The 67,315-nt window shown below is 36.6% G+C and overlaps 5 protein-coding genes and 1 long non-coding RNA gene across 6 annotated transcripts; 2 read left to right on the top strand and 4 right to left on the bottom strand.

The window, feature by feature from the left end:
- The first annotated feature begins 6,636 nt into the window (after positions 1 to 6,636).
- On the top strand, positions 6,637 to 9,238 carry LOC112056632 (uncharacterized). Its single transcript, XM_024097084.2, has 3 exons — positions 6,637 to 6,832; positions 7,541 to 7,604; positions 8,446 to 9,238. Exons 1-3 carry the CDS (start codon positions 6,771 to 6,773, stop codon positions 8,680 to 8,682), a joined length of 363 nt encoding a protein of 120 aa, XP_023952852.2. The 5' UTR covers positions 6,637 to 6,770; the 3' UTR covers positions 8,683 to 9,238.
- Positions 9,239 to 18,010: 8,772 nt separating this feature from the next.
- LOC128198174 (uncharacterized) lies at positions 18,011 to 27,621 on the bottom strand. The gene is made up of 2 exons (XR_008250911.1): positions 27,386 to 27,621; positions 18,011 to 18,269 (listed from the first exon to the last, which is right to left on the bottom strand). It is a non-coding gene; the product is annotated as an uncharacterized LOC128198174 (long non-coding RNA).
- Positions 27,622 to 32,814: 5,193 nt separating this feature from the next.
- On the top strand, positions 32,815 to 35,921 carry LOC112056630 (ribose-5-phosphate isomerase). Its single transcript, XM_024097082.2, has one exon. It carries the CDS (start codon positions 33,059 to 33,061, stop codon positions 33,863 to 33,865), a length of 807 nt encoding a protein of 268 aa, XP_023952850.1. The 5' UTR covers positions 32,815 to 33,058; the 3' UTR covers positions 33,866 to 35,921.
- LOC112056631 (uncharacterized) lies at positions 35,678 to 37,508 on the bottom strand. Its single transcript, XM_024097083.2, has 3 exons — positions 37,311 to 37,508; positions 36,842 to 37,214; positions 35,678 to 36,760 (listed from the first exon to the last, which is right to left on the bottom strand). The coding sequence occupies exons 1-3, from the start codon at positions 37,311 to 37,313 to the stop codon at positions 36,597 to 36,599; spliced, it is 540 nt and encodes a 179-aa protein (XP_023952851.1). The 5' UTR covers positions 37,314 to 37,508; the 3' UTR covers positions 35,678 to 36,596.
- A 787-nt stretch (positions 37,509 to 38,295) lies between these two features.
- LOC112056120 (sterol regulatory element-binding protein 1) lies at positions 38,296 to 55,332 on the bottom strand. The gene is made up of 16 exons (XM_052882000.1): positions 55,126 to 55,332; positions 54,428 to 55,045; positions 53,691 to 53,950; positions 52,966 to 53,199; positions 51,873 to 52,065; positions 51,427 to 51,614; positions 50,728 to 50,915; positions 49,915 to 50,151; positions 48,560 to 49,172; positions 47,806 to 47,941; positions 46,578 to 46,728; positions 45,404 to 45,503; positions 44,709 to 44,786; positions 43,233 to 43,415; positions 42,416 to 42,551; positions 38,296 to 41,432 (listed from the first exon to the last, which is right to left on the bottom strand). The coding sequence occupies exons 1-16, from the start codon at positions 55,190 to 55,192 to the stop codon at positions 41,215 to 41,217; spliced, it is 3,600 nt and encodes a 1,199-aa protein (XP_052737960.1). The 5' UTR covers positions 55,193 to 55,332; the 3' UTR covers positions 38,296 to 41,214.
- Positions 55,333 to 56,694: 1,362 nt separating this feature from the next.
- LOC112056119 (uncharacterized) lies at positions 56,695 to 61,467 on the bottom strand. Its single transcript, XM_052881977.1, has 2 exons — positions 61,156 to 61,467; positions 56,695 to 60,185 (listed from the first exon to the last, which is right to left on the bottom strand). Exon 2 carries the CDS (start codon positions 60,166 to 60,168, stop codon positions 58,681 to 58,683), a length of 1,488 nt encoding a protein of 495 aa, XP_052737937.1. The 5' UTR covers positions 60,169 to 60,185; positions 61,156 to 61,467; the 3' UTR covers positions 56,695 to 58,680.
- Positions 61,468 to 67,315: the final 5,848 nt, after the last annotated feature.

Raw genomic sequence — 67,315 nt, 5'->3', positions numbered from 1 at the left:
AAGGTTAGCGGTCAGTATCGTACAGACTTCCGTATCTTTTACGATCCCAATAGTTATGGGGATTTCGCGATACCAGGCACTATCGGATAATTTGACGCCAAGTTTTTTTACGGTGACAAACACTTCTTTTAACAGCAAATTTTCCCATTAAGATAGGCTGTATGAGCTCATATATCTCATCTTGTTAATTTTACACGCTTTATATTAGCTTCACTTGTAACTATGTATGTAAAAAAATCTTGGAATCTTAATTTGACCCACTTCTCGGTTTTCGATTAGGATGAAATTTTGCACACGCTCTGAGTTCTGATGATAATACATGACTAGCTAAGAAACGTCATTACAAATCCAATATGGCGGCCTCCCCAATCATTCTAACTATGTAGGGAAGACAAATCTTGGAATCTCAATTTGACCCACTTCCCGGTTTTCGTATAAGATGAAATTTTGCACACGCTCTGAGTTCTGATGATAATACATGACTAGCTAAGAAACGTCATTACAGATCCAATATGGCGACCTTCCCAAGTTGGCGTACTTGTTTGAAATCCACCCCCATGATATGGATATCAAATGAAAGGGTCTGCAGTCAAAAATACGAAAAAAATAGTCACGGGACTTAAATCCAATATTTGTAATTTTTAGTGCGTGCTAAAAGCGTGTTTTTAGTTTTATAAATTATTAAATTATTATAATCTCACCTGTTGATAAGTGATGATGCAATTTAAGATAGAAGCGGGGTAACTTGTTAGAAGGAGAATGAAAATCCACACCCCTTTCGGTTTCTACACGACATCAAGTCTATAGTATATCTATATAGTATTTCCTATGTCTAAGTAAAATTTGCAAATCTACCTCAAACTTGGAAAATCATAATTTTGCGATATTGACATATTTTATATATAAATAAAATTATTCTAAAAAATATTCTAGTTGAACTACACCGCCACATGGCCAACCCGCAGTCGGATAGTCGTAAGCGAGGTGATACGTATTGTTTACGTGTCTGACACATAGAAATGAGTTTTGAGCTTTGTACAACAAAAACAAGCAACTTGTTAGATATTAGATCTTACCTTATTGCTGCCCCTTGAACAAAAGCTGCTGTTGCAAGGACAGCTATAATTAATACAAAACTCCGCATTTATATATATATTTTATTAATGCAATATAATTGTTATTTATCCCACTCGTCGATTGACGTTTGAATATATAAACTATGTTTAAAGCACTGATAAGCTTCTCTGTTTCGATCGTTTTATATATTATTCTTAGTTTCATAACACAAACACGACGTAAAGGTACGTACTCACTAGCGAGTTGTCATTGTAACCATTATTACATTTTACTGTTAACAAAACCATAATGAATACGTGACTAAAATAGAGCGAGAGCATGGAATGGTCAGACGTTCGACATTTTATAAAAGCTGAAAGTTACACAGCTCATGTTTTTTAAAATTTTAAAAAAATAATTATCCACGCCCGTGGCTTGAGCATATAACATATTTTAAAACTTTGTAACCCTCCCATTTCCATGAGTTATATCACAGAAAACATATGTACAAGTAGTTACGCTCATTGTTTTTGTCAGATTTTCGAAATGCATTGTTTTAATTATTAACTAACCCACCTCACTAATCTGACGTGCTGATTAAGAATTTCTGAGGTTACATTTTTTTTTTGATGCCCTATTGAGTACCTCAACTAAGCTCATATTTGGTGGAACTACTCAACAGTATGAAGCTCCCTTATACTCCCTTATACTGATATCGACATCTTCCACAATTCCTTCTATGTCTTTAAAAACAAGTTGCATTACCATTTTAAACTCCATAATAATTAAATTGTCTCTATTATTAGTAAGATTTAGTTTAATGTTAATGTTTTTTCTTAATATTTTTTCTTTTTGTTTTGTATTATCTACCTACCTAGTAAATTAATTTAAATATTGTATTTAATTAAGTTAAGTTTTCTTCTTTAAGCTATTGTTTTAAAATTGTATACTATTTTATTATTTTTAAATTAGGTAATAATTAATTTTGACATTTAATACTTTGACATATTATAATTAGTTAAGTGTTGACATATAATTTGACATATTATAATTAGTTAAGTGTTGACATATAATTATATAAATGTTATGTGCGCCTATTGTTTATATGCATATCAGAATTCTTTAATATGTGTTATTTTATGTTTTAACGTTTATTATGTGTATTGTTGGTGTGTTATATAATTAAATAAATAAACTGATCTGACACGCTTGAGTGAATCCCAAAATCTTTTCATTTTTACGGACTCTCAGACTTACGAAAATGAATAACTATAAAATGGTTCTTAAACGATCATACCTATACAGTTACTGACTGATTAAAAATTTCACAAAAACCAATCCAAAGGTTATCGATTTTCGATTTGACGCGTAAATTCTGTTTTTATGTTTGAACAAGGATAACTCTGGTCCGATTTCGATAATTTTTTTTCTATTTTAAGTGTAGGAAAATGTTAGAGTGAATTTCATATGAATAAAATTTTTTCTTACTGTGTGTATTTAAAATTTTCTTTTTTTTCTAAGAAAATACAACTGATTTAAAAAACATAAACGGTACCGTCATCAAAGTGATCAGTCCGTAGAAAATATTAAAATGTTATTTTTCGCTTTTTAGTTTCCTAGATACATAATTAAAAAAAAAAATTAAAAAATTTTGTAAAATTTTGTTATTTTGTTTTTGGTGTAATAAAGTGTTTTATTATTATTATTATTATGTTTTTAAAGTCGGTTTTATTTATAAAAAAAAATTTAGTTAGCACACAAAGGATAAAAAAAAATTACAAATGCAAAGCAAGTATTAAAAGTGCTGTATACTAAGTATTACGAACTAGTAGTACCTACGTTTGGATTGATCGTAATAAAGTTTGAAGCGGTTTAAATTCGCTTACATAAAGTTTGAGATTGACTTTAACAAGCTCCTGGTAGAGTTGCAAAGCGTTGGTGACATTTTATTAAAAAATCCAATTTAATCCATTTATAAGGTTTTATATATTTTTTTTATTCAATGACAAGTTAGCGCTTGACTGCAATCTCACCCGTTTTCAATCAATCAATCATATTAGCCGATAGACGTTAATTGCAGGACATAGGCCTTTTGTAGCCAAACATCACGATTTCTGAGCCGCCTGCATTCAGCGAATCCCTGCGACTCGCGTGATGTCATCAGTCCACCTGGTGGGAGTCGACCAACATTACGTTTTCTACAGGGTCGCCATTCCAGCACCTTGGGACTCAAACGAACGTCGGCTCTTCAATTATTTCCCCGCCCATTGAAATTCCAGCTTCGCGGCTCGTTGAGCTATATCCGTGACTTTGGTTCTTCTGCGGATCTCCTCATTTCGAATCGATCACGTAGAGATACTCCGAGCATAGCTCTTTCCATCACCCGCTGTATGACTCTGAGCCTTCATATGAGGCCCATAGTGATTGACCAAGTCTCGGAACCTAAAACTCAAAATACGTTAAGCAAGTTATTGTTATAGTACGAGTACATACATTTTCTTGCAATGCCGCAAAAATATGCACCTACCTAAAAATTTGTATGAAACCTTGGGCAAGTCTCATAGTGTTTTTTAATAATTTAAAAGTAATTAGGGATCTTTTCTCAGACAACTTCTAAATAAATACTCTAAAAGTTCGTGATCAGAGTTTGTCATTTGTACAAGTGGAGATTGAACCTCGGAATTTTCAGATATAATTTCAAAAAGTTTAACTATCGAAAATTAATGAAAGAAGAGTAATAAAATGTTTCAAAAAAAGATGATTAAGTTAATTGCCTCTGGAGCGTATTGGCGGGGCCTATAGCGGCACAGGGGAATGCATTTAAATTGGATTTTAAAAACAGAAATCACCGACTCTATCCAATTACTTCTCTCAATCTTGTTACAGAATCTTTCAGCTTACGTTTGTCGAGATTTTTTCTACATTTATTACTTAAGTACTATTAAACTTTAATGAAACTAAAGGCGGAATTACATTTGTCTGACGAGTCGTGTCGTGACGCATCAGAACAGAATCGATATCATACATTTTGTATGCTACACATCAGAAGCCATCACGACATGTCACAACACAAGTGTAGACGTTTGCCATACAAAATGTACGATACTGTTCTACTGTTCTGTTCTGATGAGTCACGACACGACACGTCAGACAAATATATAAGTAAAGGCGGAATTATATTTGTCTGGCGTGTCGTCATCAGAACAGAATCGCTATCATACATTTGTATGCACATCAGAACATCACACAGCCATCACAACACATAAGTGTAAACGTCGCCATACAAAATGTATGAGACCGAAATCTGATGCGACACGACACGACACGTCAGACAAATATAATTCCGCCTTAAGTCTGTATTGAGCATTTCTTTCTTCTAAGATATTTTTTTAAGTACAGTAGCTTGGATGTATTAGAAAGTTCCCGTTGTAAAGTTTTGCTCAACAAATCATGTATTTAATTTATAAGGAAAAATTATTTTAACAGACAACCCAAATACCTATAGCTTTTAATATGTTTCCTTATTATTTTGCGTAGGTAGACTGATATGTGTAAAAACCAATGTGGTGCAACTTTATTGTTGTAATTATAAATTAAATATCTTACAACAACAAAGTAATAATAACCAGTGCACAGTAAAATCAACTGTGATTTGTGTTGCACTTTATTAGGCTTAATTGAAATATGTTTTTTGTAGAATAATAAATGAAATAAATAAACAAAGTTGGACCATTTACATGTAGAAACATATACGAGTATAGACAGTGGATGTTTCTTTCAGGAAATTATTTAAAATGGTTTTATTCTATAACTATAATCGATTATAAACCTTGTTCAAGAATTACATAACAAAATTGAATAGTAATTAAAAAAGGATTTGAATAAGTACATTTCATAATAAAAACCAGCGAACGCGCGCGACTTCGTCCGCGTGAATTTTAGTTTTTCACAAATCCATCAGGAACCATGGATTTTTCCGGCCTGAAAAGTAGCCTAGGTGTTAATACAGAGTAAAATCTATTTCTTATCCAAATTTCAACCAAATCGGTTAATAGTGTAGTTGCGGCATTAAAGAGTAACAAACATCCAATTAAACATCCAAACAAACTTTCGCGTTTATAATATTAAAGTAGGATTATAACTTATAACCTCGTAATTTAGTCGAATACAGTTGCTCAATAATACGACGCAGAGTATTAGCTTAGTATTTCCTTGAATACTCTTTTTTTGCATTAGAAATTAGAAATCTGTTATTCATTAGTGCTATGAAATAAATGATAGATAATGAATATTCGTTGAATGAAGATACAAATTGTTCACTGTGACACATTGCAAATAGGTTGCCTAGTTAAATTGCGGGCAAACACATTTTTCATACAAAATCTAGGAAAGCATGAACTAGATCAAAGGCAACTTGATGGCCTCCGTGGCGCAGTGGTATGCGCGGTGGATTTAGAAATCGGAGGTCTTGGGTTCGATCCCCGGCTGGGCAGATGGCGATTTTCCTGAAAGGTCCAGATCTGGCTGGTGGAAGACTTCGGCCGTGGCTCGTTACCACCCTACCGGCAAAGACGTACCGCCAAGCGATTTAGCGTTCCGGTACGATGCCGTGTAGAAACCGAAAGGGGTGTGGACTTTCATCCTCCTCTTAACAAGTTAAACTACCAATAACACCGCCTTCAGACTAATCAGAAGCTAGCACATAGGTAAGGTGTTATTTTTTGCTTTTTAGTTTAGGTTAATTTTTGAGTTGGAAGTCGGTTGAATTTTTTTTATTAAAATTTTTATTTGGGTATATTCTCTTAATTGGTGTACGATTTTTTTATATTATCCAATACGGCCTTCCCTTATTGGATCGGAGTTTAAATAAATTAAAAAAAAATTTAATACTATCCGGCCGCAATAACTAGGCACTCATGTGGAATGTGTGTGTGTGTAGAATGTATGTGTGTGGAAAGTGTGTGATTATTTTCTCATTTATTTTTTATCCCAATTACGAGTAACGGTAGGTATATATTTGTTATGCCGGATCTCGTGCTATATATTATATGTCTGATGAGCAACGAACGATGACGAGGAACAATACTGCCGGTTTCTGAAACTATATGTTAGCGAATAAATTGATCATTAGCTTTTTTAACCGACTGTCAAAAAGGATATCTAGTTAGTTTGATTGTCAACATTATTTTTTTTTGTCTGAATGGGTTGGGTACATAAACGGTCAACCCAAGGTCCTATGCAAGGTTAGTAATGATAACTAACTTAAAATCAACGCTAAGTAAAAAATAATCCGTATTAGTTTATAACAAACAAAAACTCATTTCTTTTTTGTTTCAGACAGTTCTTTTGAACATATAGAACAATATTAACTATATATTATTTATGAACATACAGAAGAATATTGATACTGATACGGCTTATTTGGCTTGGCGCCTTCTTAGATATCAACGTTTTAGCTACTTCGTGTGTGCCCGATTCAAGTTCGTAACTAACTGTCTTGCTGATCATTCTTTCATAAACTTGGAATCGTTATCACTGACCTCATGGGTTCATTGTGGTATGTCATACATATGAAAACAACAATTATACTAAAATCTTACAGAAGTAACTACTGTCATTCGGCCACAGTATAAATTAACAAAAACAATACTTATTTGTATAACAATACTTATTTGTATTTGCAGTTAGGTATTTTAAAACAACTGGAAATTAAAATGAAAGAGTTAATAATCATTGCCTTCTTGACTTTAATAGTATTAAGTGAGGCGAGACCAAGGTAATATTTTGAATTAATAAAATACCTAAAAGTTTAATGTGCATAATGCACGTGCAAATTATTTTTTTATCTATATTAATAATCATCATAATTATTATCAGCCGATGGAAGTCCAATGCTGGACTTAGGCCTTTTGTAGGGTCTTTCAAACACCATATTTTAGAGTCGCATGAATTCAGCGGCTTTGTTATCCACTTGATGTCTTCGGGCCGTCCAGTGAGAGGTCAACCAACTTTTGATTTACTTATATCTTCTTTTGATATTAACGATTTTTTCACAGATTCAAGGAACCACAGACCCGAGTTTCGTTATAATTTAAAGTCGATACATGAGAGCCGTGATAGCCGATTCCGGAGGATGTGGATTCGAATCCGGTCCGGGTCATACACCTCCAACTTTTCAGTTGTGTGGATTTTAAGAAATTAAATATCACGTGGATGGTGAAGGAAAAACATCGTGAGGAAACCTGCATACCGTAGAATTTTCTCAATTCTCTGCGTGTGTGTAGTCTGCCAATCCGCATTGGGCCAGCGTGGTGCACTACTGGCCTAATGCCTCTCATTCTGAGAGGAGACTTGAGCTCAGCAGTGAGCCGATTATGGGTTTATAATGATGATGATGATAACCTCCACGTGTTCCCAAAATAAAGAATAATATTAATTTACGAGTTATTAAAATTTACAGTTTGCAATAACATTCTTGTTTCAGTGACAACCTCGTTGATACAAAAGCTTCTCTCAAGACTGGAGGTCATGCACGAGTACGCCGACGGGTATGTTTTTTAATCATAATTATAAAGGCGAGAGTTTTTGTGTGTGTGTGTGTGTGTGTGTGTGTGTGTGTGTATGTTTGTTATTCCTTCACGCCGTTCCTACTGAACCGATTTTATGGAACTACGGAGATTGGAACGTGATGGCTTCTGGAGGTTTTAAGGCCCAATTTTCCATGTTTCAAACAATTTTGTTTAACCCTGTATTTAGTGGTCTTCGCTAGAGACCCTAAATACGATCTATTAATGATCTTTTTCGAACGGATGTCACGACGGGTTGTTGTTTGGGTCACTGTAGACATGATTTTCATATTAGGCTGAGGAAAATATAAAAAATGGCGCTTTATAAACCCGCTACCTCCCTAAGCCACCACTATGGTAGGAGCATCTTCATCAATTATCAACCCATATTCGAGTCATTGCTGAGCACGAGTCTCTCTCAGAATAAGAGGGGACTGCGGATTAGCAGAGTTCACACACTTAGAGAATTAAGAAAATTCTCAGGTATGCAGGTTTTCCCACGATGTTTTTCCTTCACTGTTTGAGACACGTGATATTTAATTTCTTAACATGCACACAACTGAAAAGTTGGAGGTGCATGCCCCGGACCGGATTCGAATCCACAACCTCTGGAATCGGAAGCAGAGGTCATATCAACTTTACTATCACGGCTCTTGACAGATCACTATGGCGTGTATGTTTAATAGAACCAGATCTTCTAGATAGTCTTTTGATCTTTAAGCCTATAATTTAAATGTATAGGGTCCAGTAAGTTCTCCCTCCAATTCAATAGAAATCTAATCCCCTTAACCACATAACTACCGGTTGTTTAAATTATTTACAGTTCAATTACGACGACTACATGGACAAATTTTGGGATGAATTGGATAAGAATGAGAACAGCAACATGTTGAATATAGGCAATGGATACAAGAACAAGAACACGGTGCACATTAGCGGGAAAAGACACGGTTACGGTATGGTCAATATTGGCAATGGATCTAAGAACACTAACACTGTATACTATGGTGTGAAACCAATCAATGGAGACCCGTTCGATGACCCTTTTTTCAAACATTAACAAGTGATTTTCATGTCATTTGATACAAGTATAAAATAAACATTAGTTCAAACTTATAAAGTTTTAAAATAAAATGTTTCGAATTTGTGACTTCATCGACTGCCATTATTATTATTATAGGACTAAAAAGTGAATACAAATATAAGAAAACTAATTTCGAACAAAGGTTATGATTCACAACACTTGTCAGGACAACTTAATTAACAAATCAAACTGTAATCAAAATAAGACCCTAGAATGGCAGAGAATGACCTTGAGTAAAGTCACGTACTTATGAATGACGTGTGTAGGGTTAAAGGATCCTTTGACTGATATCAAACACTCCCCTTTTCCACTCAAGTCACTCTCCCCGCCTATCCCAAGCAACCCATAAAGAATTACACAACAAGAGATGTGGACGGCTTGAACGCCACGAGCACACTGAAGCCAACACGAGATCGAGCGACGTCATATCCGTCACAGACTACTATTTCCAACACTAAACGTCGATAACATTATGTATTAAACCTTTGAGAGATCTATCAAATGATAAGTATAATATACTGATGAGTAACCATTTCCTGTTTTTTTTGACTCAAACAAAGAAACAAATTCTTTGTTTGAGTCATCCTTTTTCGTAGAAAACATTAAAAGCTATATTATATCTAAGAAAACATTATTAGTTTAAAGTCTATCTATCGCGTTTAAACTAACTGATGCAGTGGAGACATGTTGATTCATAATAGTATGAAGTTATATTACTAATTGTATTAAAGTATTATCCAAATCTCTGCATGGTCGAATCAGAAATGAGGAGATCCGCAAAAGAACCAAAGTCATCAGTAACTAGCAGCTCAACGAGTTGCGAAGCTAAAGTGGCAATGGGCAATTCACATACGAGCAGTTCGAAAAGCCGATGGACGTTGAGGTCCCAAGGTGCTGGAATGGCGACCCCGCACTAGAAAGCGCAGTGTTGGTCAACCCCCAACCAGGTGGACTGACGACATCAAGCGAGAGACGACGGCTCAGGATCGTGATGTTTATAAGTCCCTACAAAAGGCCTGGACGTCAATCGGCTGATTTGATGATGATGATGATCAAAATCCGTGAAGGATTCTTTTAGTATAAGAGTAACAAATCTCAATCCATGACATTCATATTTATAGGATAAATAAACCAATAGAAGGAAATCTTGGTTACACATTCACTAACCTTACGAAAACTGTCCACTTAACTTGAATAATGATGTACGAGCGAAAGGGATCGGGGAAGTGAACCGGAAAAATGTCGGCACGCCTCTATCAACGTATCCTGGTAAATATACTACAACTAGCGAACCTACCTTTGTACAGTGGTTAGAACGTGTGCCTGATCGTAAGGTCCCGGGTTCAAATCCTAGATTGGGCTGAAAAATATTTATTTAAGTTGGTTACAAAGAGCTTGTTAAAACCACTTGTAAAATCACCTCGGAGTTTTTTTTCAGGTGATTTTATAAATAGTAAGATTCTACAATTGTAAGGTACAATGAAATTTTGACGGTGGAGTGGCGCAGTGGGCAGTGACCCCGCCTTCAACATCCAATGCCGTGGGTTCAGTTCCCGCAACTGGAAAATTTTTGTCATGAGAATGGGTGTTATTCAATGTTTGGTCTGGGCGGTTTATATAAATACTATATCTAAATTTTTATGTAAATTATTTAATAGGAATTTTCATCTGCACTAATATTATAAAATGGTAAAGTTTATTTGTTTGTGAGGTTGTAGGAGGTAGGTAATCTCTGGATCTACTAAACCGATTCTGAAAATTCTTTTACCAGCAGAAAGCCACATTTTTTTTTTATTCTTTACAAGTTAGCCCTTGACTACAATCTCACCTGATGGTAAGTGATGATGTAATTTAAGATGGAAGCGGGCTTGTTAGGAGGAGGATGAAAATCCACACCCCTTTTCAGTTTCTACACGGCATCGTACCTGAACGCTAAATCGCTTGGCGGTACGTCTTTGCCGGTAGGGTGGTAACTAGCCACGTCGGAAGCCTCCCACCAGCCAAAGCCATTGTTTGTAAGTGGCTATATTTTATCTCCGTATAAAGATAATCCGTATTAATAATATATCTCCCACGAGAACGGAAACTATACGCGTGTGAAACCGCATGGCATCCGTTAGTACATCAATAAAAAGAAACACACACAGTTTCTATTATTAATCACCTGTGGAAGCGTATTGTCCGTAGCGATACTCATAAAATCTCGCCTCTTATGATTTTCATGGCGGCTGAAGGCATTACGTTGGAATTTTTCGTTTTATTTTATGGCGGCGCGTACTGTCGCGAAGAAATATTGGCTCGACGGAATAGCTCGTAAAGAAAACTGTTTCCTCTCCACCGCTACACACCGCTGTGGGCCGCCATACTTACATTTATTATTATTAGCTACGGTTTGTTTTAATTTTTTTGTAAGCTGGATGTAAGTTATGGAACATTTTTGCAATTATCTCATTATGTGCTCTCTCATCTCTCATAGTGCTTGTAGAATAATTACATTAGTTTTAAAGAAAATCACTTAAAATCAAGTATGTTTTTTTTTTAATGTTTACCTCAAAACTTCGTAATTTATTAACCAATGAAAGAGTATACTTCCAGATTGGTCTCATTTAATTATCATGAAAATCTGCTCAGTAATTTTGTGTAAAAATGAAAATAACTGAATAAATAAACGAATTGCCCTTACTGTGGCGCACACAACTTCGTCGTTTATGAAACGATTCTAATGATTTTTTTTTTGTTGGAAAGGAGATGTTCCGAGGATGTTACCATGACGAGGAAACCAGGATCTGATATTGGAATTCTGGAGAAATCGATCGAACGAAGGGAATTTAGAAAATTGGAGGGGCGGCCAGTGCGTTTCTTAATTTTTTAAACACTTAATTCTAAACACCGATCTTTCATTAGGGAGTAAAATTTTGTTATTGAAATGTATGATTTTGTCAAATCTAAAGCTAGTTTAGGTTAGAACATAACATGGTGTCCTGCGGCCGATCACTTCGATGATCGATTTTTTTATAAAAAAAAAATACAACTGACTTCAAAATCAGAAAAATAAACTAAAAAGCCGAAAAATAACATCGTATATGCTATCTTCTCATCACTTTGAAGGCGGTGTCAAGCCAGTGATGTATTAATTAAAGCCGTTTCTTAAAGATACCACGGGAAAGAACTGTCTGAAAATCCTCCAACTATGATTTAAACGGCTTGAGTTAATTAATGCATCACTGTGTTACGCACATACGATGTTATTTTTCGCTTTTTAGTTTATTTTGAAGTCGGTTGTATTTTTTTTTTATATATATTTTTTAAGCATATGCATATGCTGCCAGTGTTCTTGCCACCATTCCAAGTGTGAATGATTTCTAAACAGATAATCACAATAATATTATAAAGGCGAAAGTTTGTGTGTGTGTTACCTAAGTATGTTTGTTCCTTCTTTACTCTGCGGCTACTGAAGCGATTTGGCTGAAATTTGGAATGGAAATAGATTTTACTCTGGATTAACACATAGGCTTTTCATCCCGGAAAAAACCATGGTTCCCGCGGGATTTGTGAAAAACTGAGTTCCACGCGGACGAAGTCGCGGGCGTCCGCTAGTAGGATAATAATATAAACTTAAGTGTCCTATACTTTCTCAATAAAAAAAATGTCAAGTAGGCTTGCTTTTCAATTTCTTTACGAAATTCTAAAGAAACAAAAGCAGAGACCAATGTCATAAAAAACGTTGTATTATTGCATTTTGGATTCGTTTTATTTATACCGATCTAAGATGCAATACGGTAAAGTGCATCTATTAACTTTAATACACAGCTTTACCTGAAAATGTCAACTTTTCTGAAGCTACAATAATTATGTGCCTTGGATGTATGAAGTGCACTCATTACATACGTAGTATGTATACTAGACTACAAGCCCTTGAACAAAAATTACCTGTGAAATAAACCAACGTGAATAACGCTTAGAAGGCTGTTACTATATCAGAAAATAACTCTGAACACTATTCCGTAATTTCTGAGCGGTACAGTGGTGAGTACGCGAGTGAATGCAATTTCTCAGGTACAAATGATGAATTACGACTAATTATAATTGTACGTCTTTGTTATAGTGTTAAAGATGTTTAAAAACAAATGTCGAAAATCCTAGTGCCGTACTAAAATGGTGGTGCCGGACGTCAGAACAAACTTTTGATTGTTGACAATTGCAGAAGCAAAATACGTCATCTATTACTATTTGTGCAATTCGTTTTGTACACAGAAATGACGACATAGTGCTCAGAGTTAATCAAATCAATCAAAAATCATTTATTTCAAGTAGGCTCAGTTTAAAAGCACTTTTGACACGTCAGTTGACTATTTGTAAAGATTCTACCACCGGTTCGGAAGGCAGGTTCTGCTAAGAAGATACCGGCAAGAAACTCAACAGTTGCTCTTTTGAAAAACTCATACAGTATTATAATTTACAATTGATAACAATTACAATTTCTTATAGTTTTATTTACTGTGTGAAGGCTGATCCAATGGCCTCCAAGCGCTTTTATCTTTAAGGAACTCATCAATGTTGTAGTAACCTTGACTAAGTAAATGTTTTTTAACACATTGCTTAAAGCTATGCATTGGCAGGTCCGTCACAGTCTTGGGGATCTTGTTATAGAAGAGTACACCCAAACCTACAAAAGATTTTTTTACTCTTTGGAGACGATATGCAGAAATAACTAACTTATGCCCATGTCTAGTAAGACGTGGGTTTAAATCTCGTTTTCGTTTGTACAAATTAATATTTTGTCTTACATAGACTATACTGTTATATATATATTGACAGGCAACTGTTAGTATACCTATTTCTATTATTTTCTGATTTAGCGTACTAGCCTTCTAAGCGTTATTCATATTGGTTCATTTCACATGTAATTTTTGTTCAAGGGCTTGTAGTCTATGCGCGAGTACGACAAATGCTTGACAAAATACTCTGCCAATTGTGCCGGAGTACCGCCCTCAATTGTTCGAGATGAAAAATGGCCCATTCGGATTGTTCGCGAACAAATGCGTGCCGTGCGGGTCATTACGCTTTGTTTTAGAAGTAAGTACGACAAAAAAATTCATAGGGAAAAGCCGGAATCCTCGCTTCCGCTCTCTTGGGCCACGAGGCCCTGGTATTTAAAGTACGGCCAATTGTTTCGCTTGACAAATCTATTTTTGTTATTTACCATAAAAGAAAACCGTCCCCCGAAGAACAATTTTTTACATGGGACAAAGAGTCGCTGTTTACAAGTTTTGCGGAAGACTAATAAATATTTTATTTTTAAGTTTATTTGTAAGAGAATATCAGTTTTTAGTTTTACTTGATTAAAACGTTTACAGTGAAGTCCAACAAATACAAAATGTGTTGTAAAAATGTATTTGTTTTTACTAAATGTTGATTCCTGTCAAATTTGCGCAAACCTGAGAGTTGTTTGTTTGTTTATTAAAACAACTATTTTTGTTTTAATAAACATACAAAATAACATGAAATGTTTGATTATTTAAAAAAAATACTTATTTCTTTTTACCGCATATAAGAGTATTTTGAAGAGTTGATTGAACTCCATAATCCTGTGTCTTCTTTTACATTCAGCCACAATACAATGAGAAGCTGAAAACTAATAGTTGACTTATAGTTCATATTATATCCACACAGCCATGAGTTTCTTTGTTTGTTTGTTACGCTTTTAAGTCTATACCACTTAGCCGACTTTAAAAAATATTTCAGCAGTGGAAAGCTACTATCATATATATATATATATATATCACTATTATCATATCATCATCGTAACATTAACAATAATAAGCTGTATTTTATCCCTGTATAACACGGGAAGAATTGCCGGGGTTCCGATATTCTAGTATAAAAAAATATTTCCCCGAATAAAACCATTAGGTATCATCATCATCATTTCAACCCATATTCGGCTCACTGCTGAGCTCGAGTCTCCTCTCAGAATGAGAGGGGTTAGGCCAATAGTCCACCACGCTGGCCCAATGCGGATTGGCAGACTTCACACACGCAGAGAATTAAGAAAATTCTCTGGTATGCAGGTTTCCTCACGATGTTTTTCCTTCACCGTTTGAGACACGTGATATTTAATTTCTTAAAATGCACACAACTGAAACGTGGGAGGTGCATGTCCCGAACCGGAATCTAACCCACACCCTCCGGAATCGGAGGCAGAGGTCATATCCACTGGGCTATCACGGCACGTCATTAGGTATACTTTGGACGAATACTGCAAGTACGTCTGATGATAATTTTAAATTAAATTTCAAAACAGATTATAACCTCATCACATTAAAGTTAGTGGGAGATGAATGGGCAATAATTAATTAAGCCGAGCCCTTCGCGATTACTCCCTAAGGATCCATTACTTAATTAACATTTCTCATGCACTGATTTGAAACAACTTTTCAATGTAACATCAACAAACAAAGTTTCGCTATGAAAGTATAGTCTTACTTTGCGATACGGAGTACCATTTTAGTCACCTCGTTGTCGTTTCAACTGATGAATATTTACTGCTAAAGTTTCATAAAATAATCTTTTGTATCATCATTCGCCATTAACGACCCATATTCGTCTCACTGTTAAGCACCGTCCTCCTCAGGATGAGAGGGGTTCGGGTAACCACGCTGTCTCTATGCGGATTGCCAGACTTAACACACATAGAGGATAAAGAAAATTCTCAGTTAAGCAGATTATCTCAGGATGTTTTTCCTTCACCGTTTGAGCCGTGATAGCCCAGTGTATATTCATGTACTCTGCCTTCTATTCGAATCCATGCACCTCCAACTTTTCAGGTATGTCCGTTAGAAATATTTTGTATAAAACTCTATAGATTAAGATACTATAATAGCCAGACATTCTTGGGTTTAAAAACACTGTAAGTTAGTTAGACCATGCTTCTACCATAACAAATCTTGTCGCTGATGGACGTCCACAGCTGGACATAGGCGTCTTGCATGGACTTCTAAAAAACGGTCTTAAGCCGCCAGCATCCAGCGGTTCCCTGCAACCTGTTTGATGTCCTCAATCCACCTAGTGAGGGTACGTAAATAGTACGATATACTCTACAGGTATGGTATAGAGTATGTTGTACTATTTACGGGACATCCTGTATACCATCTAATGGGAAGTGTAGATGAAGACAAAGGTTAAAAAAACTTGCATAATAAATGCCTATTCACTTCATAGTCGGACAGATAATGCACGCCATTGCCGATCAATTATTCTCACGTTTATGCAGCACCCACGACTATAACTGTTCGTGTATTGGTCACTCCGTGCATGACAGCTCGACTTATGAAACGTCTTCGCTGCCGGTTGCGCTGCAGAAACGTGAGAATAATTCACCGTCTATGGCTGACTTTAAGGAAAGTAATGAAATTCAAATAATAAATAATAATTTCGGATACGCAAGGCAAATTCGAGCGAACGTAAAAAACTCACTAGTAACTTTTACTACAAACAAGCGGGGCACTTAAAACATTATCACCGCGTATAAAAAATGTGTAAATTGAAAAATCATGAAAAAACAAATAACATTTCAGGTACATTTAGAATTTTATTTTCATCCCGAAAGCTCACTGGGTTGGCATTATTCAAAGCAGACTTTACTAATGCATTTTATGGCCCTTCGGATATTTATGAGGCGCTTACCTGAAGCGCAGACCACTAGAGTACCTGCTCCTCTCATTGGCGCTGTTTTTTTATTGCTTTCAATTTTACAAAAGGTTAGATATGTTATACCCTTCTGAAATGTGCAATAGACTAAATATTTTCTTATATTTAACCCCCGACGAAAAAAGTAGGTCTGTTTGTTTGTTTGTTTGGCACCATAGCTCCCGAACGGATGAAGCGATAACAATTTAGTTATTTTTGTATGAAAGGTGACCTACGGGCGAGTATTCTTAGATATATTTGATGAAAATCGGTTGAGCAGATTAAAAGTTGTGGACGGTTAAAGTGGGGAAGGACAACCGAATATTTGCAAATATACCTACTCGAGTGCAGTCTCAAATCAAATTGTAAATAATGATTTCGTGACATTCAGGGGTTTTTAAAATTTTCAATTTTATGTCATTATCTTAAAGATGGCGAAACTGTTTTTTTTCTGTTTACTTTGTTTGCGAAGAAGTACAACACAAGAGTGTAGTTAGTCAGAGTCACTGTCGAATTTATTTAATAAAATCAATGAACCTAGGCATGCACTACTTGCAGTGCAACGGTGCAGTCGCGTTCTAAAATTAAACAATAATATCAGATATTTTCATGTTCAATGCAAATGTTTGTCCTAGCGGAATTCGCCCCAACGCAATCACACAGACCAAAGAGAATTCTATCGTGCATTAGATATTTCCATTATTCCAGTTATGTAAAAATGATTATATAGTAAACTCATGTAATCCAATCACGTAGGTAATTATTCGATTACTGAATTCTGTATTGGCAATATAATATAGGTAATTATCGTTAAATATGCAAAGTAGATAATTGCAATAATTCATATTCTGACATGCAATGTCGGAACTTTTGCACTTTGTATTTATGTATTTTTAAGCCATTACTTAATAGGTGTAACCGTCCATCTAGACTACGGAAATATTATTGAAAAAATATATTAGATATATTATTAAAATCTAATTTACTCATTATGTAAATTAGATGAATCTGAAACCAGCATGTGGCATAAAAAATAGTAGATTGTTATACAAGGGGCTAAAAAGACCCATTATATACGAGGTATTTTTAGGGCCTTACCTATAATGATTCTATTTTCGAATAAAACCTACTCCGTTTTATAGTAGGCTAGTACTTGGCTAGTACTCGTAACAGACAAGAATTAAAAAAACAAAATAACTTTAGCCCCTAGAGGCTAATATGCTTGTTTAGCCCCGCTGTGGAGTGGTAATATGACAGTGTTTTTGAGCAAGAGTAGTGAAAAACATATTATGCTACTCTGATATAGAGTTACATATGTTTCCCTTTTGCTGAAATCGGAGGCATCGGAATCGGAGGTAGAGGTCAAATCCACTGGGTTATCACGGCTCTTATGTAAAAAAAAATCCGTAATTTTATTTAATCACAGCTAGTTTCTTCAATTTGGTAGGGTGTGTGAGGTGTTAGCTCCTTTTTTGTCAACATTCCACTTGTGCGTGATTTGTACAGCTATTAGAATGAGTTAGCTTCTTATAAAGATAAGGAAGATTCTTCGAAAGTATTCAATTTAAATTTAAAAAAATATTAATCTGAACATACGGATTACGAGAATACTCACTGCTAATAGCTTGTTATCTTTCTTTTGGCACCCAAGCTTTAAGAAGCTATTCTTTAATCCCAGTATTAAGAATTATGCGTGGCGAGGGATTTGTAACGTGTTTTCCGCCATTTTCCGAGGGCATTCGGTCGCAGCCGCTTTCCTCGGGGATTCCATTCCGAAAAACCTCCATAAATATTTCTTACAGTATTTGTATCTTCCTTGGAGGATCGTTAGCGCAGTGTTTTCCTTTTTTCTTGTATCCAGTCTACATCTGCTCCTATAAACATAAATTATTTCTAAGCAAAATCTTATCCGTAAATAGATATTCTTTAACGAAAAACATCGGCATTTTGTAGAAAAAATAAATTAGTTAATGAGAAAATAGAGCTTAGTGGAAATATGTTTTCGTTGGCATATTTTCTTGTGTTTCCGCTTATATTTTAACAATAATAATTTCCCGTAATCAGCATCATAAAGCGCTGCGCTAATAAATTTTATCGCATTTGTTTGGAAAGTATCGAAATTCAAACCTAATGGACAATTTACACCGTTCGCTTTTATGCCCGCGCAAACATCTGGCACTTGATTGTTTACGTTTTTATGTTCACTTAGTGGTCTAAGATCCGGTAGTATAAATTTATATTCTCATCTATTTTTTATAAATTACTAGCTAACGCCGCGCGGTTGCACCCGCGTGGTTCCCGTTCCCGTTAGAACACAGGGATAATATATAGACATAGCCTTTGTCGATAAATGGGCTTTCTTACCCTGAAAGAATTTTTCAAATCGGACCAGTAGTTCCTGAGATTAGCGCGTCCAAGCAAACTAACTCTTCAACTTTATAATATAAGTGTAGATGAGAAATAAATGATAGACAGTGCAAAAAGAATGCAAACCTATTCGCGGCCAGTTACATTTATCATACAAAATCTAAGAAACAATGAACTAAATCAAAGACAACTTTAAACAGTTAAATTAAGCATAAAATAAGCGTTTATTTGATATATTCAACGACTAACTGATGAGGGTGCATAAATAACATTTACTCATTCAGTTAATATCTGGCAACCCTACAGTTGCAGTGGCAGCCAACCTTTACGATTTTAATTCTGTTGTGTACATATCATTTTATTTTAACTAATGTACGAATATTTTTAATTAACTAAATGTGGGATGAAAAGGTGGGGGAAAGAAAAAGAAATTCATATATCTAGATACAGTAGGATCAATGAATATGCATGGATTTTTAAAGGCAATCCGGTGGGTATCAGCTTGTATGCACTCTTCGCCGCTGATAACCTTTAACTATAGTACAATATTTCTTATGCCGGATCTCGTACTATAACAGTAGAAACACCTTTAATATCACGCTTAGCGAGGAGAGAAATCACTCGATCGTGTTACAACTTGCTCTGATTAAGATCTTTATACCTACCTGGAACGGTGAAACCTAAGTTCATTCCATTAGTAGATTAGACCTCTTTCAATACCAACGCGATCCGATCTTTGCAAAAGATTGCGTATTCAGGAAAAGCTCCATTCAATGCGTGCGTGAAAAAAACAGATGTTTAACAGATTTTCTTAATGGAAATCATGTTTTTTTTAAGTACAGAAAGTGTTGTCATTGAATTGAATCTTTTGTTAAAAAGGCAGGAAAAAGTACCAGAATATATTCTCACCAGTAATAGTGGAATAATTTATGTGGCAATACAGCCTAGTCCCATAGAATATTAGGCGACATTATTCAGTATTACTAAATTGTTACAAAAAGGTGATATGATTTCATAAATTTTGCCCAATTTAAAAATTGGGTAAATAATTACTTAACCCCTAATACATTATCATAGTACCTACATTGTTTTTTAACAAATTAGTGATTCATCATTGTACATGTACAATGTTGCATAGATAATACTTATTGACAGAATAGTCGGTTGAATAACTAAACCGTAAAGTGTCACCCAAAAATTACAAGACTGAATTAGATGAAGTTAGGCATATCTACAGGTAGATTATAAATTCTAAAATAACACTGCGCATTAGACATCCAGAAAACCTAAAATAGTAGTAGACAATAAAAAAAATCCCTCTCGCGCTTAAAATAAACCTAAATTAACATGAAGTGGCGGGCAAGCTACCAAGTTATAAAATAAAGTCTAACTGCCAGATAATGGCTAATTTCTCAACTGGGTGAAACGAAATTATTCAATAGCGGTTGCCTAAAAGCAGATTCATGTAAGACAGTCCTTTAGGGATTTCATGTAACCGCAACTTAAAGGCCAATGGAAATGTCATGGTTATATGGTCAAGCATATAACCATGACATCGTTAAGTAACCATTTTGTTGTTAACTCTTTTGACAATGATCAATACAAATCTTTTATTTTTCTTTGTTGCTTTTCCGCATTTAGCAACGATTTTGGGCGTTATGTGCGGTCTTGGATTAGCCTATATGCTATTTAAGCCTCCCTGAGATGACCGAAAAAAAACGAGCACACGAAACTTTTACCAGTTTCAAAATCCTTGCGTTTTATATCACCGTTGACATTCGGTTCGGTAAGGGTGTGTGTGAAAAAGTGAAAAGGGAAGACACACTATACACTTTCTATGTTTGAAATATCCTTCCTTCATCACTATCCACCCATATTCGTACAGACATACATTGCAAGTTAAATAAAAGCTTTTAGTAATGTTATTCAAAGATTTTCTGAATTCTACCTTTGAAACAAAAAGCTATACCACCAATGTAAAGTGCAATGGGATTAAATAGAGAATGAAACTACACCGATTTTCACGCGGACGAAGTCGCGGCCGTCCACTAATATTAAATCATAATTTCGTACTGTTTCAACCCATATTCGGCTAACTGCGGAGCTTGAGTCTCCTCTCAGTATGAGGTTAGGCCAATAGTCCACCACGCTGGCCCAATGCGCATTGGCAGACTTTACACACAGAGATATAAGACAATTCTCTGGTATGCAGGTTTCCTCACGAGGTTTTTCTTTTTGAACTGAACTGAAAAATTGGAGGTGCATCCCCCGGACCGGACTCGAACCCACACCTTCCGGAATCGGAAGGCTTCCGATTCACGGATCCTTTCTTAGTTCTCTTAAAAGAATAATTCGAATTTAAAATTTAATAAAAAATAAATAAAGAAAATTGGCTTTATATAAAACTAGCAAACGCCCGAAACTTTGTCCGCATGGAATTCAGTTTTTCATAAATTCCGCGGAAAGCATGAATTTTTCCGGGATGAAAAGTAGCCTATGTGTTAATGCAGAGTAAAATCTACTTCTATTCCATTTCAGCAAAATCGTTTCAGTAGCCGCAACACAATAGATCCTCCGTCATCCCTTATTTAATCCCCATGGGGGTTGAATTTGTCAAACTCCTATTTAAGCGAACATCTTCATCATAGTAACTCCGATCTATAATTTCAGTTCAATCAGTCGAAATCTAAGAAGATTTACACAAACTTTCATCCCCTATTTTATCCCCTTAGGGGTGGAATTTATCAAAATCCTTTCTTAGGGGATGCCTACGTTAAAGTAGCTTTGCGGCTGTGTGTTGATAGATCACTATGTCAGACAGTCAGTCACCATTGAGTTATATATATTTAGATGATGCCTTACAATATCTCCAATAATCTCCCCCAGGACAATATCCTGCGATTTGTGGCCCCAACTCAGCATAATGCTACATGACAATTTTATTAATTTTATTGATGCTATTATGTTAAAGTTTTGCATTGATATAAAGTATTGGTCAATCTGTTTTATATATATATGTATTTATGTTCTTATAAAGAATTTTTTTTAATATTTCTTTAAATAATAAACAAAATAAACAAAGATCTCAAAATAAACAAAGACTTTACTAGTCTAAGACTGCTAATTTCCATGATTTTTTAGGTTTACAATGCGTCACATAAACGACCTTATAACGCATCTAATGAGTTACATGTTCCTACAAAAATCACGTGAGTTTCAGCCCTTTTCCACTTCAGTACTACGCTTTCTTACGCTTAGATGAAAATTCTCCGCTATATAAGATGAGTGTTTAGTCCTATTATGGTACAACCTCTGAATGCTCCGCGTTAGTTATTCAAAGCGTGACTCGGACGGCCTCGTAAATCAAACTCGCCATCCGCTATTCGCTTATGCATTATACAATTTTATTTGTGCGAGTCCGTTGAATAGGTAATAAACTATGGCAGGTGAAACGTTCTGTGTCCGAATGCGAGCGGAATTTGAATCGTACGCAAATACTTGTTCAACGTGGAGCCGCCGTATGTAATGATGACTTTGTGTACACATACATAGGTCTCGTGTGTACACGCGTCTATTAAAATCATTGCCGCAAAATAAATTAACTGTGTGATAATTTCCGGATATCTGTACACGTACGAGTATATAATTATATTATTGGATATCATAACTTTTATAATACTATCGGACGTCCGCGACTTTGTGGTTATATATAAAAAACTATCCATTGCGTACGTAGTTTATGAGATACAGATTGTGGGAATCGACTTATATTAAGTTTTAAAAAAAATATGTTAACTTTCACAGTTTTGTTTGACTTCTTTTAACTAAAGGAGAATGGCGAGGTTGCATGTATTTTGGGACTAGCAGATAGAAGTAGCATACATAATGGAAACCCATTAATAGTTGTTAATCGTGATTAAACTAATAAAAAAGCAAATGGTAACCAATCTTGAAAAGCAGGGAGAAAAAAGATATACCTTAAAATTAGAAGGTACCCTGTCTATACATACGAATAAATGTTAATTTTATGCTGAAAAACACCGCCGCTGACATACAACTGCGTGATTGCTTTATAAATACGACAAGGCGTTTCGGTCTCAGGCAACAAGTAGAACAATTTTACTAAGCTAAGTATAGAAGTAATCTTGATTCCCGTTCTGTAAAAACTCAATATTTTTTTTACAAGTATCTTATAAAAGAATAGTTTTAATTAATACAAATATATGAGTGTACGACACTTCTGACTGTGACTCCCACTTTCGCCATCCTCCTTTTACAAATAACAAGTTTAAACCTAGAAAGATAAAGTTACTTTTTATACTGAAAAGATAAACAATAAAACATGCACTTGCGGTCGTAAAATGCGATTTTTTGACAAACTTAAATTATTTATTTTAAGCCTCAATTTGCTATTTAATAAATAAAACACACATTTCTATTTTTTTTAAATTAGATACATAATCACGTAGAATTTCATAAATCATTGTAAAAACAACCAAAGTTTATATATAGTATTTGACATTTGAGTAGGATTTTTTTTGTAAGATTTCATCTAGAATTTACCACTAAGTACAGTGAATATACGTAGGTACAATGCCTTCCCTAGTTAAAAACCAGTGCTTACCCTAGCTAAAAACATTGTACACGCCACTGCTTGACGTATTCTTTGTCACATTCCTTATTATGCTCAAGGCCACAACCCGACTTTGTATGAAACATATTAGTTGGTAATTTAGGCGTGTTACAAAAAAAAGTACCTACTTACACTTTCAAGAAAAGTTGGTTACATTGGTATTTTCTTTTTATTCTAAACGAAAAACGTTGTTTAAATAACATCGCTAAAGAAAAGCTCATACGTCGTATTTTACAAAGGAGCGCGAACTTAAAAGAACATTCCGTTCGGACTTTATATCTATCGCCTTTAGTGGTTAGTTCTGTAGAGGTCTTCATTCCGCCGCGCGGCAGAGCAGAAAATTCACTCCGACCCTCGTTCCTCACGTGGTTGCTTGCATTTCAAACCGAAGGAACTGTTTTAGGCATTTTATTTAGAAAATTAAAATACAAACCGCATGCTTATTTAGCAATTATTTCACCTTATTTTGTTTATTCTAGCGGGCACGCTTAGTGTGATAATGTTTGATTTTGTAACGACCACTATCAGCAGCACCGGTTCGGAAGGCTGGTTCTGCTGAGAAGAAACCGGCAAGAAACTCCACACTCTTTGTATATTTTATACTTATGTACGAGTTAAACTACACGTTAAAACAACCAAATCATCCTTTTACAAATTGAAAATCGAAACCGTAATTTTTACTTTCAATTAAATGCTATTGATTTAATTGTACACAATGTAAATCGCTGATGCTTGCCCATGTTAATGAAACGGCAGGCGAAATGATCATAATTACGTAGAACGTTTTTACTGTATTGTTACCAGGAGCAGGTTTCGGAATCACCTGGTGTTGCCATTGCGAAAATATTTCCAACAAATGAGACCATTTGTTCGGGCGACTGGTATAATTCCTTTTGTAATTACGATCACCAAAAATCCATGAATTGTCCCTTTGCGTTAATCGAAATAGATAAGTAGAACTTCCATTATGCGTTATTGCTGAATCGTTTCACGACTGTAATGATTCAGGAAAACTTGTCTGATAGCCACTAGCGGGATTATCAGATTTAAACCTCAGACCAATTATAGAAGGACCTGTATCGCACTCATAGTCACGAACAAAATTGTCTGTCATTTTCTGAGGAAAACGAGCTTAGATTTTGTATACATCTTATACTAAACTAGAAGTTTACCCGTTTTTTACACAAAAAGGTATTTTTACCGACGAACACGATTACAACTATTTAACATCGATTCTAAAGAGACAGTTTTTATAACCGCATTAGATCGTTGATCATATACTTTGACAGAAAAGTAACGTCTAGCGAGGCAGGTCCTATACAATAATTGGTATGAGGATTTAAGCATATAAATAAATATAACATTGTCAATAGTAAGAACCCGCGATAGCCCAGTGGATATGACCTCTGACTATGATTAGACGGGCATAGATTCGAATCCAGTCCGGGGCATGCACCTTCAACTTTTGAGATAGATAAGTGCATTTTAATAAATTAAATATCACGCGCTACAAACGAAAAACATCGCGAGGGCAACCAGCAACATATACCTAAGAATTTTCTTAATTATCTTCGTACTCGTAAGTGAAATCTGCAAATCCTCATTAAACCCGTGGTCAACTATTAGTTTAACCCCTCTTATTATAAGGGGAGACTCGTGTTCAGCCGTGAGCCGAATATGTGTTGATAATGAGTAAGTAGCCGCGTTATCCAAGAGGACCTATGCCTTTGATTCGGATGTCATAAGATTCGAATCGGGTCCGGTGCATGCACCTCCAACTTTTCAGATATTCATTTCGAAATTATTTAATATCACGAAAATACAATAATGCTGTTTGGTGGTGGTAGTGGTAGAAATAAGCATGGCGGTAGTAGGTAGCTAGTTCTTCGATGGAGCTATATCTACGTCACAATTGGGAACTAATGTCTAAAAAAATGCCTAATTTTCAGCTTCTTTCTAACTTCAGTAATTCCGACTAATCAGCTTATATTAACTATGGAAGCTGAATATCATACTCAAATGGGCGGATATTCAGTCCATGGAGCCCAAAAAAATGACAACAGACTGTGGGCCCATGGCATGTTGCCCGTAATATACATTTACGCCTATAGTTACGCTAATGCTGAAAATCATTCAATAGTAAACAAACTAACTACTCGTAAATTGTATTTTTATTCATTTGAATAAACAACAATTTTGAAAACAACTTCGAGAAATCAAACTTTTGATTTTTTTAAGCTTCAATTAAAAATATTACAAAGTGAATATTTTACATAATGAAGGATAAAATTAAATAAAATTTATTCAAAAGTGGCTCGCATCTCGGCCCGCAGCTGCTGCTCAACTTCCGACTCGAAATACTGTCCAAACGTGACCTGACGTTATTGCATCATTTGTACCCCATACCATCTAAATGCATTTTATTGTTTTATTCAATTTAACCTCTTTACCTGAATAAATTAGTTATTTAACGGAATTCGGCGATGCCAAAAGGAAGGGTTATGATTTTAACACTATATGTAAGTATTTCTGTATTTACGTATTATTCCTGCGTTGAACTAACTATTCATCCGCACTAGTAGACTGGTCAAATTAGACCAAAAAATAAGAGTAGGTAAAGTTACATGGGAATTTATGTAACTTTAACAAGCTGAAAATCAGTAAGATTGTTTAAAACATTATGAAAAATAAAATTTGAAAGATCCCCATATTTGACCTGTAAGGAAAATATTTTATTTAAGGTCAAAGGTCAAAAAAAAAATCGCGGTTTTCAGCTTAGCTAAAATGACCGGACTATAGGTATTTGACGAAAAAAGTGTCAATTGATTCATTGTTATTACTTAAACACATTATAATTTAAAAAAAATATAATTTTTGAAGTGATAACGTTTCATGGGAGGGTTTACCGCTTAGTAACGTAACGCGTTACGGCGTACACTCTGGCTGGCTTCCCTTTCTTTCATGTATCTAACGTATTACGGCAGCAGATTTAAGTTATCACTTCTGTCGAGCGTCCCGAGCACGGAACACGCACATTTTACAACCGTCTTTTTGTACCGGCTGGATCGATTTTGATTGGTTTTTCACTAGTATAGATTACTGATGGATAAGGTATGATGTGCAAGACACAAACATTTGCCTTTACATTAGGTCGATATAAGCACTTGAGTATTATAAGTTAAGATATACGTTAAGTAATCAATGAGAAACATTCGATAGGGCTGATTAAAGGAAACGCAAATGCGGTGTAAAAATTTTTTAAAGGCAAGTCTCTTCGAAATACTCTCTCATGTAATGGAAATCGTGCCCGAGGCCCCAGGGGCATCGCGGATTCTCTTCTCAAAAGGACCCAACAAAAAGGTTCCGCCGTCACATGAACATTGTAAAATTCACCCCCACACGCCCACCTGCGTTACAATGCAATAACAACTTTATAACCGAACAGCAAGATCTATTTTCCCGCACCGATAATTGTTTTGCAACATTTTTTTCCAATCCGATAATGCGACCTTAGCGTCCGGATCATGGTTTACTACAAATTGTATTAGAGTAGTAGATTTAACTATTTATGTCCAGTACGATCAGAGTTAAAAAGGAACTTACTTTTTCCTGAAGTGAGTCGTTTATAGAAACCCCTCCATTGAATAAAAAGGTTCCGTACCTTTATTTTACAAGTAGAATGAAGGTAGTGGTACAATCATTTTCATCTTGAGAAAAAATATTCAATCAGTAGGTGGTACATAATACTTAACAAACAAATCATATAGGTACGAGTACCTACCTAGTTTATTTTGGAAAATACACAAAACTTTATCTTAGTGAAGTTAGTTTTAAGTGTTCCATACCTTATAAGAAAATATTGTCCTTATATCTGTCGTTCTATCGAGACTCTTTGTTGTGGAATGTTCTACGGGAATAGAACTCTGGACTGGATAGCTAGTTAGGAAATCCGATAGTCACCGAAACGAAGGCAATAAGCAGCAAACCTACCTTTCGATGCCGCAAATCCGCCTAGCCGCCAGGAGATAGCTTCCTAGGACTCCTTGACAATGTCTTCATAAACACGTGAAATAGGCCGCGTCCTCGATAATAACATGTTACTGTCTTTACACACTGACTTTGCATACAATATTAAATCAAATTAATACTAATACGAGTAAAAGTCCGAGAAATATCGAATTGCACATAGCACCGCGTGGATACTAACGGGACTCAATCATGGCTAGCTTTTCTGTAACTACCCTCAAATAAATTAGAGATTAATCTACCTACCCAGATTAAGAACTATAGATAAGCAATAATCGGTATAGGGATATTTATAAACACCCTCTTTCTAATCAACGAGTAAAGGAAAAATCGTAATTGTAGTACTACTAGACCTAGGTAGATTAATGAAATCTTAATGAACTAGAAATTTTTACGGAACCCTAAACGCGGTTTTTAAAATCTAATGTAGTACGTTCTTAAGTTTTGATGTAGTTTTTTTGTTTATTAACCTAGTTAAAAAAATTTACGTCTCGGAAACGTTCACCGATCGTCAACGTGATCACGTGACCTGTCGATAATAAATGTCATTCTCATACATTTTTTTTATTTTTCGAAGCGTTTAGCGTTTGTAGAAAGAGAATCGACGTGCCACAGGGCTACAGGCCCTATACTGTTAACTAAACAGAATTCTGTACGTTCTGTTTATTACTTAATAATACCACAGCGCTCACAGCCGTATCGAATACGGCGTCAAAGCTTTTCACAAAGAAGCGTAGACACAGCGTAAGCGCGGATAGCAATATTATCTTAACAGAATCCTTGTATCAAATCTTAAAATCGCTTCGCATTGTTGTCTTTTGTGTTCGGGTTCGCATTCGTTTTCCATCGCACACCATTATTCACATTAAGTGGACAGATCTCGGGTCAGATCCAGGCACAAGAAAAGCACAAAAAGTGCCCGCTTTATCCGAGCATGATAAATCTACTTCAAATCCGAGAATGGCGTCTTTTATGAAGGAAATTGAAATAAACCGACCGTGCGGATAACGGCTAAGTAAGAAGATCGGGATCCTTTAAGAATATATTGGTGAATCATTTTCATTCATCAAGCTATCGTAGCGCCGATGCCTATCTATTCAGTACAGGAATAGCAGAATATTATTTTTCAATCGATGACAAGGTAAACTATGATCACTGACGAATCTCACCAGGGATATTGCCAGATTCACAAAGGTTTGAGGGGGGAATACTGACGAGATACTAGTGAACCTGTATCCTATACCTACCACGGGAATTTGGAGGAATGGTCCTTAGTTACTGATCACTAGTCTGGCCTCGTCAGACGTCCACTCTTTAAAATAATAAATGATTACTATTTAAGTAGATAGGGCGGTAGAAATATAATAAGCTTGGCGTCAGTACCTAATTCCCCGTTCTGTAATAAAATAGGTCTGCTACTAAGACCAGTGGTTAGTCAATACCTAGCACTTACAGAATAAATGTAAAAGAAAATAATTATATACCTAGGTCGTCGTTATCAACCTATATTCGGCTCACTGCTGAGCCCAAGTGTCTCCTCTCAGAATGAGAGGGGTTAGGCCAATAGGTCCACCACGCTGGCCCAATTCGGATTGGCAGACTTCACACACGCAGAGAATTAAGAAAATTTTCTGGTAGATATGCAGGTTTCCTCATGGTTTCCTCTACAGTTTGAGACACGTGATATTTAATAAAATGCACACAACTGAAAAATTGGAGGTGCACGCCCCGGACCGGATTCGAACCCACACCCCCCGGAATCAGAGGCAGAGGTAGTAAAAGAAGTAATTTTCAAGCCTAATATAATAAAAAAGCAAAGACACATGTATACCTATCTAAACTTTATACAGTGCACATTTAAAAGTTCACCCTGTACGTATACTAGGAATAAGGTACCCGTATTTTAGCAGAAGAGATGAAATCGAGCGTGAAATGGTTACCACACGAGCGGTTGTCTCGCGAACAAACGAATAGCAGATCGCTAGGCGGCGTTTGGCGGAAAATTGGCTCGCAACCGAATACCTACCGCTTGCATGGAAGCTGGCAAATTGCATAAGAGCCGGAGATTCAGTTTGATGATTAATGGCAAATTAGAAAATAAATAATTAAATATCTATATCTAAACTTCTTAAATATCTATATGAAAGTAAGTAAATAATTAAATATCTATATGAAAGTAAGTAAATAATTAAATATCTATATCTAAACTAATACCTACTACAAAGAGGAGTTTTTGAGTTTTGAATATGCTCCGAAACTACTGGGCAGATTTGAAAAGTTCTTTCATGAATGGAAAGCTACATTATCAACAAATAACACGGACTTTATTTTATAATTAGAAAGTAAATAATTAAATATCTATATCTAAACTAATACCTACTACAAAGAGGAGTTTTTTAGTTTTGAATATGCTCCGAAACTACTGGGCAGATTTGAAAAGTTCTTTCATCAATAGAAAGCTACATTATCAACAAATAACACGGGCTTTATTTTATAATTAGAAAGTAAACAATTAAATATCTATATCTAAACTAATATCTATTACAAAAAGGACATGTTTTGTTCGTTACTTTTGAATAGGCTACGAAAGTACTGGGCAGATTTGAAATCTTTCACCAATGGAAAGCTACATTATCAACAAATAACACGGGCTTTATTTTATCCCCGTATTCCCGGGGATTATCTCCATTAGGTAAAAAATATGTATTTAAAAAAGAGCTTTCACTTAAAATGTTTCACTTTCATTAACCTCAAAAGACATTAATTAATTTATAATACCTACATGAAACCCTTATTGGAATATTCGTTTCAAGTTCAGTACCTATTCTATTTACAGAATAGATATATAAATGCTAAAAAAAGAGCAGAGACTCGATATCACTCTCAAAAGAAGTCGAGAATAAAATCTTTTAAAAATAATAATTAACCGACCTCAAAGATGCGTAAAGGCCGCCATTGACGGTCAATTATTCTCACGTTTCTGAAAAGTAAACGGCAGTACCCACGCGGCATACTATAGAAGTCATGTACGCTGTGACCAACACACAATCAATAATTATAGTCGTGGGTGCTACAGAAACGTGAGAATAATTATTGACCGTTTGTGGCTAGCATTAGGTACTCTAAAAAGCGACAATATCGTACCTATGTCCTTTCTATTGATCCGCTATTAGTCATCTGTAAACAAGATATACCTACCTATACAATTTGACGGCCTCCGTGGCGCAGTGGTATGCACGGTGGATTTACAAAACGGAGGTCCTGGGTTCGATCCCCAGCTGGGCAGATTGAGATTTTCTTAATTGGTCCAGGTCTGGCTGGTGTGAGGCTTCGGCCGTGGCTAGTTACCACCCTACCAGCAAAGACGTACCGCCAAGCGGTGATGTCGTATAGAAACCGAAGGGAGTGCGGATTTTCATCTTCCTCCTAACAAGTTAGCCCGCTTCCATCTTAGACAGCATCATCACTTACCATCAGGTGAGATTGTAGTAAAGAATAAAATTTAAAAAAAATGTCCAATGTGTCATCATCAGCTAGCTCATTTTAACGGCTTACTACTAGGTCCAGTTATAGTTGAGAACGCTGCACTCGATATTGTAGACGAATACATAAATACCTAGGACATAAGATCCAGTTAGATAGGTCCAATTTCGAGAAACAGGTGAACCGCCGAATCCAACTCGACTGGGCTGAATTTGAGAAACTTCGCGACATCTTTTCGTGCGAAATTCCTCAGTGCCCGAAGACTGATCGAATCAGAAATGAGGAGATCCGCAGAAGAACCAAAGTCACCGACATAGCTCAACGAGTTGCGAAGCTGAAGTGGCAACGGGCGGGGCACATAGTTCGAAGAGCTGATGGACGTTGGGATCCCAAAGTGCTGGAATGGCAACCCCGCACTAGTAAGCGCATGAAGCGAGTCGCAGGGATTCGCTGGAGTCCCTAGTCCCTACAAAAGGCCCTGCAGTGGACGTCCATCGGCTTATATGATGATGATACTTAGTCCAGTCATCTTCCGTAAAGGCCGCAAAGAGTTAAGGAACTTAGGTCGACCTAAGGATCGCTATCAAATGTTAGAACTGAAATTTTCTAGAAGAAAAGCAATGTTTTGTAAGTATTTCATGACCTGATCCAGGAAGCGAACCCAGGACCTCATGATCCAAAGCATTATGCCAATGGGGTGTAAACCATACGAAACCTAATTACCTATATTATTTGTCAGTCCCTTTTCTTTTCACCCACAGGCCACCTTATTTTGATGATCTTTGGTAGGTGCTAAGTGCAAAGAATTACCGTGAAAATGTTACCCTAATACAGGGTACTTGACTCATATCAAAAATATCATCATCATTCATCATTATCAACCCATGTTCGGCTCACTGCTGAGCTGGATTCTCTTCTCAGAATGAGAACACCGAATCGGATTCGAACCCACACCTTCCGGAATTGGAGGCAGAGGTGATATATCCACTGGGCTATCACGACTCATCTAATATCAAAAATTTATACAATACGTATAGTACCTACTTGGAATAAGAACCCGAAATAATATGGACATTAATTAATAAAAAAAACTTATCGATTTCACAGAAGACGTAGTGTCCCTACCAATCATCTCGCCTTGGCGCCAAATTGAAACGGAAACAGTATCGATGGCGAAGTGGGGAACCGGAAACGTGGGAATGCTAAATCAAAACACATGAAAAACGGAAGGCATAATTCTCTCAGAAAAAAAAAATAGGTAAATTTTATTGGTAGTTAAAACTCTTTAATATTGGTAAAGAAAATTACACTTAGAGGCCTAAAAAATTAAAATCAAATCTAATCACTAAAATCCCAAATTCAGAGCAAGTTTAACCTTAATAATTGAGATTAAGGTTGAATTTGCAAATGCCACTTGAGTGCCAAGAAATTGTGTTTGGCACTCATTGAATGGGGACGTTTTTTGGTCGCTGTGATTAAATAGTGAATGCATTGTGCATTAAATTAAATAGTGAATGCATTGTGCATTCACTATTTAATAGGAGATCGATGGTCTAGCCCATTTTTGCAACGCGCGCTAAGGAACTTTGTTCAAATCTTTTTATTTTCACAAATTACATGTATTTGCCGGCATCTAAAACATGCATCGTGTTTATGTAAATCTTTAAAGCCTAGTTCGGACTTTACTATTTTAGTCGAGTACGAACGATTCTTGAGCGGTAAATCCAAAAATTGTTCGTACTCGACTAAAATACTAAAGTAATCTGAAAGAAAATAAATAAGAAAAATTAGAAGACTATGAAAATAATCTTTGAAAAACTTAAAGCGCCAGATTCCAGGGCCATAAAATATCTAATCTTCAAAAAAGATTTTGTTTTTTGTCTGTACTCTGTGATTTAAGTTTTTTTTTTTTTGTTGGTTTGTTTTGAATTTTGATAAGTTATCGCGAAATGATTGTTAATTTTTCGTAATACACTTTTGATTCCCGTTGTTGTAGGTACTTATCAGTTCAGATAATAGCGTGTTCCTATACGGAGTACTAAGTGCTACAATACAGAGAATAAAGCAAAGTGTAACATAGTAACAGAATATCAAATATTGTGTACATAACCTATAACCTTTACACAAGTTTCGCTGTAAAAATAGAAGATATTTATGCAACCTTTGTACTCAGTTCGTAATTTATATAATTTTGTTACATCTGAAAATCTTCGTTCAATAGTCAATTATTGTACAAAAGTAAAAATGTCTTTGGAACAAGCCAAACAAGTAGCGGCATATCGTGCGGTCGACGAATATGTAAAGAACAACAGTATTTTCGGCGTAGGAAGCGGATCTACAGTTGTCTACGCAGTACAACGTTTATCCGAGCGAGTTGAAACAGAAAATCTCCAAGTGATCTGCATTCCAAGCTCCTTCCAAGCAAAACAACTTATAATTAAACATAATCTTGTATTGGGAGAGCTCGACACTAATCCAGATATAGATGTCACTATTGATGGTGCTGATGAAGTTGATAACAATATGACACTGATCAAAGGTGGCGGTGGTTGCTTGTTACAAGAGAAAATTGTAGCTTCATGTTCCAAAAAACTTATTGTAATAGCCGACTACACTAAGGACTCTAAAAAATTAGGTGACCATTACAAAAAAGGCGTACCCATTGAAGTGATTCCTATGGCTTATGTACCTATTAAGAATAAAATTACATCTATGTTTGGTGGAGAGATCAAGTTACGCAATGCTGTAGCAAAAGCTGGTCCTGTAGTTACTGACAATGGCAATTTCATTCTCGATTGGATGTTTTCTAATCAAGACTTGGACTGGGAAAAGGTGAATGAATCTATCAAAATGATTCCAGGTGTGGTTGAAACTGGGCTTTTTGTCAAAATGTGTGAGAAGGCATACTTTGGTCAACCAGAAGGAACAGTTGTTGAAAGATCTGCATCTATTATTAATTAACTTTTAGTATCCTAATGAACAGGCTGGCGACAGGTGCAAATGTATTGTTTTAGCAAAACCGAAGACTGAGGGTTGGAAAAATTATTAATTGTTGTTAACTTATAAAATATTCAAGATAAATGTGTAAAAGTCTTGATCAGCTAGCCTATTCACTAATTTGGTCGTTATTAACCTACCTTTGTGGATATCATACACTAGGTACTAGGTTGTTAGTAGGCATCAAATGACATATGTCACATAGAATCTCAATTTCATATATGTCAATTGTCAACTAACATACATCAAAGTTAGTGAATTAGCCTTTTTTTTCTTTCTCTACGCCATGCAATGTACTTGGCACCCTTATGGAATGCTAAGATATTCATCGCTGATTAAAAGGCCCTACTCACACATCTGCCGCAGGGGCAATCTAGGGCGTAGGAGTGGGGATGACCCTTAATTGCATCCTTAATTGTGATGTGTGTAGGCATGCCAGGGCAATTTGGGAGGATGGCCCTGCGGCAGGGCGGCAGGGGCGCGAGACTATCCTTGATCCCTAAGTCGTCCCTGTCGTCGGTGCGTGTGTAGCGCGATTGGGGCAATTTCTCAGTCAGTTTGTCAGCAGCTGTCACACGGAGTGCACGTACAAACAGCGTAGAATCAAAATGTGTACTTTTATAATATTCATGTGGCATAACTGACTTCTTTTCTGTAGCCATTTCTTCACCCAGTATCTCCTTTTCCTTTTTTTTTGAGGTAGCACCACAGAAAGCGCCAAGGCTACTCCAATCTTTTGAGTGGTCGATAATATGGGTGCCATTCTCAATACGTGTGCTCAGCTCGGCTTATTCTGGAACACTGCACGGCAGGCAAGTGTGTAGAGATACTCCCGATATCGCCACAACCGCCGTGCACTCTAGATTGCCCCTGCGGCAGATGTGTGAGTAGGGCCCTTAAATCCATAATTTATATGATAAGGAAAATGATAAATCAGGATTTTGATTAAATTGATTTTCAAATAAATAATTGCTAATGTACTTTGTCTACTATCTTTATATAAAAAAGAAAAAAGAAAAATATTATTTATAAGTAAAAGTGAGAGAGGGTAACTTATACTTTTGGTGGCAGAACAACACAAATTATGATGCAACATCAAGTACAGCAATAACACCATTTATTATATTTATTCATTATATTGTTTGGAATAATACTGATCTTAAATTTAGTAAGTAAAAAGATTAGAAAGATGTACATCAATATAAAAATATGTAATCAATAATAACCATGACACTTTTAATTACATTTTAAAGCAGGATTTAGTGGAATATTAACACAGGTATTTCAGGTAATTTATATATTTTATATAATATACTATGAAACCACAAGATTCAATAAAATTAACTTTAATTTGTTGATTTTTTACTTGGATAGTTTGTACTTTTTTGTAATTTTTAAATTTATTGACTATTTTCAACATATTATCTGTGACTAAGTACTTGTTGTTGGGAAAATCAGTAAAATTTTGTTTATTATAATCACAAGATCCTGCAAAACATTTACAACTACACAAATTATGTATTTAAAATTATATAAAAATTGTATAAGCTGTAAATGAAGATTTTATCCAGGAAATATTTAAAAATAATTATTCACCTTAATGATTGTATAATCATTGTTATTGTTATAATTTATAAGTGTACATTTTAATTGCAAATCTGTTAAAAACATTGTTTGATACTATTATATTATTTATATTAAAATTTAATATTACAATGTAAATCAGGATTCTATCCAGGTAATATTTTAAAAATAACAATTTTTTTTTCTTAACATATATAACAGATAATTTTTGTTTGTATTCTTAAAACTGGAGTCCCATACTACATTTGCTCATATTACACGAGGTGAATATCATTACTAACAATAACCTAATATGCTGTAAATCTAAAAAAGAATCCATTGCAATGTTAAGATCTACTAATATGTGTTCCTGTCTCCATAATATTTAAATTTGTGCTAAAGAGTTAAATAACTATGTGGAATGTAAGTATCATCAAAATATACTTTTATACTATAACTGGTATTGTTTTATTGTTTCACAATTATTATATCTTTATCACTATGGTGCATTTTCTTCGTAATTTATACTTATTGAAAAACATTTGGTTTAGTTCTTAACTTATGATACAAATATGAAAGCAAGGTTCTATTTGTTTTGCCCTGAAATTTTCCATACTATTAATTAGGGTAAGTTCAATAAGCCTAACATGCATCTGAATGACGTATGTCGTGGCGAGAAATAGACAAAAGTAAACCAATAGTAGTGAAATCAGAATTATCGCTGTCTTTCATAAAGAGGGGATGGAAACTAGTTCTCCACCATTAGTCGACATTTTGTCATGTTATATGTCGTTGGTCGCATGCTATGCTTAGGTAACATAAATAATGTAAGGTACTTTCATAAAGTACTATACCAGAGTGGTTGAAGTAAATTATCAACACGGAACTAAAGCTGTGGGCATGACCTAATTCTGCAAACAAAGTATCATCACTATAATTTGACTCTAATAATGTTATTGTAAACTATATTTTGAAATGTATTAGGCCCTATTGAACACTACTTTATCCCAAAAGTAATATAAATAGATATTTTTATCAATACTTAGCATTTGATTCATAATCAAAGGCTACGTTACGATAGGTTCTTGAAATTCTATATTTTGTGCTACAAGAACAAATAAAAATAATAAAACTAATAAAGGCTTGTTTTTTTCATTATGCGCAAAAACTCCTCTTGGTTGATTTCACCATCACCGTCCCGGTCAGCTTCATCAATCATTTCGTGCAATTCTTCGTCTGTTAAGTTTTCACCTAATTCACGTGCTACTCGCTTAAGATTCTTGAATGAGATTTTACCTGGAAATTAAATCATTATCATAAAAAATATTACTTACCTCTTGAAACCATAATTTTTTGATAAAACAAGACATGAAATACCTGTCTCATCATCATCAAATAACTTAAAAGCCTTCATTATTTCTTCTTTCGTATCTTTTTCTGCCATCTTTACAGTCATAAGGTCTAGGAAGTCTTCAAACGAAACTTTACCGTCCCCTTTATCGATTTCTGCTATCATTTTTTTTATTTCCTCTTTCTTAGGCTCGAACCCAAGCGCTCTGATGGCTACCTTTAATTCCTTAGAATCAATTTTTCCCGTATTTTCGGTATCAAACAAATCAAACGCTTCTTTTATATCTCGTCTCTGCTCCTCTGATAACTCAAACTTGGGACCCGATTTCTTTCTTACTCCCGTCGGAGGCACATTAGTGGCAGTCGTGCCCTTTTTTTGGGAATTACTTACATTAGTTGTCTGCAAATGTAAAATTTAGCATTTGAACATTTAAACTGTTGCAAAGAAATCGATAATTTGTGTTGTTAGAATGTAGGAAATGATAAAGTAACGTACCATCACGGAAATACACACTACAAATTTATTGATTTAGAAACCAACACTTCTTGTTACTATTATGTATTTTATTTTAACACTTATAATATTTATAATATTGAATAAATTTAACAAATACAAATGAATTATTCATTTAAAATCTCGCGCATTTTTTTCACAAACTGGCATTTCGGCTCAGAATTCTAGCCTTTTGAGCTTAATATTTTTTTGTACACGGCTCTGCGTTCTAGCTGGAAGCGAGACGTACTTGTACCGAATCGTAAATCTATGTATTTAGGCTAGATGAATACAACAAACACTGTCTACATTAGAGATGTATGTCTAACTAGTAACTTTACCATGTTAGTTAGTGAATCTGTATGGTCATTGTACTAGACTATAATATAACTTTTGTCTGTACTCTGTGCCTCTCTCTCTGTGAAAATCCCGCTGCATTAAAGCACATCTAAAACGTTTCTCAAGTTATTTTTCTTTTCGCAATAACCAACCACCTAAATAACTCAATAGATACAAACAGGATGCTGGATTTTATTTACCTTCTGAAAATGTTACTTATATCGAAATTGACACATACTATCCATAGTAAGATAAAAAAAAAAATACCGACCGAATTGAGAACCTCCTCCTTTTTGAAGTCGGTTAAAAAGTGTCGCTTACTATACCTAATTTGACGGTCATAATTCAGATCTGTACCTCCTCCTGGTGCTGTTAATAGCGGATTTTTTTAAACCTTCAGAGGAAAATGGGTAGTTTATCTTTGTCACACTCTTTTTGGACTGTACCTACTGTATAACTTATTTTTGTTTCACAACTATGGAAGAAAGTGATTACCACAAGAGAATCCTAGCGTGGAGATCACAGATCTATATTAAATATTGTTATTCATTTACTTATGAAATAATAAACATTTTTTTTTATTATAGATATAGATGAACCACAGGTAAAGCCACAGGGGTCTCCTACCCCTGAATAAAAAAAAAACATGTTTCTCTTCACAAATAATAATTTTATTACTATGATACATATTTAAAATACATTGCTTGCATACAATAAATTTATTTAACTTAATATTATTAAAATAAGTAATAATATGCATGAAAACAGTGGCCATTGTTAAATTTACATAAAACTACCAGTCTATACTAATATTATAAAGAGGTAGTTTGTAAGTTTGTAAGTTTGTCACATTTTTTAAATGGGGTAATCTTCGGAACTACTGGTCCGATTTCAAAAATTCTTTCACCAGTAGAATGCTACATTATCGGGGAGTGCTATAGGCTATATTTTATATTGGTATCATATATATTAGCCGAGTTAACACAGTTTTTGTCATACAGGTCGGACCGAAAATCTTCTAAGGCAGACTTATTCGCATGCGCTGCCTTAACCATTGTGTAAAATTGAAATTAATCTATGGAGGCTTTATGTATCTTTAAAAGTTCTACAAAAAAGTCCGCGACGCCATATATCTATCTTCTATATATTAGCAGATATAGTACCTTTTGTGTTTTAAAAATTATTAATTTTATATACTTAGGTTTGCGTCATTATTTATGCTACTTAACTTAAATCCTTATCAAAATAAATTATTTAATAATCACAAGGATATTATGGAGATAAGGTTTGCCCTTTATAGTATGTTAATTAGTTAAATAGTTTCGGAGATAATACAAAATTTCTAAAAGACGCAGAAATTCCGCTACATGACGCCCCGCGCTTTCAATTACGTAGTTCCCGTTCCCGTGTGAATATGGTGATCAAACATAGTTTATGACACTCGCAAGTAACGTAGCTTACTACTGGTAAAAGAATTTTCTAAATCGGTCCAGTAGATCCAGAGACTACCCCTCTTTAGTTTCTTGGGAAATAGTCCTTTGGTCATCGCACCACCCTCAAAGGGCAGGACCCATTTTGCTAAAGGTAGGGGAAGGGTAGGGGTAAGGTAGGGAAGGTGTAGGGTACGAGTAGGTTAGGGTAGGGTAGGGGTAGTATAGGGGTAGGGTAGAGGTAGGGGTACGATAGGGAAGGGGAAGGGTAGTATAGAGGTAGGGTAGGGAAGGGGTAGGGTACGAGTAGGGTAGGGTACGAGTAGGGTAGGGTACGAGTAGGGTAGGGTACGGGTAGGGTAGAGTACGGGTAGGGTACGGGTAAGGTAGGGGTAGGGTAGAGGTAAGGCAGGGGTAGGGTAGGGTTAGGGTTAGCGGTAGGGTAAGGGAAAAGTAGGGGCACAGTAGGGTTGGGTAAGTTTAGGTAGGGAGTAGGGTAAGGTAGGGGTAGGGAAGATGTGTACATAAGTAAAAGCGAAAGCGAAAGCATGACCGCTATCACACTAATATTTTAAAGACGAAAGTTTGTGTGTGTGTGTATGTTTGTTCCTTGGATGAAATTTGGAATGGAAATAGATTTTATTCTGGATTAACACATAGGCTACTTTTCATCCCGGAAAAATCCATGGTTTCCGAGGGATTTCTAAAAAAACTAATTTTACGCGGACGAAGTCGCGGGCGTCCGCTAGTATAAAATAAAATGGTCACAATGTCTTACATTATTCGCTTTTATATTGCAATAAAATAAAAATCAATAATTACAATACACCTTTCTTAACAAGAACTTTTTTTTAATATAGTACAGTACAGTTAATGTTCTAGAAACTAGATGTTGTTTTAAAAATCTTAATTTTTTTTAAAGATATATTTTCTAAAAAACTTATTGCTCTATGCGCACATAGATTACACATACATTACATACGCGCACTAAAAATGTCGACAACTCACGCAAGCACCATTACATACATATTATTTTACTCAACAAGTTCTTTTTTTCTATAATTCATTTATTTATTTATATTTATTTCTAATTTTTAACAATGTTGTTACAAGAATCTTGTTAAGACAATAAGAAAACTATTAAACTTTAATCCGCTCCTCCGGTTGCGAGGCTCTGCGTGCCCAAGCAAATTAAAAAATGTCTAAGGAACATGTGTTCTAAAATGAATATTTTCGGAGTAAAAAATATTTCTTTTGTAAATAGATCTTAAAATGTGTCCCTTATACGTATCCTTGTAAGTATGACGTAGCCAAGTTTGACGTATTTTAAAATGCAAGGATAGATGAAGGCGTGTGCTTAGACCTATAAAAAATGGAACTGTTTCGCACCCAAATTCACCAACAAAAGTCTGTCGTTTTTTGAGGGGGACGAGATAAACTCATACATCGAAAACATTCAACACCATTAAGTATATTCTTTGTCCATACACTACACACAACTATATAATTGACTCGCAATACACACACGTGTAATTTTTACTCAGACTAACCAACACATCGCTTAGACTATCCACAGAAAATATATATTATATAGAATGTTCGATTACTTGATCGATTTTTTGCTGTTCCGTCAAAAGAATCGATTCTTTTTAGAAATCGTTTTTATTACAAATTTGATAAAATTATGGTAGAAATATTTACAAAAGAAACGTTGCTCCATCTTTTACTAAAATACTAGTTTTTGGCCCTATTGTTATGCCATTCAACTACACAAACCGGCATTTTTAGGAAGCTCTTTACACGACGAAAACGATTACAACAATAAAACATCGATTCTATAGCGCTTTTTATAAACGCATTAGATCATTGATTCTTGATCTTTGACAGAGGGGTAACGGTTTACGAGGCAGGTCCTTTCTTTTAAATGGTCAAATGACGTGTGTTACATGGATTGTCGGAATTATTTGAATTACTTTGTATGAATTCATAAAATTTTTATTTTTTAGTTAAAAAATATTAGTTATGCAGTTCGGTTCCTAATAGTTGACTCGTCAACGTCTTGAAGTTATGGGATATATCCCGAGCACCATGTATATATAATAAAGTCCAGGTGATTGAGTTTTTGTTATTGAGTGTGTTCACGGGGCAGAGGGCAGGGTGCCCACAGACTTCATGAGGTGGTAGCAGTGCGGCAGGCGGCTGCGGTGGCCGATCTTCTGCAGCATGGCGGCCGCCTGCGCCAGCATGCCGGCGCGCTCGCCCGGCGCCGCCAGCACCGCCGCGGGCAGGTGCTTGCACGCCATAACCAGCGCCACCGCGCGCTCGCCCTCACCTCCGCCGCCTTCCAATGCCCGCTCTGCACAACACAGATTTATATTGAAGTAAACAGCTACAGTGCCCGCCACGAGATATTATGTTTGTGAAGTTAGCTGCGGAATGAGTTAATATATGTAGTAGTTAACTATGTACATTTTTATAGCATTATTGCCAATTTTTGTATTTTTCATTAATAATGCTATTTCAGTAGTAATACCTGCTTGGTGTGTTTCATTATATCGTCGAATTGATGTCTAAAGGAACTATTCGGTTCTTGGCGATCGCGATCGGGTCGTACGACTGCTTAGTTTTAATATATATGGAGCACTAAATAAATCCCGAGACAGTGTCGCGCGACCACCTTTGTTCCATTTAAAAAATGTATGTACATATGTATTTATTATAATATTATATATGTAATTATGTATTGAAATAATAGTATAATATTTTTTATTAGGTCTATAGTTTAACTCATTTTAGTTCTTTTTGGTTATTTATTATTAAGTTTATTTTTCAGTTTAATGTCATTGTAGGTATTAGTTTAGATTATAAGGCTGTGTTCGTGGCGTTACCCAATCTGTGGTTCCAACTGAAAATCAGCGCTACGTGTCCAAATTCAAATGGTCACGTAGCATTATGCTGAGCTGGGGCCATTTTCTGGGTTACGCCACACATCGCAGGGTATTGTCCTGGATGTCATGGTGTACTGGAGAATATCTCCAGTGATGTGTGGCATAATTTCGAAATAAACGCATTTTTCTTTCTTTTCTTTCTTTCTAGTGCTCCATATAAATTCATACTAAGCAGTGGGTCGTACGACCCGGTCGCGGTCGCAGATCGCGGTCGCCAAGAACCGAATGCTACTTTAATAATAAATAGTTTTTAACCGACTTCAAAAAGGAGGAGGTTCTCAATTCGGTCGGTATTTTTTTTTTTTTGAGTGTGCATATTTATTTTTTAGTGCATATTTTGACATTTCCATAGTGTCGATGTATTGATAATGTTGTGTACTGGGTATGTCACCTTTCCCGCATATGATGGAGGAGCGGTTGAGCCGCGGGCGCAGACTGCCGTCCAGCAGCTGCTGCGTGCGGCGCGGCGCCGCGCCCGCCATCATGCGGCACACGGCCGAGTGCAGGAACACGCGTGACGTCACCCACTGCGAACAGCACGCAGTCACCTTACAAACATGTCTTCTACAACGGCCTCCGTGGCGCAGTGGTATGCGCGGTGGATTTACTTGACGGAGGTATTGGGTTCGATTGAGGTTTTCTTAGTAGGTCTTGCTGGTGGGAGGCTTCGGCCGTTTGTTACCACCCTACCGACAAAGACGTACCGCCAAGCGATTTAGCGTTCCGGCACAATATCGTGTAGAAACCGAAAGGGGTGTGGATTTTCATCCTGCTCCTAACAAGTTAGCCCGCTTCCATCTTATATTGCATCATCACTTACCATCAGGTGAGATTGTAGTCAAGGGCTAACTTGTAGAGAATAAAAAAAAAACTAATATCACCAGTTGCTCTGTCCGGTATGTATTATTTACAGTTATATAGGAAAAAACCCCTGGGGCCCTGAGGAAAGTACGGCAGAAGTGATGCTCGTGCTGAAAATACGCTACTAATAGCGCTACATTGCAGCTAGGATGCCGGCAAACAATTTAAATGATATGTAAATGAACATGTATGTATACAACAGAGGACAACTCTGCAATGAGAAGTCTGGTACAGCAAGCTCCGAGCACAATCACAACGACGAAGTTCCACCAGCTCTCGACTCCGCCGCGCGCACCTCCAGCACCCAGTCGCACACAGCACTAGCATCAGCTGCAGCGAACAGTTACCGGCAGTGTCTGCGACAGTCGGCGCAGCGAGTGCAGGTCTCTCTGGAAGGCGCGCAGGTGCGGGTGCGGCGCGGGCGGCGAGGCGGCGGCGCGGCTCGACTCCGCCGCGCGCACCGCCGGGCTCGCCTCCCACACGCCCGCGCGCACCTCCAGCACCCAGTCGCAGCACAGCACTTGCATCAACTGCACCCAACAAATTGTACCATTATTACAAATACACAACCCTATTGTAATTGAAATCTATATATTGTATCCCAAACCTAAATGACCGCCATGAATGTATATATCGAAACCAGATCTTAGAACTGATCACTGGCAAAACTGTGTAGAAATTAAAAAAAAAAACTTTAACAATAGAGATACAAAAAATAAGTGCATTTTAGTTACATTCGTAGCAGTTAAATATTTCTGGAAAGGGAAATTATATTTAAATAAAGCAACTGAACACAAAAATAAATATATAACTCACCACATCCAAATAAAACTTCTAAATTTTAAATAGCAGGCAGGCATACTTGAGTTGGCAGCGACTGGCGCGAGAATTGCCTTGTAGTGATATTGCACAATGAAATGAAAGTGCAATGCAACTACAATGCACTCCCGCAACAGTCAAGTAAGTTCTTAATCTTCATCTTGCAATACATCTATATATACATAACTATACTTTATCTAAACTCATGCAATAAACCTAAGAAAATAAAAGCACAAAATTAAAACCACAGCAAAAAGTGTGCGTCTCGGATCGCTCGGCAGAAGTGATAACTTACACCTGCTGCTGTATGCATGAGAAAGGGAAGCCAAACAGAATGGCGCCGTAACGCGTTACGTTACGAAGCAGTTTAGTCTCCCATAAGAAGTTATCACTTCTAAATAATTTATAACTTATCTATCACACATGCAAGGGCTTACAGAATATTATTTGCATGCACCTACTGTTTGTCTTCTTTCGAAAGTCTGTTTGGCATTGTATGTAGTGATAAACAAGGATTTAAAATTAGACAGTTTGGTATGTAAGATTGAAAAAATGTTCTTTAAAGAAACATACCTTTTCGTGACAATTTTGCAGATAAATGCGCAGACACATTCCACGGAATTAGAAAATAACTATACTTTTACTAGTGGGAATCTTCGGTCGTGGCTAGTTACCACTTTACCGACAAAGACGTACCGCCTAGCGATTAAGCGTTCCGGTACGATGTCGTGTAGAAACCGATAGGAGTGTGGATTTCATCCTACTCCTAACGAGTTGCGCCGCTTCCATCTTAGATTGCATCGTCACTTACCATCAGGTGGAATTGTAGTGAAGGGCTAACTTGTAGAGATGTATTACTGGATTTGTACTCTATATGTACTATAGTAGCAAAAGTTATCCTACAGAACTGACTTTAGTACTATAGTAATTTTATTATCAGTAAATAAAATGTCATTATATTATCTTAAATTACATAATTAGTGTTTATATTATGAGTCACTTACCATCATAAGCTGCGTCGGTTTCCGGCAGCAGTAATACGCCAGCGAATCCGCTAATCTGGTTCCAGCAATATCACACACCTATAAACAAAAGTTTATTCTATATTAAAGTTGAAGAGCATTTTGCCTATTTGTTTAAGGGTGCTTGCTCTTAAGCTAAGGGCTCCCGCACACGGGCCACCGGCCACAACCACAAAACACCGCTACCGGCATATCTCCTGTAGTTTTCATACATTTTGTACGGACTCGCCGCACACGGTTGACGCCGGTGGCCGCCACACGCTACAATAGTCGCTGCTCGCTTCTTGTGGCCCGCACCAGCCTCTATACGCCGATACAAAACGCTGCAACACGCCACTCGCGCAGTGGCCACCGATCACAAGTGTCGAACACCGGCCACAAGTGGCTGTCGCGGGCTCAACTACTTTTGTGGCTCCTTCTTGCTTCTCGTAGCGGCGTTTGTGGCTGTCGCGTATGCGGCGACACTTAGATATGCATTTCAAACAATGTTCTTAATTTGACAGATCGTTTAGGAGAATATATTGGCAAATTTTAGAAATTCCAGACATAAGGAAGTAAAGAAGAAGGAAGAAGGAAGTAAGCAAGTAAGGATATAAGGTTAGAAGGTTTGTATATCAAACGAGACGTGATAGTTACGTGATAGTAATAAAATGAGCTATACTAATCTGCTTACATACCTTGAGTATAGTTTCGGAAGTCCTCTCAATGGAGTGTTCATCTTTACAATGCGCCAGGCTCAAGAGACCGCGGCGGCTTTTGTAGGCCGAGTGGAGCGCCCTGCGACACACCACAATGGCAGACTTGTTTACATCAAGACAATAGTTATTAATATCACAACTATAAACTAACCGCCGTGTTTTATAAACACAGCGCAATTAGAACATCTAGTCTATGCGCGTTTGAGATTTGTCATTGTTCTTAATTGCATTACCTACCGATTCCAATATGCTAAGCCAGGGTTTCTCAAACTTTCGGCTCCACGAACCCCTGTTAACATTTCCAAGTGACAGCGAACCCCTTACTAACTAATGGGAAAATAAGCGGGTCCGCGTATCCCACTTTGAGAAACCTCGTGCTAAGCTGTCCCGTTCAGTACAATGCATTACATTAAGTGTATTGTAGAAGGGGTTGTTTGTTACCTCATAACTTCGTAATTTATTAACCAATTTTGAAAATTCTTTTTTTGGTTGAAAGGGTATACTTCCATATTGGTCCCATTTAGTTTTCACGAAAATCTGTTTAGTAGTTTCGTGTTAAAATCAAAAAAATAACTGAAATAAGTAAACGAAATTAATTAATAAAAATAGAAAAATAAAATCTTTTCACCAAAAAAAAAGTTGAACCGCATTCAAAGATGCAAAAGCGAAAAATGAAGTCGTATCTATGTCCTTTTTATTAATCGGTTTGTAGGCGGCCAATAAAACAAAATAAACTTTAGGACTCTGTTTGTCATAGCACCATTTTCTGACCGATCAATAGAAAAGACATTTTTTGGCTTTTTAGAGTACAGTGCATTCATGTCATTTTTTTTTTGTTAAAATGATTTTTCATTACATATGGGATACATATCCTACGCGATCTCTTGTAAAAAAAAAATCAAAATAATAAGAATGTACTAATGTACTAATGAAATACAAAAATTAACAAATAAAATAAATTAGCATGGCCTACAATGGAAGGTCAGCTACACATGCCATGTAGTACCCACAAACAATTTGCTTAAAGCTGTTGCAGCTGATTGCACAATAGTAATGAATTAAAAAAAAAAATGATTTTTACACTATCATATTCTATTAACTTCGAACATCTTCGAGTAGTGTATTAGGGGTGTAAAGTTTAAATTGTCCATACCCGGGCAAGGGATCTTCGGAGTTCGCAAGTTCTTCTGGCATCATGTTAAGCTTATCCACAATGTCAGCGGATTTCTGCGAGTCGGCGAGCAACCACGTGGCCGCCACGCTCACGATGCTCGCCCACCACTCCATAACGGGGTCCCAGCAACCTGGTGGGCATATTTTATAAATTTCATTGATGACAGTATCGGCTCGTGCTGGGTTGCAAGAACCCGCTCGTGACTAAGGGCCCTGTGTGGGTTCGAAACTAGTCCGGAGTAGTTAGTTGTATTAAGTGAGTTTTAGTCATTCATAATAAATAATTATAAGCGACACTCACAATACTTTATATTCTAAAAAAGTGGTATACTTTGCAAGGTCTACTGAAACTGAATTCAGGATATAGTGACTAACCTCATTCGGAGACTAGATATTTAAGTATTGTAATTCACAATTGTGTGCAAAAAATCTATATCTTTGCCTAGTGAATAACAAGATCAGACATTATGTATGTTCATGTTAGAATATTGAGATTGAAATTAATGAATAAAATAATAAATTAATGAATATTAGAGATTGAATTATTTTACCCACTCGTTTTTAGTTTCGTCACAAAATTTACATAAATCTACAAGAATTGGACAATAAGTGCTTGAAAATTTGGATTTATTTTTAAATAACTAAATCGGATAAACTTTTATTGAAGTCAATTAAAAAACAAGGTACCTATCTACTCAAACAAAACATAAACTATCTCCTTTGTCCTGTAGTTAATCTATATGGCTTTAGATCACGAGGTCCTAAGTTTGAGTTCCTTGGGCCTTGAAGCGAGAGGAATACAAATAGCAACGGAATCCAAAATATTGCTTCCTCTCGTTGCATTAGTTCAAAAGAGAGAGTGGTACTTCAACTCTACCGCTACATTGTCAACACGCCTTGGAACAGTTTGGTGAGTCTAAGTCATATCTGCCCTCTATAGGAGGCCTGGCTTTGTAGCGGGTCGTTAACATAATTTAACGATGATGAGAGTAAAGATATTAATAACTAGTAGACGCCTACGCGGTTTCAGCCGCGTGGTTCGCGTTCTCGTAGGAATACGGGGATAAAACATAGCCTATAACCTTCCTCGATAAATGGGCTATCTAACACTGAAAGAATTTTTCAAATCGGACCAGTAAGTTCCTGAGATTAGCGCGTTCAATCAAACAAACAAAAGCTTTATAATATTAGTATAGATGAATGTATACCGGTATGGTGTGGAGTTTGAGTGGACACATCGTCAGTGATCAACTTGACGAGGTCCAACACATCACGCGTGTTGCTTCGCTCGTCTGCACACAGTAACATGTGGAGGCTCTTCTGCAGGATCTCGAGGTGGTAAGCCTAGAACAATGGTTAATTAAATGATAAATTATATTATGAGATCCTGGCTCCAGCACCAGCCCAGAGTCGGTGCTGTTACATCTCACACCATAACTCGAAGAGAAATATATGACTGTAACAGAGTGTACTGAAACACCAAGCTCGTCGAGTCGTGATACCCCAGTGGATATGACCTCACCCACACCCTCCGTTTCAAATCCGGTCCGGGGCATACACCTCCAACTTATCAGTTGTGTGCATTTTAAGAAATTAAAAATCACGTGTTTCAAAGGGTAAAGGAAAACATCGTGAGGAAACCTGCATACCAGAGAATTTTCTTAATTCTCTGCGTGTGTGAAGTCTGTCAATCCGCATTGGCCCAGCTTGGTCGACTATTTGCCTAACCCCTCTCATTCCGAGAGGAGACTCTAGCTCAGCAGTGAGCCGAATATGGGTTGATATCGATTGGACCCCCAAGCTCAGCTCAGACTCCGCCACACCCGGAGGTTCCAGAAGCTACTGGCGCACACTACCTCGGACGCACGAGTCATCGCGCGACTAAAGCCCAGGAGTTCCCCTACGAACGTGTCTCCCAACGCACACACACAGTCATAGGCAGTATCTATGTGAAGCACTCACTCTCATAGCGTACGCGAGCGGGTCGGTGATGGAGGGCAGTCGCGAGAACAGCACGTGCGCCGGGTTGGGCTCGTAGCTCCAGTGTCGGGAGCGCAGGAACTTCTGGCCGCGCCCCGTCGTCGCCCAGCGTATGCGGGGGTTGCCCTCGGAGCGCGTCTCCCAACACCACCACACGCACAGACGTAGGCAGTATCTATGTGAAGCACTCACTCTCATAGCGTACGCGAGCGGGTCGGTGATGGAGGGCAGTCGCGAGAACAGCACGTGCGCCGGGTTGGGCTCGTAGCTCCAGTGTCGGGAGCGCAGGAACTTCTGGCCGCGCCCCGTCGTCGCCCAGCGTATGCGGGGGTTGCCCTCCGAGCGCGTCTCCCAACACCACCACACGCACAGACGTAGGCAGTATCTATGTGAAGCACTCACTCTCATAGCGTACGCGAGCGGGTCGGTGATGGAGGGCAGTCGCGAGAACAGCACGTGCGCCGGGTTGGGCTCGTAGCTCCAGTGTCGGGAGCGCAGGAACTTCTGGCCGCGCCCCGTCGTCGCCCAGCGTATGCGGGGGTTGCCCTCCGAGCGCGTCTCCCAACACCACCACACGCACAGACGTAGGTAGTATCTATATAAAGATAATAATACATTTAAAATGAACAGTTTAATTTTACATAATATGAAATAAGCTTGCATCTGACCACCAACACCCCTGTTGGCCTACGATATATCTCTCCAAGAACAAAACAAATAACAGAAATAGTGCTGTCTCATGTTGCGATGGAAAGAAAAAGAGAGTGGTAATTTCGCTATTAATCTAGTTTGCACAGAGTACACTTCTTGTATGTTATGCTTGTGTCGGATAAATGGGTTGTCGATTATTGAATGGGAACCTTTCAGGTCTAAAAATTTCCATTACCAATAAACCCTCGAGTGGCAGAGAATAACCATGAGTGAAATCCCGGACTTGTGACCATAGTACGTAGGGTTAAAGACGTCTTTTAAAATTAGCTAACACTCCCCTTCTCCACTTAAGTCATTCACCCCGCCTATCCCAAAATAATCCATAAAGGATCCAACAAAAGGTGTGGACGGAATGAACATCACAACAGCTAAGCCACCCCAGTGGCCTCCCACTACTCCCCACGTAACTCAGAGAACACTTCGTAATATCTCGGCTCGTGACGACACGAGTCAATCGATCGAATGAATCACTCGCGCCGACACATACATTGTAACATACGTGCGCTTTGATAATTACAGCCTCTGCTTCTTTCCGATAGCTCTCGCCTTTGGCTCGAGTTGCAATATCGCCTCAACTTATATCATAATGTACTTTTATGTGCCAATTAATTATTTGATATACTAACCCACACAACCAGTTGCCGATCTTGGGCATGTTATCCTTAAACACCAAAGCGGCTGTGACATAAGTTTCAGCCAGCAGGTGTTTGTTAGATGTGGTTTGAGCAAAGTTCACCGCTTGCAGAGCGAGGAGCAATCGCTCGCCACGACTGCTCTGGCTCGACAAAATCTCTAGTTGAGCCAAACGGTGGGACACGCTCGTCACCTCAGCTGCCCAATGCTGGGTTGCCCGTCTTGCTGGACTGTGGAACAAACTAACATTCGTACAAACTTTTTTGACAAATTAATCAAGCATTACCGCAGTTAGGAACATAAATGAAAGTTACGTAGGTAACGTTAACCTTTTACACAGTGCATGCAACCGAAGTTCTAAATCAGCAGACAGCAGTTCCGTTCACAGTATTTTTTAAAGGATTCCCTAGTCAACAAGGAATCCTTATAGTTTCGCCTTTCCGTTCAGCCACATTTTATAACTCAACGAATATTATTTATAGAATTACTACAAGTTGTAATATTTGTAATTTAGTAAAAGATATTAATATGATACTCATATCATATTAATATCTTTTTTAAAGGGGTTGTTAAGTGGTAATGTATTTATTTTACTCTTATCTCATAGTGTGCTGACGCTATTTTCCAAATTTTTAATTTTTTCGTCATTTAGTTTTACAATCATTTTAGTTCAAGAACTGGCTACCCTAGCTAGATTAGATAGACCTGTATTAATGATATCCAGCCCCTAGAATAACGAAGGTAAATTTCTTAATTGCTTAAAATAAGCTCATTTACTGTTTTAAAAGAAAAACCAAGAATGTTACCTGTCACTCCATACATCACCAGCCCGCTTCGCGAGGAACCCTCCGAAGGGAAGCTGTTGTAACACTTGCCGCAGTACTGCAGCTATCAAGGCCGAATATTTCACGTGGCCCGGACCGCCTGCTTGTACACTTTTACCACATGCAGCTAACGCCCTGTGTAGTTCTAGGCGAGCATTTGGTAAATCATCCTACAAATAGAACAATAAGTTATAGTTTCGCCATGTCCGTCCATCCATCTGAACACGGTTTAGGGCAGAAACTATTACTACTAGAATCAGCTGTAATTTAGCATGTGTAAGAAATTAAAAAATGTTAAATCATTAAATAAAATCGTGAAAAATATTTTTCTACTGCATGTACTTTTAACAAATTATTTACAAGGTCAATAGTTGTTTTAAAAAAAAATTACCAGGTAGTAACTGCACTTCATTGACGCATACATGCAAACATGTTGTGAAGAAGCAATTTTCCGTTTTGTACAATTTGTATGTATAGAGCCAACTGGCACGTCGATTTTCTTTCTACAATCGAAAACAAGAAAAATTAATGGGAATGACAGATTTTGATCATGTGACCTGTCAATAGCAAATGTCATTCCCATACATTTTTCTACTTTTTGAAGCGTTAGCTATCGTAGAAAGAGAATTGACGTGCCACTTGGCTAGGGGGGCAGATTACTGATTTCCAAAAATCACATACCTTTTTCAAATAATTGTCTGCTTGTCGCTTATGTTTGTAAAATGTTTCAGCCTCTTTTGATTGTGGTTTTGGTACAGAGTCCCCATAAACTAAAAGTTTTATGAGGCAACCTCCGAGTATTATGAAATTTATGACATAAATTATGAAAGTGTTGAACAGCCATGCTCCCCAAGACAAGCCGGTTATACCTGAAATCACACTAATATTATAATGGCGAAAGTTAGTGTGTAATATGTGTGTGTGTGTTTCTTCCTCTTTTGAGCCGCAACTACTAAACCAATTTGGCTGAAATTTGAAATGAAAGTAGATTTTACTCTGGCTTATTTGTAAAAAACTGAATTCCACGAGGACGAAGTCGCGGGCGTCCGCTAGTTATTAGCTAGCTACTCTCTCTATCTATTGAAGTGGAGCATTCACGTAATAGAAAGTGAAAACTTTTTACTTACCTAAGTCATCATCTGACAAAATTCTTCTTTGATCAAATCTAGCAGAATAATCATGTGATGAGGAATCTGACATAATATTTCCTAAGAAAGAACTAAATGGATTGAAGGCGAGAAGACCAACCATAAAAGCACATAAGGCTAAACGAGAATGGTCACCCATACCCATCACAATTTTTGAATACTTTTCTTCAACCTGTAAAATGAAAACAAAGATATTAGAACTATAGTCTGGCAAGGTCTCTGATAGAACTCCCATGATATGCGGGCGACGGGCGGAAAATCTGCGCAGGTCGTGCATGCATTAGTTGGTTTTTCATTCATCGTTACACGCCCCCCGCCCCTCGCGCAACATTGGGAGTGTTACGAACAAAGTTGCTAAGCTACAATAAATTATAAAATGAAAACCTTGGAGTACATCAAGACAGCTACAATTTTTGAGTGGAATAGTTCTGAATAGTCCTAGATACTGGGGACTGATCACTTGCCTAGCTTCATCAGACATTGCCTCTAGAGAGCCTATAACACTCACAAATAATGTGGCTTTTATTGGTGAAAGAATATTCAATTCAATAGATCCAGAGATTACCCCCCTACAACTTGACAATGTCACTTTCCATATTTATAATATTAGTATGTGGAAGAATTGTGGTGGTAATACCCAAAAAACCACCACACAAACCACACGGACCACAGCACGAAGACAAAGAGTCACTTAATGGAGTGACCTTTAACTTTAAACATTATCTACTATGAAAATTTCAGTTTATAGTCAAGTGACTGATAACTGATAGATGCAACTGAACTGAACTGAACACAAAAAATAATAATATTAGTATGGATATAGCTTGGAACACTATATAGACATACTTTTCATCTCAATATTGCCACTTCAATGGTATCTATCAGGGTGTAATTGTGGGGCATATCTAGGGAGCACAAAATGTCATATGATGGAAATTGTGGGACATATCTAGATAGCACTAAATGTCATATGATGTGTTTTGCTTTAACATTGTTGTTTATGCATATACTTCTTATATACTTTATATCTTTGTTATAAGTTCCAATTCTCTTTAAATATTTTAACAAATACCTTGTATTCAGGAGAAGATGGAGAATCACTGTCAGTTCCATGGGGTGAGTGATAGGGAGATGATACATCACTGTGTGGAGGAGTGTACGCTCCCTCAAACACTCGCTCTTTCAATAATCCTGATTTCTGACAAGTCAGTTTAAGAGCCGTATTCTCTTGCTTCAATCTTGAATTTTGATTTTGTAAGTATTTTATGTAGTCTATTGTTTTACGTAATATTGCAGATTTATTTAACTGTAAACAAATGTACGGTGAGTTTAATGATAACCTCACGATTATTTATCACCACTGAGAGGTTGTGGTTTGATCCCTGAGCTGGTATATTGTCACAGCCTACTTCTATATACTTCTAAGACAGTCTTTACTAAGTAGTTGGAGGGGAATGGGAAAATTTACCATATTTAAAGGTTATGACAGAATTCCATAATAGAGCTAAATGAATTTACGTAGCCAAAAGGATTAGCAAGCTGAAGGGGCAGTGGGTGGTCCATATTTGTCGCAAAACAATGGCTGCTGGGGCAGACATGTTTTGTAGTGGAGATCATGTACGAGCAAGCAGTGTAGGATCCAGCTAGATGGTTCGACAACATTAAGAAGGTATTAGGAAGTCACTGGATGAGGAAGGCGGAGGATTGTATGTTGTGGTGTGCTCTCGGTCTACGCCTAGCAGTTGACGGATACGAATTATGAAAAAGATGTGGCAAATATTCATTAAAAAAAATTACCTTGGCTTCTTCACCAACTAACATATTCTTAAGTTCGATAATTTTATCATTAATACTAGTCCTGTATCTTCTTTCAATAGCATTGTGAGCACTCTTCTTCTTCACCTCCCTAACTTTAGGCTGACCTGTAACAATATTGTCTCCGTCCAGCACTAAGGGTATGCCAGTTGTAAGCAGTGTTGGTCCACTGTTTGTAAATAGATGTATGGGTTGACTTTCATTCCCTGATTTTGCATTGGTAATAATACCTTGTGTTGTACCTAAAATATAATGTTGAATGTAGATAAATATTTATTTAAAAAAAATTAGAACAATGTTTGTGTTTTAATACTAAAGGTTTTCATTAAATGTGGATATTTATGTATTATGAGCCAATTCTGAATATTGTTTTTATTTCAAATTGTGCACAGGGGCATGTAAAAGGTTGTAGATCAGGGTATGCACTAGCAAGACACTGTGACCAAACAGGAAAAAGTGCATTAAAGCATTACCAAATAATTTGTTAAGGTATGCAGTGCTTTAATGATTTAATGAAGTGCGCGCCATTCGTTGTGCACTATAGAAACATGCGAAAATTCATCACATTTGCAGACTTGTCACTGTACATTCTATACCTCAATATAGACATGCAACCATGTGAGTGTGCACCTCTGCTGAGAGTTGGAATGGAGGCACAAGCACAATTGATTAATACATAGAGGTCTGTGATACAAAAAAAAACTTAATAAAAATCTTACCTTGCACTGGTGTACTTGTATACATGAGCGTCTGTGAATCAGGATTTAAAATATTTGATTGTAATATCACAGGTGAAAAATTTGAATCTGCACTCTTTAAAAATACAGGTCTGACAGAATTGGCATTATTTGGTAACAGCAGCTGCTGTTTTGGTTGTTGCGACTTAGTGTGATTGCTCTGTTTACTAGCCTCCACCTGTACTAGCGATGCCCTCCCATCTGGTAGCCTCTGTAAGCTTCCCTGAGCCAAGTTAACATACAGAGGACTCTGTATTACTTGTTGAACGATCATCGGTGTCTGTACTGGTTGGGTTTGACAGTTCTGAGTCACATCAGGCAATGGTGATCCTTTGATATCCAAGTTGTAACTTTCTTCCCTACCGTAGACCCCCAAACCGGGACTGCTTTTTGGTTGTTGGGCATGGAACTGTTTCATATTATGTGGCTGTTGTGACACTAAGGGGTTCCCCTGCGTGTTGTAATACGGAGAAGTTTGGGGTGATGAAACATTGGGATTGTATTTCGTGTCTACGCTCAAAATTCCGGAGTCCGTGTCCACAACCGACAGCTCCTCTTCTAGCTTCTTCATGAAATCTCCATCACAACTGTTTAGGAAATCTATAACAACATTAATTAAATATTAAGACTCGAGTCGTAAAGTTGATGCAATTCCGCGAAACTGATAGCAATTAACTCACCTTCTATTTCAGAGATATCGCGTACATTAAATACATCATTGTTCATAAAAGGCTCCATGTCATCCATGACTACGCTTTTTCATTAAGGAGTAAAATAATATTTGAGAAAAATACGCAGTTTTCGTAAATTCATTACGCGATGAATTTTCTAAAAACACTTCACAATGTTTACGTTCAGAACTTTTGTTATATTTTGACATGTGATCGGTTTAGCCAATCAGAGGAAAGAATTTTGGTGGTGCGATATTACGTCATATGGCGAAACGTTCAGGAATATGAATTGAAATTCTACCTATCTGTACCTAAATTGTATGACACATTATTGTAAGTGCAAGATTTTAAACATTTTTAATTATAATAATTATTAATATTTATAAATACAATTCAACAATACAATTATATTTGGTCTGAGAAATACAATTAATAATTTTAATTGTATTTCTCAGACCATAGCCATAGCGCCATCTGTTAGATAGTTGTCATACTATAAAAGAATCTTTACCGTAGCAGCTGCTAGATGGCGCTAGGTTTCACTTTCCATTAAATAGATCTGAAAAAAGTTAAATAAAGAGAAAGAGTTTTTACGGCAGCGAAACTTATACTTTATGTGCATTTTATTTAATTAGACGTACTAAAAATTATAATTTGCTAGTGAACAAGGAAGATAAAATCAAGTAAGTATTAGTACATTACATTTAAAAATAACCGCTTTCATTCATCGTCCTTAGCCCTCATCATCATCATCATATCATCTCATACATGTAGGATTTAAACTTATATACCTATGTCGCTTTAAAATTCCTACTATTTTATTTTTTAAGCATTAATAGGATACGATACCCATTATGAATTATTAAATCAATTTAAAAGTAAGACATCCTTTTAAATTGATTTAATAATTCATAATGGTTATGGGTATGATAAGGTAGCAGGCCGCGGTGTCTACGCTGATGGCGGCAGCGCACGGTGAAAGACGCGCAGAATAGGTTGCGCACAAAAACGTGACGCTGTCATTCGTTCATCGAATTTTATACTGCCCATATTTTTTTCATACTGGGGGCTATGTATAAAAAGTTGATTCATAAGGAATACTTAAAACTCCAAAAATTTTAAGTAGGTAACGAAAACAAATTCGGCTACTGTGTTGTCTATCTGGGTATCATTACTAATCTACCCTAATAATTTAAAGTGGAAAGATTTGTTTGTATTGATTGATTGATTGTATATTTGATTTTAAAAATATTTCACACATGGAAAGCTAGATTTTCAGCGAGTAACATCGTTTATAGCCTCAATAGCTTAACGGTAAGGGCGGTCAGACTCATCACCGAGGGGTGGCGGTTCGATCTCCGCCCCGCTAGTCTATTGTCGTACCCACTCCTAACACAGTCTTTCCCGACTAGTTGGAGGAGAATGGGAATATTAGTTACGTTTAAAAACATATTATGTGAAATATTCTTTAAAAAAAAAAATCCAGTGTTCCTATATGAACGGGAGCGGCGCCTGTAAAAACTTGACGGGTCCGCTAGTAATAAATAAACAAGGTATGTATACCAGTAATAGTCTCAGTTCGATATTAAACGTTTAATTTATATTTATAACATTATATTATCTGTAAATATAGTTCTTACTGTATTAAGGTACGAGATAAACAATACTCGTTTTAGTTTTACTACTATAGATACATACATAGCCAACTACGTAAAATAATAATTAGTTACGATATTATTCACAACTTACAAAATCTGAGAGCATTGGCGTAGCTGTAGGGGAGGTAGGGCCAAAATGTGCTATCACTAGTTACATCTAATTAATTATAAATATTTTATTACATTTTTTAATCATATTTAAATTGATTATATATATAAATTCTGATAAGATTTATAAAGTATCGCACATTAACAAGCTACGCCAATATTTTATACATTTTAGCTCAATAAAATCGGTGCATAACATCAATCATAACTTTATTATATAGGCACAAAAGTATTTATGATATGATCACATAACATCTTGACTAACTAAACAAATCGTGAGGTATTTCATAAGGCTTATAGACTAATAATTCATATTTATTAATTGTGTTCCCGACACAAACAAATCTGTTTTAAAAACCACGCATTAATATCTCGGTTACATTTAATAAAACTATGTGTAGTGCTCATAAATATTACTAAAGAACACAAAGTGTAACTACTGGAATGTCCGCAAAAACTCTCGTCTCCCACATACAAGGCACACCGTGACAATTCAGTAGTGTAGTTTCTACACAAACTCTCGATCAACCTAATTAAAAACATACCTATGAAAATACTACAAAGTATCGATCTATGGCATTTCAAAACTAGACTAAAGTAACAAATCAGTCTTCAAAAAATTACAAAATAATAAGTTTCATTATCATTTAACTTAAACAATGTGATAAAGTTATTATAAAATAATTAGACATAGTTCTTTATATCTTAAAAGTTAACATGTTAGAAAAAAATCAACAGATTTTATAGATAGAAACAAATAAAGTTTTCTCCAGAGACAGAATTGATTATAATTTGTTTAGATATTTTAATTAGTTACAATTATATTATTATCTCGCGAAATGTATTTAATTGATTTTTTAAATAAGCTTAACTTTACTAAAATTACAAAAGACGTGAAAAATTCTATCACCACTATAAATAATATGGTCACATAGCTTTTTTAAAGATTGAGCATCCATACTTACTACGTGTTTGACTCCTTATATTCTAATAAAACGACCGTGCTTGTGCAAATCAATCAATGTTGGGAGAAAAAGATGTATAAAACTAGATATCAACAATGAACAAGTATGGCAAAACAATGAAAAATATCTACTTGGTAAATTAAATTGATTAAAAATACGTCGCTATATATAAGTGATATGAGCGTATTGCTACGCACGACTCCTTCGGTTTAAACTTTAAATGCAGTATTGACTACAAGTTTATGAAAAGAATATCATCGTGCGTTGCGACGGACTAGAGTTAAACAGTAGCGAGCGTGAGGTAATGGCGGCATTTCAGTCTATAAACATCACAGTCGCGGACAAATTGCACAATAACTCTTCCAGGCGGACCTACCTGAGGTCACATTTTAGGCTATGTTGCCTTCCTGATCTTCAACACTAGATAAATACAACTTACACAACGCTACATGCTAATTAAAGCTAACCTAGAACTAAGTATTCTATTAACAGAGACGTAAAAGTTATAAAACATAAAGAAACGATAGAAGAAAATAAACAAACATAAATCACAAAAGACACCGACATACCCTCAAACGGAAATTTTATTTCGTTATCGGGTATAAATAGCGTTAAGAAATAAATAGAGTAAAGGAGAGGTAGAAAAGATATTATAATGTGGCCGCGGGGCCCATTGCAATCGCCCGGCCGGAGCGCCCGGTCAGCAAGGCATGCGCGCGCGGCGCGTCCTACCAGTAGCCTACCATTAAGTGCCTTACTTCTAACTTTGTACGACTAAATCAGTCTTTACGAATGTTCTCTTTTTTTTCACTTCATGTACGTTTTTACACAGTTCAATCTCTTTCGGTTTTGCAGTCTAGAGCAAAATTACGAGGGGGCAGGGGCACGATAACACCAGAAGGTGGGTCTGGATCACGTCGTCGAGCTATTGAAAGATCTTCGACGTGATCATCATCTGGAGGTGGCGAATGAGGCGAATGTGGTCCAGGCGGGCTTCGTGGAGTAAGTGCAGCGTGCGCTGCAGCAGCTAAAGCCATCGCATGTAATGCCTCTCTACCACCGTCCCTTGTTGCTCCTTCTAGTGCTTGCTGTAGAAACGATGGGTCAATAAGAGGAGTAGAAGGTGTTACGTCATCGTTTCCACCCGTTCCACTTAATCCATAGGGAAATGCTGCACCGTTCGATTCGCGCTTGACTCCGCGACTCATAGGACGACTCGTTGTAATACCAAGTTTTTTCACTTTATCGTACAATGTACGTGATGGCACGCCGTATTTACGTGAAGCTTGAAGAGCGCTCATTCCATTTCGCACGCATTCAATAGCTGACATAATATCAGATCTCGTGTATTGTTTGTATCTTTTCCATTCCGGTTTCTGTTGTGGCGGAACATAAGGTGCTAATCCCGCTCTAACATCTTGCTGAAAATTCGTCGGTGGTGGAGATGGGTGGAAGGTGCGCTGATTGTCTTCTTCAAAAGAACGTTCCGTGTAAGGTGAATGTGCATCCTCTGAACGATCTGATCTATTGTAATGAGGAGAAGAAGCCCTGGATGACAATCGACGGGGCCGGTAATCGAAAGGACGCTGAGGGCTAATCGGTCGTTCAGATTCATGCGCTGATCCATTGGAATGTAGTCGAGTCGACTCGTGCTGACTAAGAGGATGGCATACGAGAGACATGGGTTGAGACGAATCTACTGGAGTCGTTTGAGCTAGAACGTTACGTAAAATAGGAGTGTCGCGTGTAGCTAACATACTTGATAATTTTTTTCGTTTCAATGGATTCATGTCAGCAGAATCGTATGCGGCGGAGAGTACGGGTGCGGTTGGCGGGGGTGGCCAGCGATTTATCGGCACCGGCGGCGACACACTAGATGGCGCAGCGGGCACCACTCGCGGCGGAGACACGGCCGGAGTTCTCTCACTGCTTCCTGGTCGTCGTCTTAACTCCGTCATATCAAACAAACCTTTGACTTCGAGTTGTTCCGCCACTTTCATGATGCGAGGTATATGAGCCTGCGTGACATTCACTTCGCCCGTATACATGTACTCAAGTAAAGCGCGCATTTCAAAATCCTTAACGCCTGGAAAAAGAATGCTGCAATGATCCATAGGCACATCTGCTAATATAGATTGAAAGTACGGAGAATTCGCTGCTAGCACTACTCTATGTGCTTTGAATGTGACTTGATCGTCAACCACCAATGTGCAGTCGACATATGTTTCCACTTTAATCAAAGCCTCTAGTATTTCCACCAAATTGGTTTTGTGATGATTCCATTTCAAACAAAAAGTTTGTTGACCTTCGCTGCTCCCCATTTTTCTTAGTTGGGATTCTGTAATAAAAAGAAAACAAAATTAAAACTGAACTTTCTTATTGAAATCTTATTGGAGCTATTTTATTTTCTTTAAAGATAGAGAAAACTTGATTATAAACTTAATCGGCGCGAAAATAACAAATTGTTGACTAGTGACTACAAGTCAAACCAAATTTTGCAAGTATCACATTATTTATTTACTTAATTGCGACTGTACTATATTTTTTTTAACCACTATAAAAAAATACATTCTAAATTATTATTGTAATTCTAAATTACCGCATTATTTAAATCTAGATGTAATGTTAAAACAATTAGGCGTTTATGAATTTATTCCGATCAATAGATTATCTATAGATTAATAACAATTATGTATTTAGATAAAACTTCACTGTTTGAAAAAAAATGTCCAATTTTGGTATCGCTTGCAGTAAATAAACACGTACCTGGCAATATGCCCTCGTAAGTCGAACCGGGATACATAGTGAAACCCAACAAATAATAAGAGAGCACAAAAATAAACTATTCGCACCGCACAGTTGCGTGCACGTCGCGAGCGAAACGCACTGCGATGTATCCTCCAGTGCGAACTGCGAACGTATGGCACGGACGAGCGCGGTAGTCCAACTGCACCGCCCTTCCCCATTTACATATATCGCTTTATAGCCCTTCTTCGGTTCCAAATTGACTTTTACCTTTTATTCGGCAGGTAAATCGAAGTTGGGGGACCGGCGGAACCGGCTACGTTTGTCCCCATATCATGCAAATTAAAAAATCTACAAATCCACATGACGTTTCAGACAACTAACAATCTTGTTTACTACGCAATAAAGTGCAAAATGTCAAACGAAACTATTAAAAAATCCTGTACGGGAAATATGGAATATTTCGTAGCACCTCTACGAAAGATGCACATGTGTTTGTTTTGATATTTTTTTTTGTTAAATATTATAAAACTAAATAAAAACTAGCACTGATTAATACTGACCTGCTAATAATTGAATGATCCAGTATCAGCGAAGCCGATTTTGCATTGAAGTTGGTGAACGTTAACAAAAGTTCGCATTAGCACTGCACGTAGTTCGTAGCACTGTGGGGGTTGTTCGCGATAGCTCGGTGCGCCCTGTGGGGGCGGCGTGCTCTAGCGAGCGGCTGGCGATGACTGCTCACTGGTGCAGGCACTCGGGCAGGCGAGGCAAGCAGTCGCGGTCTCTCCGCCGTACCCCGCACCTCCTGCGTGCGCTTTTTACGCACGCACCGCGGCAACGCGTCGCGCGTCGGAGTGCAATGCAATTGCGTGCGGGCGGGAGTGCGGGGCGCGGCGCGGCGACGAATTGCAGCCTAGTGAGGACTGAGGGCGAGCTGTGTGTGCGTGAGTGCGCACGAGCATCGTACGCACTATTCCGTGCGTGTGTGTGACCGTAGATTAAAGCCGAATTCGGCTCGTAAAAAGCTATAGCCTCGCCCCGGCCCTTTGTATGCTAACGTTGAACTTCGCGTCGTGGCATCGGAACCGATTCTTTTCGTTCGCTAATTAACATAAAATAACAATTAATATGCTCTCTACAGTTTACATTAGATAAACACTTTCCTAAAATATAGATAGGGATATTTACTCAATAGAATTTCTACATTAAAAAATTAAAAAATATTGCTTGCATCCCGTTTGTTAAAAAAGATGAAAAATTTCTCTGAAAAATATCGGCGCCTGATAATTAGAAGAGAGAGAAATTTTTCATGCCTTACTTCATAGATGCTTAAATTTACTGCCTTTGCCTACTTGGCATTACAGACCCGTTTTACGTAAATATTTTAATAAGTAGGTACCTACAATATTAATACCTACCTAGTAAATCGTTTCTAAATAATAAATTTAAAAACATTACCCTCCTGACGCAGTCTAATATAAAGTCACATTATGCAGTTATGTGATTCTATAAAATATTAAATAATACAATAAAGGATGGTACCAGGTGCCACAAATAAGGTTTTGATTCTTAACACATAATTAGTTACATGTCTGCGGAAGTAATTGTATAATACCTTGGAAATTACACAATTCATTACTTAAGTAGCAGAAAAATCAACACCAGCAAAAACGAAATGACTGCCATATGCACAGGCATGAATCGGCTAGAAATACCCGACCGTGTTGTCTCTACGTAAATCGCCCCAAAACTTCCCAAAACTACGTGAACAACGCCGCGAAACGGGGTCATTGACACATTGCCTGCGTAGGGAACGCCAAAATAGCGCGAAATGCACTCAAAAATAGAACAAGCTGTGTGCAATATTTTTTGTTGAACACAACTAGCATCCGCCATGAGATGCGTTCCTACAAATTATAATCTCATCTATCTTTAAAACAACTGTGAAAATAAATTTAAAAATGCATTATGATACTCGAATGATACAATCTATACTAATATTATAAAGATGAAAGACTTTCTTAATTTTGTTTGTAGTGTAGGTATATAAGCTCTGAAACTACTGGACCGATTTTATTATTTTCGCCACCAATAGAAAGCTACATTATCAGCGAGTGACAAAGGCTATATTCTTTCCCCGTATTCTATGGGGAACGTAAACTGCGCGGGCGAAACCGCGTGCTCTTCTAGTGTTTCCAGAAATCAATATTTAAAGTCCACCAAAAATTGCCGAAGTTGCGAACCCCATACCAATTTCCATCGTATTATTAGGTGTACCTAATGAAACTTTTTCCAGTTTTTGTGCAGCCAAAAAAAATACCTAATATTATTTGTCCTACATTAAAGGTTTAAGATAATATTTATTCTCATAAAAAGGCTTAACCGCTAACATGAGAACATAATTTTTAACTTAAATTAACTTATATTACTTCGCCATCATGTTTTTTTTTTTTTAAGTTATCTTTAAGTAATCTAAGCATACGAAATAGGTATGGGAAATTAGTCGTTATAATAATTCTTTTTAATTTAACTGAACAATTGTAACAAGCAAGCAAGTGCAAGTCCTAGATTCAGAAACTTGAAAATTAGTATTGAAAATGTTTAGAAGATAGAATTTCTCAGAGGTCAGAGGGATATACCTATACCAGAAGGGGACCTAAATTTCTAAAGTCCTTTAATCTTTAAGCTTATATTAGAGAACCTTTTATTTGACACAAAGGGGTTGTTTCAATTAAACTGATGACGGAAAAGACACAAATATCTCCAAACAACACTAATGCTATGCTGCGTCAATCTTAATCTATTATTAATTATACGGGACACGCGGATTGTCAATGTATCGAATGTCAATGATGGGGAAATGGCGATTTAACCAATCTATTTCATATCAATATACCGCTCTACCAAAGAGACAATACGAGGGTCATTATGACAGCTTAAAACATCGACTTAACAAAATATTATAGTATAAAAAAATGCATTTCTAGTACCTAGTGGTCTAGTAGTAAAGCATACGCAGTTTAAAAAAAATGCTTTTTTTTCATCTTAAGGGGATGTTATAGTGGTTATGGTAATAGAATAATTAAGTCAGTAAAAAGTCATACGCAGTTTAGCTCAGACATTTTTCATTTAACTCTTCGCCCTAACACCACAAGGTTGGTGCCTACATAAAGATATTTACACATTTAGATAATACATACCTAAGTACCTAAAGATAAATCTTTGGCAGTAGGCAGCACTAGCTACTTAAATGACAAGTGATTATTGCATTTTGCTCTGAAAGATAATATTTTATCTATTTTGTAAATTAAACTAACCACTAATGTGTTTGATAACATTGACTTTCAATTGTATCTCTCATTCCAAATACTCAATTCTGATCATTTAAACATTTTTCCCCGTACGATTGGTAACATACGAACTCCGAACCGAGATTCACAACACTACGAGTAGACATACCTATCCTTAAATTATTCCAGGATTAAATTCCATTCCATTTACAAATCCAATGTTCCCGATAAATGTTACGAAATTACTTTATATAAAAATATTACGTATATTTATTAGCTGATCCCGTCTCTGTGTGAATAACTTAATACAAAGTAGCCTATGTGTTATTCCACATTACAATCTATTTTTGTGCCAAATTTCATACAGATCCGTTAAGCTGTTAAGCCGTAATTGAGTAACAAACATCCAAATACATCAAGACTTACACCATACATCGATCCAGACTCAGAAAGTAGTAAAGTTAGATTAGATTAGATATTTATTTAGTTTGTAGTCTTAAAAACTAGAAGCTAATTTAGAATCATAAACTTTTAAATGCTGAAAGATAATAAATTGACTACCCAGTTAAGTAATGAAATGCAAACACCAAATATTAGTTTTCCCATGAAATGGTCGATTCATAAACAATGGCAGCAAATGTCAGCCGTGCTCTCGAGAGCGATTTGTCAAGTGCACTCAACGCAATCATTTGCATATCGATGACGTTTTCATTGAGTGCAATTCACAAGCCGAAAATGACGGAATTTTGTGTCGTGGCCTTGTGGGAATATTCTTCTTGTACCTATTGTTAATTAATAAAGGGTGTGGACGCTTTACGCTTACGACAGAATTAGAATAATTATTTGCAGCATTAAATTCAACTGTTTAGGTAATATTTACGTATTTTATGTGCATGGTTTTTGAAAGAATATGAGCGAAATATGCAAGGCTAATATTCGCGTTTCTTTTGTAAAGTTCATCTAGCTTGATCAACAATGCGAAATGTTTATATTAAGTATCTACCTAGTAGGAAATTTGTCTGTTGATAACAAATAAGTTTCCGAACTCCGAACCTTTAAATCAGAAAGGGTTTTTGTTAATGACAGATTATTTATTAGCGTAATATGCAAGGCTAATTCGCCCTTCCATTGTAAAGTTCATCTAGCTTGATCAACAATGCAAAACGCTTACAATAAGTATCTATATCTTGTAGGAAATTCGCCTGTTGATAACAAATAAGTTTCCGAACTCTGAACCTTATATCAGAAAGGGTTTTTGTTAATTACATATTATTTATTAGCGAAATATGCAAGGCTAATATTCGCCTTTCTCTTGTGAAGTTCATTTAGCTTGATCAACAATGCGAATCGCTTATAATAAGTAAGTACCTACCTACTAGGAAATTCGGCTGTTGATAACAAATAAGTTTCCGAACTCTGAACCTTTAAATTACCTAGGGCTTTTGTTTTAAAGGACGTTTGCTTTAACTTGCACAATTTCAATTCTCCTTTCCTTTCCATATATGACAATAGTACAAGGGGTTGCTATTGTAGTTTACATACCTATTCTTATTATTTTAGTCGTGTATTAAATATTCATACTCACGTAACAATATATAGTAATAACAAAAGGCAAACAACCGCCGCCGCACGAGGCGACGGTTGAAAATTTGATGATAATTTGGTTATTGCCCCGGAAACACAAATGCAGAAATGCAAATGTGCCTTTGTTAATACTTCTAACAGTTTGACCTTTGATACCAGCTGAGGTAATTGGTTGGCACTTCGCAGAAAGTGGAGCCGAAGCCCCAAACAAATGTAACAGTAAACTATTTTAAGTAAAAGATAAATCAGGAACCAAAAAATCATTTTCAAATGGCCGGTTTTGTACTCACGTTTAAATTAATAAAAAAAACATATCTATACTAATATTATAAAGAGGTAAAGATTGTGGATTTTAAGAAATTAAATATCACATCAACATCGTGAGGAAACCTGCATACCTGAGAATTTACCCAATTCTCTACGTGTACGAAGTCTGCCAATCCGCATTTGGCCAGCGTGGTGGATTAAGTACTAACCCCTCATTCTGAGAGGAGACTCGTGCTAAGCAGTGAGCCGACGAATATGAATTGTTAATGATGATGATGATGAAAGATTGTAGTATTGTTGGGGGTAATCTCTTGATCTACTGACGTAATAGATATTTTTGTGGTGTAATTTAGTACTAGCAGACAGTTTTGCTTTCCCGTAAGTATACGATGATAATAGCACATGATACTCACAAATAACGTGGCTTTCTAGTAGTAAAAGAACTTTCATAATCGTTTCAGCAGATCCAGATATTACTCCCTACAATACTACAGACTTTACCTCTTTATAATATTGCTATAGATCAAAAATAGTTCTTTAGTTTCGAGGCGTTTATCATCAATATTATAATATACACTGTTCACAGAATATATCCGTGCTTAGTTCGCAATACCCGCTGTGTTGTTATATCGGCGACAATTGGTAAACAAAGCGAGGCACAAAAAAATATGCTAATACCAGCATAAAATAGCGACGCGTCCACGACCTATCCCACGCCGTCGCACGCGCAGCAAAAACGTACGCGAAGCGGGGGTTAAAGAAAAAAGCAATAAAAAAGCAATAATGCGATCCCGCATGGTGGCTTGTTGAGGCCCGAAATTGACGAGACTGATGAACCGAAAATAAGGGATCAAGTGATCGCGACAATACGCGTTATTACAAACATCGTTCCGCTTGACGGAGATGATAGTAATTTTATCTGCGTGTTTATAGGGAAACGCTTACAATAGGCATTTCAAAAATGTTAAATATTTCGATTACTAAAATACATAAGCCTTATCATATACGACTATATAAGTACGCTCGTATATGATAAAGCTTTAGGTTAAAGAGAAGTAAGTTTTGATGTCGAGGTCCATTTGTGAACGTGTGATTCGTCCGAGAACGTCACATTTTGTAGCATCAACAAAAGTAAAAATATGTTTTGACTGCATTGACTTAAAAGTTTTACAGCTCCAAGGGTTTGCACACCTGAGTATTATTAATATTAATATTAATATACCTCCAGGTTTTCGTGAGTAAAAGGATCTTGACGTTTCCGCTTTCATTTTTAAGCTGTGTTTTATTAAACTTAACGAATTCCCCTTTCCACTTAAACTTAACATAAAGCTCAAGTGTTATCTACGAATAGTTGTGAATAAACAATACAAGTGAGAGTTTATTAATATACCTTAAAAGTTATAAGTAGGCAGGATTCCTCATTACCCCATTTTAAACTCAAGTTAGTTAACCTACTTATGCAAACAGAGCACAAATAACATTAAAAACCATAACATTATCATAATAAAACCTTATCTCATTATCGGTAATTAATGTATTAACTTTGCATAATTATGATCAAAGGGGTTGTATCCATGAA

Source organism: Bicyclus anynana, chromosome 6, assembly GCF_947172395.1.
Source record: "Bicyclus anynana chromosome 6, ilBicAnyn1.1, whole genome shotgun sequence".
In the NCBI taxonomy this organism is placed as follows: Eukaryota; Metazoa; Arthropoda; class Insecta; order Lepidoptera; family Nymphalidae; genus Bicyclus; species Bicyclus anynana.
Note: the sequence above shows the minus strand (reverse complement) of the source record. Positions and strands in the feature narration are given on the sequence as shown.

Excerpts from the sequence above, each read along its gene's own strand:
- LOC112056632 (XM_024097084.2), top strand. The coding sequence starts at position 6,771 with ATGAAAGAGTTAATAATCATTGCCTTCTTGACTTTAATAGTATTAAGT. Across the intron at positions 6,833-7,540 it reads TTAAGTGAGGCGAGACCAAG|TGACAACCTCGTTGATACAA; the intron begins GTAATATTTTGA and ends TTCTTGTTTCAG. Across the intron at positions 7,605-8,445 it reads ATGCACGAGTACGCCGACGG|TTCAATTACGACGACTACAT; the intron begins GTATGTTTTTTA and ends AATTATTTACAG.
- LOC112056630 (XM_024097082.2), top strand. The coding sequence starts at position 33,059 with ATGCAACCTTTGTACTCAGTTCGTAATTTATATAATTTTGTTACATCT.
- LOC112056631 (XM_024097083.2), bottom strand. Across the intron at positions 36,761-36,841 it reads ATTTGATGATGATGAGACAG|GTAAAATCTCATTCAAGAAT; the intron begins GTATTTCATGTC and ends TTTAATTTCCAG.
- LOC112056120 (XM_052882000.1), bottom strand. The coding sequence starts at position 55,192 with ATGGATGACATGGAGCCTTTTATGAACAATGATGTATTTAATGTACGC. Across the intron at positions 49,173-49,914 it reads ATCGGCAACTGGTTGTGTGG|ATACTACCTACGTCTGTGCG; the intron begins GTTAGTATATCA and ends ATCTTTATATAG. Across the intron at positions 43,416-44,708 it reads AACCGACGCAGCTTATGATG|TTGATGCAAGTGCTGTGCTG; the intron begins GTAAGTGACTCA and ends TGTTGGGTGCAG.
- LOC112056119 (XM_052881977.1), bottom strand. The coding sequence starts at position 60,168 with ATGGGGAGCAGCGAAGGTCAACAAACTTTTTGTTTGAAATGGAATCAT.